Source organism: Dasypus novemcinctus, chromosome 10 (assembly GCF_030445035.2).
Source record: "Dasypus novemcinctus isolate mDasNov1 chromosome 10, mDasNov1.1.hap2, whole genome shotgun sequence".
In the NCBI taxonomy this organism is placed as follows: domain Eukaryota; kingdom Metazoa; phylum Chordata; class Mammalia; order Cingulata; family Dasypodidae; genus Dasypus; species Dasypus novemcinctus.
Genome location: NC_080682.1, coordinates 66685207 through 66757295, shown reverse-complemented (window position 1 = coordinate 66757295; position 72089 = coordinate 66685207). Strand labels below are relative to the sequence as shown.

Below are 72089 nucleotides of genomic sequence, written 5' to 3'. Positions count from 1 at the left end.
TTATGTTTATGTATGATGTAAAATAAATGGAACATATACCAAATCCTCCTGAGATTTCTTTCACTATGATCCACACTGCTTCAATGGCATCACTAGTGTGATTCTACATTAGCTTAATAAGCCACCGACTAAGGTGTGAACTGATAGTCTCTCCTTCCTGTAGACACCCCTAATCTCTGTGACTGATTCTCATTGAGTGTGCCCCTTACTTGGTTTTGTGGAATTGAAGGGAGCACAGTGAATGAAGGATTTTTTTTTTTTACCATGAAAAATAAATGCAGTCCAGAGTTGTGACTAGGGAAAGAGCACATTTAATTTATATCAACAAAGCCTTGATATCATTTAAAATTTAGCAAACATGATTTAGAATCTTTACCTTTATGAAATGCTTTCCAAGAATATAATCTCCAGCCTCAAGTCATGTGATGAATATAAATAGACTGAAGATAATCTCTGTAATATAGATTATAGACCCACCTATAGAGTATTTATATTGTAGGAAATTGAATACATTTTAAATGTTACTCATCATTCTTATTTTAGTGATTGCACAATTATATAAAATTTTCAATTTATTCTATTATTCAGAATGTCCTAGAATTAAACAGGGATTAAATTATTCTTATCAGATTCACCAATAATAAAATTTTCGGGGAGCAGATTCATCATCAAAATATACAATCTTGGTGGCAAAGAGTTAAAACATGTTTCAGAATATAAAAGGATTCACTCAAAACTAATGTTAAGATAGCTGGGTTGGTGAATCATTTGAGGTTAAAATCCAAGACAAAATGGAAGCCTGGAAGAAAGAGAAACAGTATCCCAATGTGGATAGGAATGTGATGGCAATTTTATACAGATGCCTACAAGGCTTATCACTGGGGAAACTGATGGAATCTCATCCTTTTCTTTGTATAATTAACCAAAAGGATTTTTCTTTTCACATTTTACAAAATAATGTTCTATTGTAAAAATAATTATTCAGAAAAATGAACAAAACATGTTCAGATTAATAAATAGTTATAACATAAATAACTGTATAGCTACCCATTTAAAAAATAAAAAATAGACCAGAATCCCTAAAGTACCTCTAAGTATACTCTGCCTTAATCACAATTCCAACCCTCCTCAGTAATAATAAATTGAACCAAAGAGATTCTTTTAAATTTTATTTTAATCAAAGTTTAAAGGAATAAAATAGCAAACAAAACAGAAGTAACATCTAGACATCAAATGTAGTTTCTCTTATTATTCTGATTACTTATTCCCTGCCATTTGGTTTCATTTTCTTTTCATGTCTCCTATTTAAGAAAAAAAATTGAGGTTCTGATTAGTACTCTGTGCAGAAAAGGGTTAATTTAATGGGGCTGGGCTGTTGAAATCCTAGACATTTCCCAAAATAAGTATGTCTTCAGGAATGGCTCTTGACTGGCTCCTGGGAGATAAACTCTAAGTCTTTGGAAGATTCTGCCTGATAGTAGTGTTTTTGTATACCTGAGGACTTGGGCCATATGGTAGCCATTTGATCAGACAGTTTATGCTAACAAAATGCTCTGTAATGACTTTTTTTTTTCCTTTGGTGGGATTCATTATGAGTTCCTGAGTTGCTGTGTGTCTAGCTGACTTTTCCTCAATAACAACCCTGGGAACCAAGTCTGAAAGTGAGTTTCCTTGGTTGACAGGATTTTGTGCATGTTACTACCCATTGTTGCTGGGAGAATTAACTATATTCCTGCAACTCCACTAGAAGGCTTCTGGAAGCTTGGACCTGGTTTCCCATAATATTAATATAACAGCTTTCCTAATTCCTTTGAGTTCTTCCAGAGAATTATTAAGGCTGAGAATCCCCTGATTCTCATCTTCTAATTTAGAAATTGATCCCAGTCTTTCTCCCTCCCCCATCTCTATTAAGTTATGTGCACTTTTTCTTCTATTTTACTGCCATGTAATATAATAAATATAAAAAAATTATTTATTTTACAGTGTATAGACACTCAGGTGGTTTCCAGTTTTAAGGTATCATCACTAAAACTGTTATAAAATTCTTGGTCATATATTTGGGTAAACATCAGAATTCATTTGTCTTGAGTATTTATTTACCTAGAATACGTGGGTTCTAAGTAAAAAATATATTTAATTTTACAGAAAAAAACCTTGATATTTCATTCAAACTTTAGTCATTTATATGGAGGTGTATTCTAATTTGCATTTCTTTGTTGGCTAACAATGCTGAACACTTTTTCTACGATCATTGACATATAATGCTTTTGTGAAGTCCCTAACAAAGTAATTTTCCTTCTGGTAATGGGTTGTGTGTTATTTCCTTTTTAGTGATTTGGAGGTTTTGTTTTAATATTTTGGACTCAAATATTTTCTCTTATTATGCTGGCAATATCCCTTTTTTTGCCTATGAGATCTGTACCAGTGGGTCCTCATTCCTTCTTAATATTAGTAATTTGTGTCCTTCTCTTTATTTCTTTCTAAAGAATCTTCAAATTTATTTTATTTTTTCTATTATGCCTCTATTTTCTGGTTCATTGAAATTAATTACTTCATTATTTTTTCCTTTTTCCTACTTCAAGTTTAATTGGTTCTACTTTTTTAGCTTCTTCAGGAAAAAAAGCTTTATTATTAATAATTTTAGATGGTCTTATTTTCTATTTTAAGCACTGAGTATTCCACATTTCCTTCTGACCACTGCTATAATAGTGTTTCACAATTTTTTTTTTGTTTTGTTTCCGTTTTCAAACACTTCTACATGTGTTCTAATTTCCTTCCAATTTCTTCTTTGTTCCATAGGTTTTTGAATATTTTGTTGTCTTTTTCAAAGAATTGGGGATGTTTCCATGTATCTTTCATTATTGATTTCTAACTTAATTCCATTTTGGTTAAAGAACACATTCTGTATATTATCAAAACACTTTAAATTTATTAAGAATTGCTTTGTGGCCTAAAACAATGTTCATTTCAGGGATCATTCCATGTGTAATTTAAAAATATATATGTATTTTGTGTTGTTGACTAAAGTGTTCTATGAATGTCAGCAGCCGAAAGCATTGTTTAAGCCTCTCTATCCTTATTAAATTTCGTCTAAATAAAAATATTGGAAGAGGAATGCTAAAGTCTAACTATAATTGTAAATTTATCAGGTTCTCTTTCAAATTTCTTGATTTCTGCTTCAAGTGTTTTGAAGCTTTGTTATTGTTCACATAATGTGCTCTATGAAAAAAATTATTTAACATGATACACACTCACATCTTCATATCCTGAGTTTCTGGAGGGCAAAAATTTCATTATTAATCTTTGTAGTACAGCATAATAGCCCCCCCACTTGTACATATTATGTAGATTTATAGTAAATGTGAAAAGAATTAAATTATCTTCCCTGTGAAGAATGACTATCCACATTCAGAAAGATCGGTAGTGATTTTGTCAGGCCGGAATGTTTCAAGATCTGCAACAAGGCAGAAAAATAGTTGATTAAAATGATTTTTAGAAAAAAGAATGCTTGAAATTTAAAAAAGAAAACCACATAAATGCCAATAGAAAAATAGGCAAAAGATATAAACTGATTTTATGGAGATATAAAAGTAGTCAACACACATCTAAAATGATGCTCAATTTTTTAAAAAATTCACAGGGAATGCAAATAAAGTAACAAGAAAATATCACTTACATTAATCCAGGTAAAAATTTAAAAGTAAATAATCACTGTTGATAGAATTGGGGGTAAAATGATGCCTTCATACATTGTTTATGCTAATATTAGAAAGTATAACAACATAAATTGGCTCCAAAATTGAAAATAAAACAGAGAAATATAGTCAGAAATTGGTCAGAGTGCTTAAATATTATCTAATTAGGAAAAATGGAATAGTTGAAATGGTACTTTATATATATCCTGATAACTGGTTTGCAGTGTATTTGATTTCTCTGAACTTTAAATATAAATCTCAGGCTTCCAAGAAGGCAGCATTAGAATAGGGTGACAAGGCTCAGTCCTCATATTAAAACAATAGAGGAGAGGCAAAAACTCTCTGAGGAAGCTGCTTTTGGGGTCTGCAGATCAGGAAAGTGCTGCACACCATACATGAGGAAGAGGGACAGAGAGACAAAGAAGCTGAATTCAAAACCATGAGTTACTAGCCCCTGTGGCCAGGAATGGCACCTATCCCTTACTGTCATGGTGTACAGCTTGGGTAAAACTGGCTTACTGCTGCCAACTAAGAGGGAAATGGTCATCTGGGAGGAGGAGGGGTCCACCAGAAGGAAGAAAGCGGTTCCTCTTCAAAGAGTTTGGACAGTGAAGCCTATTTTGAATCTCAGCTCTGGCTAGGCCAAAATCACCAGTGAAAGGAGGTTGAAAGAGATACCTCCAATAAAAGGTCACCAAAGAGTGCTATCTGTTGGCAGACTGGGAAACTGCAAGAAGAATAACACTTTTTGGAGTCTCTCATGTTCAGGCAATATTGGCTCTGGTCTGTGCCCATTAGTGGACCTCTAGCCCTGTTTTGATGACTTAAGATGATCAAGTTTAAAGATTTAGAATAAGTCAAACCAAAAATCAAAGATCTGTGAAACAAAACCACTAGGCAGAGAGAGAAATTAATGATCAAAATAAATTCACCAACATATCAGAAAAAATTACAAGCCGCAATAAGGAACAGGAAGGTATGGTCCAGCCAAAATATCAAATCAAAAGTCATGATGAAACACAAGATTTAAGACAACTGGTCAATTTTTTTTCATATAACTCTCCTAAAGGAGAAAAAAGATATTAAGAAGACACTGGGTGAGCACAAAGAATAATTTGAATGCCTACAAAGAAAAGTAACAGAGCTATGGGAATGAAAAACATAATGGATGAGATTAAAAATACTTTAGATGCATATAATAGGAGAATTGAATTGCTTGAGGACAGAATAAGTGAATTGGAGGACAGAGCATCTGAACTTGAAAAGAAAGGAGAATAGAAAGAGAAAAGAGTAGAAAAAATGAAATAGGGTCTTGGGGAATTGAATGGTAATACAAAATGCACAAACATATGCATTATACGTGTAACAGAAGAAGAGAATGGAAAAGTAGCAAAAAAAATTTGAGGAAATAATGACTAAAATATTCCCAACCCTTATGAAAAACATAAATATCAATATCCAAGAAATAAAATGTTCCCCAAATCTGAAGATAAATCTTAGGAGACCTATTCCCCTATTCTGAGGCACCTACTATTCAGAATACCAAATGCAAAATATAAAGAGAGGATTCTGAAAGCAGCAAGGGAAAAGCAATGTATCACATAAAAGGGAAGCTCAAAAGACTGTGTGCTGATCCCTAATCAGACACTACAGACATGAGAAGGTAGTGGTATAATATTTTTAAGGTTCTGAAAGAAAATAAACCTTCCAGCCAGAATTTTTTATCTGGCAAAACTGTCCTTCAAAAATGAGGATAAATTTAAAGTCTTCACAGGCAAACAAAAACTGTACCAAAAATCATATTTACAAAAGATACTTATTGGACTAGTTTTGCAGCCTAAATATAAATCTGTGGTTGAAAATTGAATTCTGGCTATTGTGAGAATTGTTCACTTGAAACAATATAATTTACAAACTGAATGGTAGAAAACAATGTAGATACTAAACATATGTGTTAGTATTTCTTCCCTATTTTGGATAAATCAAGAATTTAGGTTAAAACACATATGCACATACATATAAAATATTCACATACAACACTGAAAGGTGAAACAATTGATAAATAATGGAAAACCTATTGATATTCAAATGTGATAGTGGTGTATATTTTCAGAAGGCAGACAGTGGGCATGAAAAGATATGAAGAGAGGAAAGAAAGATTTCTTACAATAAGTTTGTGAATATATTATAACACTGCAATCTGTGGAATTCTGCATTTGTTTCCAAATTATGCTGATAGATTGGCTCAGAATAGACTAAAGCAGAGTATCTTAATATGAGTATGACAATTAAAATAGTGACCTTTTAAGCAAGTGTTTGAAGCCTCATAACTGTATAAATACATATATATTTTTACTTTTTACATCAGTAATAAATGTGTGTGTATGCATGTATGCACACAGTATTTTAGTTTTCTGCTGATAAAAAATACCATACAATGGGTTGGCTTAAACAATGAGAATTTATCGGGTCACAATTTTGAGACTAGGAGAAGATCAAAATCAAGGCATCAGCAGGTGATGCTTTCTTCCAAAATACTATGGTATTCAAGGGCTAGCTCCTGGCGATCCTTGGCTCTTCCTTCTCTTCCAGGCTCTTCCTTCTCCTCAAGGGTCTTTGGCTTCTGGTTTCTGATTGATCCCCATGGCTTCTCTCTGTTTGACTTTCACTCTGCTTATAAAGGAGTCAAATAATATGAATTAAAGCCCAACATAATTTAATTGACCCACACCTTAACTTAAGTAACATCTTGAAGAGATCTTAACAACGGGGTTCACACCCACCAGAATGCAGACTAAGATCAAGAACATGTCCAAACTGGGGTACCAATTACACACACATGCAAATATGTAAATATATCTATGTGTATAAGCGTGTATGTGATACATGACATAAATTGACAATTTTGAATTCATCAAGATAAAAGATTTGACTATGAGAAAGCAGTAGTACAGACAGGTTTGCATGGCAAGGGAAGTAACTTTCTTCAGGGGACCTTCCAGAGGCGATAGGGAGAGGCTCTACTCAGAAGGAGAGCAGAGCAAGGGAACTCCCAGAAGAGAGGAGAATCAGAGAGGGGGCCGTGTGTCTAAACAATGTAACTCAGAAGTGCCATAGGGAGTCTGTAGGTCAGAGAGTTCTGAATGGCAGCAGTGGTTTGGTGGCTTTTATAGCATCTGATTTTGTCTTATCTATGGTTAGCAGATGTTGGATGTAGTTTCTCAGGATGTGCAAAGCAGGCAAGCATTAAATGGTTATAAACACAATTATTTTGGCTACATTTACAACAATTGATTGTGTAAGAATTTGAGTTAGGCATCAGCAGGCTTTTGGGCTATGGCCCAAGCTGCCTGGAAGTAAACATTGGGGCCAAAACACAAGGGCCACCTTTGACACACTTATATAACAGCATGTACACACATTTATGCACCTGTCTCACTTTTTAAATGTGACTAAATACATAAATATGCATGTGTGTATACAATACATACAAATATGCATTTTAACAACTGTTTTTTTGTATGCTGAAAATATCTGGAGCTAATATTTGAATATGTGAAAATACTGATTTTAATTAGGTCCATGATGATAATTGGTTATATTTCTAGACTTCTGTTTATATTTTTAAATAATCATGCATCATAAGTGAAAAAAACACAAAATTTATTCACAAGCATTTCAGCATCATAATCTTATATTTCTGTATACCATATATCCTGATCCTGACCCCATCCTATCTGATTAACTTGTATGCAAAAATAGTTTACTTCAAAGTTAAAGGTATGAGCTTTCTGGATGCAAATACCTTCTTAGTAAATTAAGCTACCTTCACCTTTAAAACATATATTTAATATATTTAATATGGTGTTAACCCATAGAAAGTACACTCTGTAGAATGTTTCTATTAAATCTTATAAACACTTGAAGCAATTTTTTAAGACTGGAGGTTTAATAAATACTAAGTAAAAAATTGTGAAAGTTGAGGTTCTGTTTCCTGGATCATCAACAATGTATTTTCTTTATTATTGACTGTGGTGGTTTGAAACTGTATGTACCCCAGAAAAAAGTCTTCTTAAATTTAATCCATTCTATGGATGTAAACCCATATTAAGTAGGACCTTCTGACAAGGCTACTTCCAGTTAAGGTGTGGCCCATGTCAACCAGGATTGGTCTTAATCCTCTTACTGGAATCCTTTCTAAGCAGAATGAATTAAGACAGAGAGAAAGTCATGGAACCCAGGGTCCACAGGCTGGAGGAATAGAGTATGGATTAGAGTGGACTTACTGATATTCTACTATGGAACTATTGTGATTAGTAATGGAAGAAATTGTAGCATTGATGTGGACAAAATGGCTGTGATAGCCGCTGAGGGTAGGGAGAGGGAAGAAGAGATATGATATGGGGGCATTTTCAGGACTTGGAGTTGTCCTGGGTGATACTGCAGGGACAGATGCCGGATATTGTATGTCCTGCCATGGCCCACTAGGTGGACTGGGGGAGAGTGTAAACTACAATGTAAACCACTATCCATGGGGTGCAGCAGTGCTCCAAAATGTATTCACCAAATGCAATGAATGTCCCATGATGATGAAAGTGGTTGTTGATGTGAGAAGAGTGAGGTGAGGGGGGTGGGGGGTATATGGCAACCTCATATTTTTTAATGCAACATTTAAAAAACATAAAGAAGGGGAAAAAAAGGAAAAAAAAAAAAGAAGTGGAAATCAAACCCTGAAGAAAAAGGAAAGACCATAGATGCCACTATATGCCTTGTGCAACAGAAAAGCCAAGGGTCCCTGAGAGCTGGTCTTTGGGAAGAAAGCATCACCTTGATGATGCCTTGCTCTGGACTTTCTTTTAGCCTCAAAACTGTAAGGTAATAAATTCCCATTGTTTAAGCCAACCTATTTCATGGTATTTGCTTCAGCATAAAAGGACACATATTGAACAGGAAATGTTGCTATTTCTAATTTTGGACATGGATATTAAAAAGGCAAAATGGTAAAGTAAAATGAGGATTTTATTAAATTTAACAGGATAAAAGGAGAATTCATGTTTATTTAATGTCTGCCTAATAAGGAATTATCCTTAGGAATATGATCCTTGTTTCTAGAGTTTATTTTGATACATTCAAATTCTAACTCATTAGCATAATTGCTGGAGTTAATTGTCCACAAAAATTTTAAGAGGATTAATGGGTCAGTCAAATATAAGTGTATTTTCATAATCAAAGTAAATTGAGGGAAAGTGGTGAAGGAATATAAGATATCTGGGACACTTAACATGTGGGTAAGGAATAAAAGAGGACAAATTTGTCCCTGGAATATCAGAAAAGAACAGAAAGTCAAGCTTTGTTCTCACCAAGTCCCCTTCCCTTCTTGGGCCTCTGTTTCTTCATCTGTGTAGTGAGAAAGTAGCTCTATAGGGTCTCTTTCTGCCCTAATATATTATGAGTCTCACATTAAGAAAACGATTTTAGATGTTTTTGGATTCTTCAGTCACACTGAGCAACTGCCTTTAGAATACACATCAGCTCCACTCCACTAATGTCTTTAATATCTAAATGAATACATATGAAGGGGGCAATGTATTTTAAGAGTTCCTTTTCCTCCTAGGGCCAACATTTTTATTTGAAGAATTCTAGAAAGGAACTCATTTAAGTGGCCTTAATGATCCCATGGTGCATTTCATCTATGTTTTATATGTGGAGTAGAAAATAAGACCTAGAAAAAAATGAAGAAACACACAACCAAGAATAATGCACTTGGGATTGGATTTGGGTATGTCTGAAAGTGCTGCAATCAAAGATGGCATGGGGTAGGATAATAGTGCCCACCCCAACATTGTCTCTTCTGTCTTAGGGATGATGACATCATTAAATATCTAAAACGATTCCTTTGTCCATGAAACTCATTAACTCATAGTTATGAGTGTCCAAACCAGCTTTACATCAATTGAAAAAGAGTACTGATTTGACAGACTTAAAGGCATAAGAAAGCCCTTCACTACATGGCAAAAATAATACAGGTGGACAGGTTCTGTAACACTTGGAATGTGTTTCAGGTTCAACTACAATGGAGGAGTAAAATTGTAAACTGTACTGGGGTGTTTTATCAGTCAGAATGGGAGACACAATTTATATGCATTTCCCACTGCTTAATAATACTCCCTCAGCATATACGTTTTGACTTACTTTACAAGCAAGAGAGAGGCATATTTAATTTTTACCAAAGTAAAATTATACTGTAGGCTAGTGAAATAGTCGGGGAGTCCTCACTTATATATGCTATTATCAATCCTGGTAACAGAGTCTAATGACCTTGGTAATCATATACCTTGGAAAACAATTGAGAAATGCAAAAGAATAGCTTATATCATTAAGAAATCAAAATTTGTTTTCATCATTCTTATCCCAGAATCCCTTTCTCTGTATATTTTCACCTGATTCACCCTGTTTTTCCATTCTAGTGATATATATTTTCTTGTATACAACACAATCAATTAAGGTGTACATTCAATATCTATGTTATTTTTACAGTATTGTGTATTTCGGGGGAATTATAATGTCTTTTAAAAATGCAACCTATTTACCTAATTAGTTTCCTGATTTTCCCTTTTAAGTGCTGGGTCTTCATACTTTCACCTTTTGTTTTCTTTTTACTTTCACCTTTTCTTTCGCCTTGTAGCCATTTTGAGCATAGTCAATATAGCAGCTCTAGGGGAAAAAAAGCATCTGCTCTCATGAAACACTAAGCATGATCTAGAGAGTTTTGTTCTCCAGTTTCCCTGTTCTCTATCGAATATGGATTTATTGTCTTGTGATTTGTCATTCGTCTTAATGTTTCAACAATGTTGTAATTGAAAATGCCAGATTAAATTCTTTTGTTTCTTTTTTTCCATTTGAAACAGATTAGTGAAAAAAAGTGCTTAAAATATACATCGTTATTTATTGCTTAATTAAAAAATAATAACTAAAGGTCAATTAATAAAGAAATAGGCAAATAGTAAATACACATAGAAAAATATCCACCCATATATGAAATCAAAGAAAGATTTGTTAAAACAAAGTCCAATTGCAAATTTTACACTAAAAATACAAGCAAAATTATACTTATAATTGTGTGATAGACTGCTAGTAAAATTACAGAGCCATAATATTGCTCCAACCCAACTCCTGAAGGGCATAAATTGGGGCGACTGCAAGATCAAAGAACACACACCCAGGATCAGACATGTGCTTTGTTTGAAAATATGTACAGGAGAGCATCTCCAATGGCAGCCAGTTAGAGAATGATAGTAACATTCCTCAAAGAGGAGAGCAAAGATCGGGCAATATAAGGGGTCTCAGAACAAAGCATTCCATTGGATATGAGAACAGGGTGTCTGTAAGAGTTACATGAAGTGTACAAACAGGGTGTCTGGTGATCTTATTGCAGGAAGAGCGTATATAGCCTTGCGAAGATTAGCGTTTACAGTACCATCTGTACATTATTTCCTCTGGGGAGGTTTGTTACTTTTTAACTGGTTAGTGTCCAGATTATGCCAGTGGCTACATGCTTTGGGTTGTATTTCACTTAGGGGAGTGGCACCCCAGGCCCTGGGCTCCTACAATCCACCCCTACACAGCAGCCAGCATTGACCACAGGACACACATTGCATCATATTCCACAGCAACAATATAACAGACAAGAGAATAACAAGAGTCTTCCACTAAACAATAGTAGACCTATGAAGACATGTTGCCAGGGCCAGAAAAGTGAATTAAACCAGTCAGATAGGGCTAAAAAGCTATTGGATAAAACCACTGGAGGTGCACTTTACTCTATATTCAGCTTTACCAGTTCCCAATTACTGGAAGAATGGGTAATGAATCATATAAAGTGGCAGGGACATAGGACTGTCTCCACATTCATCGACTGGTCTTGTAAGGCACATACAGCCACCCATTTTGTCTGAAAGTTCATAACCATCCTTTAGGGAATGGATGACCCTGAGTTGTTAGGTGGTAGGCCTGCCATTGGCAAAGGCTATCGCTTTTTAGCTTGACAGTGAAATTACTCAAGTTGGGAGGTAACCACCCCACATTACAGGTTTCCTCTTTTTGTTTCGTACAGACAGGCACAATGTGATCCAGCGTGACAGATTCAGCTGTAAAAGTTTAGACTTATTCACCTGCTTCTTTGCAAGGGAATAATACATTTATGTGTCTTATGGTAAGGTGGTAATTGGATTTCAGTTTTAAAGGAAAAAGTCTTGTTCTAACTTGTTCATGGGTTGTATGATCCATGCCAGCAAGGTGTTTCATGCCATCCACTTAGAAGGGCTGACAGTCCAAGGAAAGCCAGTAGCACCCAAGGATGGCAGGTTGGTACAAATCCAATTTTGGTCTGATTATGGGCATGAGTTACAGGCAAAGCCCACTGCAGGGGATATTGACTAGGGTGCTATGAGTGAAAAGAAAGACATTTATGGGGAACAATGAGGGGTAGATCATGCTAGTCTAACAGTATACAAGCAACATTTCCATCAGTAGATAACAAAGTAAAAGGTAGGGGTGTTTTATGAGGTGGTTTCTAATACCTCACATTTCCCTCTTTGAGTTTTCTTTGTGACATCAAAAACTAGTTTAGACATAGGAAGAGTCCACATAGAACCCTCAGCAGGAATAGAAGATGCCAGGTTTTTAATAAAGAGTTTTACTGTCATTTTTTATACAAACTATGTTCTTATAACAATGTTTTGGGTGACTCCTATTCCCTACGGACTTAATTTTCCCAACCGGCCTGGCTGTACAGGTGAGTACTATGGCCAAAGGACTTTCTTTTCACCAGCTTGTATAGTTTGAGGCATAAGCAACAATTGGTTATTATTACTTCCCCTTTTGGGCTGTAGGGCAGTTGACTCTTCATGTGGTATTCTCAACCACATTAGTCTTGCTGTTAACATTTGATTGGAGCAGGGGCCACAGCCCATGATACTGAATTTAAATGGGTCAAGGCTGGATATTTCCTCTCAGTCCATTGTTGTAAAGACCTATTGTTGCCTTTTATTTGTTCCTTTAAAATGCCATTCATCCTTAGTATAAGACCTATATCAGTGGGGTTATGACATATGGAAAGTCCAAACAATATCCTGATCCATAGCTCAAGACTCTGTGAGGTAGCCTATAAATGGAGCTCCTCAGTCACTATCAATTTGTGCTGGCACCCCATATAGGGCACTTACTTTATCTAGGCAGTGAATAGCAGCCCACTGGTTAGCCTTTCCTACTGTAAAGGCCAACAAGAGTCCTGTAGCAGTATCTGCAGCAATGAAAGCATACCTAGCCCCTTCCAAGAGTGGGAGAGGACCTGAGTAATCCATTTGCCATTGTGTTACCAGAGTTTGTGCTCAGTCAATATGTTCTATTTATTGAGGTAATTGTCAGGGTCATCAGAGCGAGCATGATGGACACTCGTGGGTGATGTCTATAAGCAGCTGGTGAGTGACAGGCAGCTGGAACTGCTGGACTAGGTGCCACAGGATCTGGTAGCTATAATGTCCACTTTTCCTGTGGAATCACTTGGATGCTTCTTGAGGGTCAATGGTTTGGTTTCAGATCTTTGTGAGGGCATCTGCCTCAACATACCTGAAAGGGATGTTAGAGGAGTAGGCAGGTATGTGGTAAAATATACCTCTTGCTGCTGGCAGGCATCCCAGATGTCCTTCCATAGGTCCTTCCCCCATAGAGGGCAGCCCACAACAGTCCATTTTTCCTCTTTCCAAGTTGCCATTCAGGTGGCAAGACTTTTGTATAGTCCTCAACTATCATACAGATTGATAATACATCTCTGGGCTCATGTTCTATAAGCATCCATGTGGCTCTTAACTCAGCCCACTGACTGCTCTGCATAGTGCCTGTTTCCCACCAAATAGTGTCAGTGCTAAGCTACACAGCTACAGCTGACCACAGGGGAGGCTGTCCATTAGCTCAACCATCCATTCACCATGCATTTTCTGGAACTGTTCCTATACCTTCTATATTGGTCAGCCAAAGGGGTTCTGATGCAAAATACCAGAAATTGGTTTGTTTTTAGAAAGGGTATATATTTGAGGTCAAAGCTTAAAATTACCAGGCCATATAGCATAAGTTACTTCTCTCATCAAAGTGTTTTGCCACGTATTGCAGCAAGATAGCTGCCAACATCTATCTGGGTTTAGGGGCTCCCTGGGTTCCTCTCTTCCTGGGGCCTGCTACTCTCTGGGCTCAGCTGCTCTGTTATCTCCACAAGACCAACTGTAGACTATTAGGTGAATGGCTTGTTTCTCATCCCAGAGCCTTCTCTCTTTCCTCACAACCAAGATCCTCTGTGTGCTTACTTCCCAGGGTTCCAGCTCAAGACTCCAACCTCCCTTCTCTGAGGTACAGTTTTTTATGAATCCCCAACCACCAAGGCATCAGGGACTCAGTATCCTACTGACATGGCCCAATCAAAGACTTTATCATTATTTAATCAAGTAAAAGTAAAACCTGTGAATCCAATATACTCTAGTATGCCCAGAGGAAAAGACCAGTTAGCAAACATAACCCAATATTTCGTTTTGGAATTCATTGATGAAGTGTAGCCAAGCTGCTACACTTTCTTTAGTGGGCACTTCAATGACCACCTTGAGGTGATAACTTAGTGTAAAGAATCTTCCACATAAGACTGTGGGCCTAGGAGTTCATGCATTTCAGTACTTCATGGGCTAGAATTGAAGACACTGCACTGTACAAGTCTTTATTTTTATTTTTTTTAAAGATTTATTTATTTCTCTCCCCTTCCCCGCCCCCCACCCGGGTTGTCTATTCTCTGTGTCTATTTGCTGCGTCTTCTTTGTCTGCTTCCATTGTTGTCAGCAGCAAGGGAATCTGTGTTTCTTTTTGTTGCGTCATCTTGTGTCAGCTCTCCGTGTGTGTGGCACCATTCCTGGGCAGGCTGCACTTTCTTTTGCACTGGGCGGCTTCTCCTTATGGGGTGCACTCCTTGCACGTGGGGCTCCCCTATGCAGGAGACACCCCTGTGTGGCAGAGCACTCCTTGTGGGCATCAGTACTGTACATGGGCCAGCTCCACACGGGTCAAGGAGGCCCAGGGTTTGAACCGCGGACCTCCCATGTGGTAGATGGATGCCCTAACCACTGGGCCAAGTCCACCGCCTGTAACAGTCTTCTGCTAAGAAAGAGGCAGAAACTCTAAATGATAGGCAAAGGCAATTTTAGTCAGTCAAATGAGTTTCAGGTTATATCAAATGATTATAATAATTGAGCAATCACAGAAAAGAAGATTAATTAATTAAAGACATAGGAAAGAATAAAAGTATAAATAACCACTCACAAAGTTGGGGGAAAACACAACATCTGATCTCTCATGAAACTGAGATATCCCTTTTGCTGCCAGTCAGAGTCCTGACTGGATAACTGGTCCCAGGCTGAGTGCTCCCTCCTGAGTGAGACTTCAACTGGTGGCTTGAGGACCATCCCTTTTAAGGGGTTCCAAACCTCAGAATTCCAATGAGTCTTGTAACTCATAAGGAATGACCTCATCAAAAGTAACTCAATCCATCCAGCTAGGGGGGGCCAGCCTTCCACAGGAGGGATAGAGTGTAACAAGGTGTATTTTATTCTCTTCTGCTCATGGTACACTAAACAGGAACATGAAGGTTTCAATATACAACAGCTTTAACTTAATTTACACAAACAGGACATGCAAATACCATGTCTAGTATCTTGTTCCTTTTAAACATTTGTTTTTTGGGTAATGGATGACAGGATTGCCTGCATAGCAGTGTTATAGCATTCCAAAGACAAAGGACAATTTAATCATTCACAATTCTAAGCAAAACAGCACAGATTATTGATTAGAAAGCCTATGAATTTGCAATTCTTAATAATAATTTTCTTATAGTACATCAAACAGGTAAGCTTTCTATATTTTAAGGTACTTAATTGTGTACTACCAGAGTGAGGTTTGTTCCCAGTATCCACAATCTACCCTTGGATAGGGATGACAGTCTTCTGAGGGACCAGATACTTTTGGGTAAAGCCATCTACTTGCAACAGGGTGTGGCATGCTGTACTTAGTTGCTTTACTCATTTGGCCCCTTTCCGCAATTGTGACCAAAACCCAAGGGGCACTTGTTTAGAATGTTGCCTTTGCCACAAACCCCACCTAAAGCCAATATCAGTGCTGGACACATCCAAATCTCATGGTAAGTCAGGATCCACCACTGTTAGTGCTTGAGCCTGTGTTATTACCCTCTTCGCTTCTTCAAAAGCTGCCTGCTGATGGGTCTTCCCATTCCCATACATGACCTTTCCTGATTAACACATACAGTAATTTTAATATCTGAACGAAGTGAAGGATGAATGGTCTCCACTATACCAACAACCCAGAAAGGCTACCAATTGTTTTGGAGTTTGTAGTATGGGAAAATATTGTACTTTATCAATTACAGTGGAGGGTAGAGTTTTTGTCTTAACCAACCAAATGTCACCCAAGTATTTGACAGAGCATTGTCAAATAGGCATTGTCCTGATTGATTGGCCATCCCTGGCTCTCAAGATAAAATATTATTGTCTCTGGAGTGTTTTTAAATTCTAATAGAAATTTCTTGGTTAAAATAATATTATGTATATAATGAAATAGAGTTACAGTCACAGGTTTCTTTCATGTGGCCATATCTTTTGCCATGAGGCCTTGACAAATGGTTGGGCTATGCAAAAAGCCTGGGGGAAGCACTGTAAAAGTCCATTTTTAGCCTTCTCAAGTAAAGGCAAATGCAAGCTGGCTTGCCTTGCCTAAGGAGATACTAAAGTTTTTACCAAGATCTAAAACAAAGTGATAGTGGCATAACTAGGTACTAATGTCTTGTAGTAAGCCAGCAATGTTTGGCACTGCTGCATACAGCATTGGTGTTATTTTACTTAATTCTCATTAATCTACAGTCATGGCCACCCTGTGGAAGCCCCCAATTGCCACTCTTTTAATGTAGCCATAGAGCTGCTTCTTCAATGGAAGTGGAGCAAACCAGAGAAATATGAGCCAAAGCATCTGTCTCTTGACTCCCAGGAGGAGATGTTGTTCTGTGACATATAATATCTTTAAAATAACTACAACTATGATTAACAATATATCATGCTATTATCTAATATTATGCAGAAAAGATTAGCAAATTTCTAGGAATTTTATACAATCTTTAAGGATTTATATGAACAGTTTATCCATAGAACTTGATTAATAGAAGGATAGAAAATGCTTTTTAATTTTTATACACTTTTTAAACACTTTCCATTTAACTTATAACATATTAAATGAACTTAACTATTTTTAGTACCTTACTGTTTTTAAGGTGAAAGAACAAATCTTTTCCAATAATTTGAAAAAAAAAATACTTTCTAGGGTCTCACTTTGAGAAAGCAAAGTGATGAAAGTTGTTATATTTGAGCAATTAAATTCTTTTAAAAGTGAGAAGACTTGGGTTTCTTTTAAAAAGAACAATACAATAAGGTTAAAATATAAGAAGCTATTTCGATAGAACAGACTTTCTATTTTGTATACTGGTTAATCAGGAGAAAAACTAAATGTAACTTTTTACTAAAACAGACTGATGATTTAAGAAAGTTTATTGCATTAACAGAGAAAGAATAAAATTTTAGCTTTGCACTAGTATACTTTTTCATACTTAAACTTTTAAAACTTTATAGATAGACACATTAAATCTTTCCCAGCTTTGACCACAAAAATTCCTTTTCCATGAATCTTCTGACCTTTCTGTATTCATTCAGGTTTTGTCCAACATTTTACTCTTTCTTCATAACAAGTCATTTATTCTTAGGACAAAATTACTTTCTTTTTCCTTAAAGAAAAAACACATTCTATATACCTTACATACTTAAGTTACCAAAGTGATTTTTGAAATTGTCCCCAAGCAAACCTCTTACAATATATAATTACCACCAAAATTAAATAAACCCGTCAGAGTAATCACTAAATTTGATTATATGCAAACACAACTTTTCTTCATTTTAAATACCTGGTAGCACACAGTGCTAGAACATTGACAGCTCATTAGTTTACTTTTTTTTAATCAGTATTTCAGAGAGATAGATTATAAAACATCCACAGGGACACATTTCTGAAACAGTTTTCTGGAGGCAAGTTGACAGGGGAGGCTAGCTATTATCAGGGCTAAGTCATGACTGAATTGTAGCCTTACAAGGCAGCCACCATTTTTCTATATTTTTTTCCTCTTTTATTTTCATAGACTTGTCCGGTCCCAAAGTTACCAGACTTAAACAGCACCAATTTTATCAAGTGGCTATCCATGCCCAATTAGGATTAATATGGAAACAGAATAGAGAACATTAATCTTGCTAAGTTTTCCCACTTCTCCAGCAGTTAAACTAATTCTGTCAGCCCCACTATTCCTCAGTTGTCTCATTCAGGTGACAAAGGGTTCATGGAGTTGCTGCTGGAATGTTTACCTTATCTCAGTTAACTCTCTGGCAGAATATTTTCTTACAAGCATGGTTTCACTGACAATTGCCTTGTTTAACACTCCTGCTTGCGCAGGATGTTTTATCTGTGATTTAGCTTTCTATGCACAAACATTATAACATTAAGAATTAAAGATTCTTCTTCTATATGTGCTACATCTGAATCACTATCTTCTTCTACCTCCCTTTCCTCCTCCTTTTTCTCATATGAGGAGGAGTCCATAGGATCCCATGCCTTAGGGTCTCACCCTGGGGTGGTTAATATCAGCTGGACCTGGACTTGAGGCAGCTTCTAGCCTCTAGCCTGAGCATACCTACAAGTCGGGGTTTTTAACTGATCATCAATTTGGTGCTGGTGATCGGTTAAACAATCTTTCAGTTGTGCCTTTGCCAGGTGCATAGTCCTTTCTAGCTTTAACTCCTCCTTTAAACACAATTTAATCTTAACACAATTTAATCGAAGACATCTCAGATGAATTTAATACAATTAAAGGGTATCCCAGAGGAAAAGACTAGTTTATAAACATAATCCTTATCTTTTGGGGGTTCATAAATAATCAAAAACTCATACACCATACCACCCATCACAACTTCCAGGCAGCCTGCCTGCTCTCTTTACTAAACTTCATAATCTTTTCTGCAGCACATGTTCTACTCCCACCAGCATTTCAAGATGTCCACATACTCATGCAGAGTTCCACAAGAGAAAAGCAAGTGGGTGATCCATATTCTGTCAGTGGTCCCCACTCTTCTGGTCCCCACTTGTTGAGGAGGGCAGCCACTCCTCCCCACATGGTCATTATAAGCCAAGCCAAGATTTTGCCCATGGCTCACTTTCCAGAGCTCAGGCCTGCCCCTGCCAGTGGTACGTCAGTCTCCTGCCTGGCTTGCTAATTATTCCAACCCAGTTCCTGAAGCGCATGAGTTGGAGGAGCTGCATGACCAAAGAAGATACATAGTACTGGGTCAGATATGAGCTTTTTGGGGACTTACGTACAGGAGAGTGTCTCCAATGGCAGCCAGTTGGAGAATCAAACTAGCAGTCTACAAAGAAGCAAGAAAAGGAAGAGCAATATAAGGGGTCTCAGAACAAAGACATTCCATAGGATATGAAAACAGGGTTTGTATACATGGAATGCACAAATAAGGTATCTGGTGATATTATTGCAGAGAGTACAAAGTCTTGAGAAGATCAGAGTTTGCAGTAACCATCTGTAGATTCTTTCCTCTAGGGAGGCTTGTTACTTTTTAACTAGTGAGTGTCCTCGTTAGGCCTGTAACTATATGTTTCAGGTTGTGTTTCATTTAGGAGAGTGGCAGCCCAAGCTCTGGGTTCCTACAAATACTATAATAGTATTGATAATGTAAATTTGTATAAACTTAAATGACTTCTTATGATTACTTCTCTCCATCCCCACAGCCTCACTATCACGTGGTATATTTCGACAAAATTTACATCAGCTTGAATTCTGCTGTATGTGTAAACATTTATTAGCAAGAAGGTACACATATATACACACATGCATATGAACATAAGCTACACATTCTCTTCTTGTAATATAGGTGGTATCTCAGGTTTCTGTCTCATAGCACACTCCAAACACCTTGAGTTGTTCTTTGAGGCACATACAGTAATACTATAGTGTCACATTCACCTACTTTTCTGGTTCAATAAAGAAAGAATCTCATCTTAGGCGCAGGGACATAAGAACAAACCTGAGCCCTAGACTAAGAGCTCCACTCTGAGGGTACAGGCTGGTAAATTCCCCACATTTTTATTAGGGAAACATTATTGAAAGAATCTTTCAAGTCAATCAATATTCCTTGACCACCAGAAAGTTCATAACTGAAAAACTTCTCATGCCACTTAATGGTAGCTAATAAAGAGTCAAGTAAAGACTTAACTTCCCTAATTGAAGCACTTGTAGTTTGCCATCACTGGAGAACACATAGCCAATTAGGATTTTAAAGGTCAATTAGAGACAACATAATAAAGATGATTGTTTTATTTATAATTATTACTGTGCATATGAGTGGACAAGAAGTGATTACACAACCAAATTCTGGGCTATTGCAATAGGGAAGAGGATATACATTTATAATAAAATATAGTATGTTATTATACTATTTTAAATCTATTATTTCTGCACAGGTTAATGTACTTAGATTGACAGAATATATTTAGGCAGTATAATTTGCTCAAAGTTCTCCTTTATTACTATTTTAACACTGGAGAACTGCAGATGAGTCACTCTACTCTCCTAAGTTTCAGCCTTTCTTAAGACTGTACAGTTGTTTATAGGAAACAGAATAAGTAAAACACTATAAATACTTGATGAACTATTATACATAAAGATATCTGCCTAATTAGTACACAGCCAAGTATGTGTACTCAAGTACAAAAAAAAAGTCACTTTAAAGTAAAATGATATAACAGTTAGGAGATTAGTGGGTGATTGAGAATTAGGATAAGTTGAAGAAAAGAATCTGGATGCTTTAGCATCTTAGATATTAGTCTTTGTCATATTTTCATAAAGGTTTCACCAATTCCCTTGGAAGGAGGTACCCAGCACCAATATCAGAACTTTTTAAATTTAGGATTTGTATGATATGATAATATATTTACTATATTATATTATATATATGCTTGAATTTGCTGTAGTTCTAAAGTGTGGATTCAGTTATTCTCATGTTCCTTTCTAATGAGATTTATAAGCAATATCAGGTTAAATAACCTCATTTGTATTAGAAAGATATATATTTAAATTGCTTCCCACCCATACCATCACTCTTATGGTGCCTCTAGTGGTAGAACACTCAGCACACTCTATGCTGAGTCTTGCTATATCAACCTCATTCCTCTTTGCTTCTGCCTTTCATTACAGGACATTGGGGGAAAAAACAAAGGGGAAAAAAAAAAGACTAAGAATAGTAGTTGTCACTGCTTGTAGAAGTACCTGCATCTCAGTCACAGGTAGGGCTTCTGAGAGCTGCACGTGTCTTCTCCATTCTCTGCCTCTGAAGTTTAAGCAATTCACCTCATCTTCAGTGGGTAGACACATACATGAGGGTATTATAAATTACCTGTACTGCAAAGTAAACAATTCTCTGAGTCCCATCACTCCCTCATCCAATATTATTCTCATGTGAGACTAAATAATTTCAGTAAAGAGAAAGGATTTGTGGTAAAATTTTCCTTAAAACATTTTCTTTTTCTCTCATTGATAAAGACATGATTAGAACATTATGTAATTAAATAACTCTCCTCCATTTAAGATGAAGAAATGCCTTCTTCTCCCAAAGGTTATAGCTGGTTATATAAGCTTGTGGATAGTTTCCTTTTTCACTTTAATGTCATATTGTCTATGGCATGATACTATGTGATTAAGAGGAGACAGGGTCAGAATCTTATCTCTGCCATTTAATTGCATCTAACTTTGGAAGGGTTATGTGTTCGTTTTTTGCTTTGATTACCTCATCTATAAATTGTAGATAGTAATGATAGCTATTTCATGGAGCTGTTGTTAGGATTAAGAAAGAACATGCATATAAATTGCTAGGCATATTATGATTGTTTGGTAAATAATAGTTTTAATGTTTTTATTAAATTGAAGTATGTTACTTATGTGGTAAAATAGAGTTATATTCCTAGTGCTAAATCATTTGTTTATAAAACATATTCTTTGAGTTTATTTTCTCACACAATTGTTGTATCTATGATAATCTTATCACTGACATTAAGACCAAGCTGATTAATGATTTCAACTTATATTGTTTACAGACTATGCAGAAATCCTATTTAAAGACTTGGTAGTAAAATGCTAAACAATGAATTAATCATTTTAATTAAATAGAATTAATTGCAGTAGTGGTACCTAACTTATAAAACCAATATAAATAATATATTGATTCATACTTGGAGATAAATGATTGTACTAAAGGTTATGTTGAGAAATAACTAAATTACCAACTTTCTAAATGCATCTGAAAATCAATAAAAGATAAAGGGCCAAAAAACAACTATATTCCTAACTCTGCATTATGTTGTTTAAAGTTTTCCTCCAGTTGATGTAGTTACAGAAAAGAGATAAGATCATATAAAGAGAACATTTTCATTCTTTAACATTCAGAGGACATCACTTTTGCTCTCTATGAATCCCAAATCCAGAAAGTGCAGGGGTAACGTGGAATGGAGTCTGTTGTATCTTCATACTTCATTAGCATTCTTATACTCAAGGTAGTCTCAGAATGCATACAACGAGTCTCTGTTCAGCAGTCCCAGAAAACATGAAGCAACCTCTTTTCCATTTTAAATATAAATTTTATTTGTGAATGTATTTATTTTAGACTGAGACTCAATTTTATCTAAAAATGATTTGAAATTGCTTACAAAGCAGATATATTCAAAACAGGACAATTAGGGACAAAAACTTAACCATGGAAAGTGAGCTGAGGCATCAGAGGAAGTTGCCTGGTACAAGCTATACTTGGAAAGGACGTTCCTACAGGGCTTCTGATCAATACAATGTTCATGATTGGTTGTAAAGGCAATTTTCTCAATACAAGAGCATGCTAAAGGACAAAATCATTTAAAATGGCATTTTGTTAGCAACACACACTGCTCAGTGTTTATTCTGCATTTTTATATCTTCATCTGTAATTGGTGATTTTCATCCTAAAATGCACTGAAAATTAAGGACTCAGTTTGCCAGAATGCTTCTGTAAGCATGAACTCTGTGTTTAAATACTAATAATTATACCCGAATAAGTTCAATCAAGCTGTTATGCAGCTTAAAGGTCTAACTAATAACTTTAGTCACTTTGTTGAAGGAGCGTTCAATGTGAGGAATTTCAGGAGTAACAGCTTTTCTCCCATGACTCATTATGGCTGTTTTAGCATTATGAGGAAACTCAGAATTCTGGAACATAACACATTTCCTTAAAAATATAATTGGTTAACTCACTGAAATATCCACAGATACATATTATAGATGTGTTATATGGTACACCACACACACTGGTATTTTTTAAACCTATCTTATGATACATCTGAACTTCAAAACCAACCTAGCAACCTAGCAATTCATTATTATAACCATCCCCTTTTATGGATGAGGAAACTAAGCCTAAACAAAGCACCTGAATTATTCTAAAATCTGATCTCTATTGCACTACTTCCTCCTGCTTTTTTCTTTCATTCTTGGGTCAATTCAGTTATCAAAGCATATAGAATAAATTCTGAAATACGTCGTGTACCTGTGTACTATCATTCAGTTTCATAACAACTGCTCGACTTTAGGCAAGCATCATACTTACTTGAACCAATCACATATAATCCTAAATGATCCCCCTGGTTCCTGTTTTACCCTTTCCAGACTTCTAAATATGCCCACTGGATTGTGAAAGCTCAGCTCTGATCAAGTCATTCTCCTCATCAGAAAATGTCTTTCTACCCATTTCCTATTCAATGTCAATGCCGTGGGTTATTGTCAGAACTGAAGATGCCACCAACAATTCTTATTCAAGAAATGAATATGTAACTAGCATTCCTGTAAATATATTGCTTTAGCTGATATAGAAAACTTTCAAAAACCTATTTTACAGTCTACCCTCCACATACCAACCAAAGCTACACTTAGTTTTGATTAATATTTTTTCCTTTCAAAAGAATTCTGTATAAGATATGTACATTTTTAAAATTTTATTTTTAATTGTCTTTTTTTAAAGATACATAGACCACAAAAAATGTTACATTAAAAAATATAAGAGGTTCTCATATACCTCACACCCCAATCCCCCCTCTCCTCCCAAATCATCAACTTCTGTCATCATTGTGGTACATTCATTGCACATGGTGAATACATTTTGGAGCACTGCTGTACCTCATGGATTATAGTTAATTGTAGTTTATACTCTCCCCCCAGTACATTCAGTGTGTTGGGGCAGGATATATAATGTCCAGAATCTGTCCCTGCAATATCATTCAGGACAACTCCAAGTCCCAAAAATGCCCCCACATCCCATCTCTTCTTCTCTCTCCCTGCCTTAACAGGCCACTGTCTCCACATCAATGATACAATTTCTTCCATTGCTTAGAGGCACAATAATTCTATAGTAGAATATCAGTAAGTTCACTCTAATCCATATTTTATTCCTCCATCCTGTGGACCCTGCAATGGTGATGTCCACTCCACCTCTAAATCAAGAGGGGCTTAGATCCCACATGGCTGATGGATGCGATTCTCCTGCTTGCAGTTGTAGGTGCTCTCAGTTCACTGGCATGGTGGTTGACCATCTTCACCTCCTTGTTAGCTGACCTGGGAAAGTCCAACAAACCTGAGAGTAGTGCTGCAACTCTGCTGAGGCTCAGCGCCCAGCTGGCACATGCCCAGTCCTGAGATTCAAGTCTCCTAAGCATACACCAACCCACCACCAACCACAGGTTCAGTAAAAGTGACAGAAGAGGGATGTGTAGAAAGGTAACATCTGAGTCTATTTCCATCACACTCAGGAATACAAATTCCAAAGTAGGGCCCACCAACAAGGCACTAAACTCCAGAGCCATCTGCCATGACTAAAGAACCTGTGGGTCTCCGTAGCCCTCAGGAGCACCAGTACCTGGGGTTGTATCTACTTTGCCTGTCTCTGGGATCCTGCTGAGACGTGCGTAAGTACAAAAGAGGTTTTTAGGATTCTGAAACTGCCCATCCAGAAAACTGCTACTATGCTTTCACTTTCTCTTTTCCCTTTTTCTAATTTCTTAGTATAGAACTCTCCTAGGAGAAATGAGTTAATTCCTGTGTCTTGAGATCCATTAACCCCCTTTACCATAGTAGAGTAGGAAAACACCCAGGGGAGAAGTAAAGAAAATAGATGACCCTGTCTGATCTTCTTGTCAACTGAACCTCTGGGTAATAGACTTTGGTTAAAGATACTATGGTTTATAAACCTGAGTCTATAAGGTATGTCTTCTGCAAAATATCTTGTAAAATGTACCACTTTCTGCAGTAGTAAAAAAATATGTTTCATAATTTAGGGGCTCATTTTCATGTAAGATAACCCTACAAACCCCACTTAGAATGTGCATCTATTACTCTGCATGAAAGGTCTGTGTGCAATGAGGGAAAGAAGTACCTGGAGAGCAGTTTCTGTGTCTCAGACCTCATTCTGCTTTGTCTGAGACTCTTAATTGCCTGGATCATTGAAATCATTAGTAAAGCTGGATCCTACATAAGATCTCTGATTGATGTGGTCTGATTTAACAGTCTGAACCTCTATGTTGGCTTGGCTTCCTTATTGGTATTTTATTTCCCTTTTCCAAGCTTTGAGAAAGATATTTTTCTATTTGCCACCCAAATAAGCCCATTGCAAGAGCCACTAATTAAGGCCTGTACCTTCACTCTATGGTTCCCCACTCCTTCCTCACTCTACCCCACATTCTTGCTTAGTGATATTCTAGTCAGGTCCCCAGGCCCAAGGTTCTCTTATTTATAAGCCAAACTCTCAGGTGGTTCAACCCTCCTATCACTCTACTAAAATGAAAAATAATCCTGTTGATTTTTCTTCTTAGATCAGTCCTCTGGATTAAATCTTACGTATCAACACTGTAGTCAAAGTCATCATCAGTTTTCAAATGAATTGCTGGTAATGGCTTCCTATCTGATCTTAGCCTTTTCCTATGCATTCAACCCAACCACTTTATGTAAAATACAAATAGAATTATATAACTCCCCAGTCTTCAATTACTTCTTTGATAGCTCACCATTACTCTTAGACTAAAACACAATTCTTAATGTGGTTTTAACAGCCTTTCTTCATCTGGGTGTTTCTTACCCCTCCAGCCTTATTTGATGGCCCACATCCTTTCCCACAGTGTGCACCAGAAAAATATGGTTTTACTTTTCAATTTTTTAAATATGCTAAGATTTTCTTAACAAAGACCTTTTGCATAGGCAGTCTCTGCTACCTGGTACATGCCATCTTCCTTCATCAGTTTCCTCTTCTGCCCAGTTTTGATAACTACCACTTAATCTTTTTTTTTTAAAGATTTATTTATTTATTTCTCTCCCCATCCCCCTCACCCCGGTTGTCTGTTCTCTGTGTCTATACTGTGTCCTCTTTGTCAGCTTCTGTTGTTATCAGCTGCAAGGGAATCTGTATTTCTTTCTGTTGCGTCATCTTGTTGTGTCAGCTCTCCATGTGGGCGGTGCCATTCCTGGGCAGGCTGCACTTTCTTTCGCACTGGGCGGCTCTCCTTACGGGGCGCACTCCTTGTGCGTGGGGCTCCCCTATGCAGGGGACACCCCTGCGTGGCACGGCACTCCTTGCACGCATCAGCACTGTGCATGGGCCAGCTCCACACGGGTCAAGGAGGCCCAGGTTTAAACCACGGACCTCCCATGTGGTAGACAGACACCCTAACTGTTGAATGAGGGGCTCATTGGGGTAAGGACGACGGAGATAGACTCACTCCGGAGAAGGGTTCATGACGCACTTCTGCTTTATTGAGGAAGTTGCAGCATTTATACAGCGTTTATACAGCGGTTTGGCTTACGGGCATAGCTGGTAGGTGGAGGGCTTACGGGAGGAGGGTGAGACGGGGCTGGAGACATTTGGCTCAGTGCTGGTGCACCATCTTTTGGGTGTGCCCAAAAGCGTGTGGACTAGAGAGTGTGCTCATCTAGTCACACGCAACACAGCCAGGCTGAATGTCTCTGCGGCTCTACCTACACCTAACCACTGGGCCAAGTCCGCTTCCCACTACCACTTATTCTTAGAGTCACATTTTAAATGCTATTTCTTCTGAAAGGACCTCTTTTAGTTTGCTAAAGGCTGCCAAGGCAATATACCAGAAATGGGTTGGCTCTTTTAAATGGGGATTTACTAATGTATAAGTTTACAGTTCTGAGGCTAGGAAAAATGTCTAAATCAAGGCATCAGACAATGTTTTCTCCTTGAAGACCACCATCTGAGGACAATCTGGACTTCTCTTTCACATGGGAAGGCACATGGTGGCGTCTGCCAGTCTCTGCCATTTCCTTCAGGCTCCATTGCTTTGTAGCTATTCTTTCTGTGGCTTTCTCTCTCAGGGGTTCTGTCCATTTCATCTTCTTGCACTTGTGTCTTTCTCTCTCAGCTTCTGGGGCAGCCCCTCTGAGCTCCTGCAGCCTTTTCTCTTTCCCAGGTTCTGTTGCTCTCAGCTTCTGGCTTCTAGGACTTTCTCAGCTTCTGGGTTTTCTCTCTGTGCCTCTCTCCATATATTCATCCTGTTTAGAAAGGACTCCAATAAGAGGAATAAGAGTCACACTGGGCTACTTCTTACTGAAGTTATCTAATCAAATGGTCCTTAACTGAATCTAATCAAAAGGTTCTAGCTACTGTAGGTTCACACCCACAGGAATGGATTAATTTAAGACCATAATTTTCTGGGGCTCACAAAAGATTCAAACTACCCCAGGCCCTTGCTTCTCGGTATAAATTCTGTCACTCTCTTGTCTTTGTAGTTTTTCACAATACCCTATAATATTTTTAGTTTTGTATGTGCGTGTATGTGCATAATAGATATCAAAATGTGTGCATTTGTGTTTATTTTATACCAGCTTCCCTACAGTTTGAATTTTTCATTTTGTTCTAATTTCCTATTGGTCCTTGCACTTAAATAAAAAGTTAAAAATATTCAGTCTCCACTATGTGCCACTTATTATCTGGATTGCCAAGATAATGTTTCTTATCTTTTCAAGAATCTTACAAGATAGAACCTATGGGATTTTAGACTTATTTGGTGGACTTTTTCATTATTGTGGTTGTTGATGTTACTCCATGGGATGTAACTCTCAAAAGTATTTGGTGAGTAGGAACCAGGGATAACAAAGCTTCCTGATTGTCCCACTGAACTTTCACCTGCTTGATATTCTGTGCTGTCCAATGGTGACAGCTGTTAGTGACCAGGGAGGGGAACACACTTATGCAAATACATAATAGATCTCTAAAAATGTTTATACTTTCTTTTCTAAAATGATGTAGAATATGATGACAAAGCTATGCCTGTGTATATTTTGGAAGTAGACATGGGAATGGGAAAACAAAAAACAAGTCTTAGCTTCATGAACTGCTCCTAAACACCAGAGACCAGCTTCATTTCCCAAGACTTCCTGTCATGCTTGGCACTATCTCATCTGGTTTCCCCTTTGGCCTTGAAGAGTGCTTCAAATGCATCTGTCTCCTTATTTATTAGTCTTTCTCTTTTTCTCTAATCTCTCACAGACTTTGCATATCTCTCTCCTAGTCAGTCTCCTCTCCTGTCTTTTATTGCAGGATATCCCAACTATCCCTAAAGTAATAACTAAGCCCCAGGCTCCAACTGTGAATGGTTTAGCTTACTTTGTTAAACATCCTTTGTTCCTTAAAGCTATTAAGCTGAGGGTAAGAGCTGCCTCAGGGTTGCTGGGTTCTCTAAGGTGTGGGCAAAAATGCTGATTGATTCCTCTTCTGCGGAGATTGGGTAAAAGAATGCATCTTTAGGAACTGGTGTTATATTTATCCTCTTGCTATATTTGATTCCCCATGGTGAGTTGGTAAATAAAATATATCTAGCATTGGAAGTAAGATTGTCAGATAAAATATAGGCTATCTAGGTAAATACAAATTTTAGATAAACAAATAGTTTTTAATATGAGTATGTTCCAAATATTGCATGGGTCATACTTATGATATATAATTTGTTATTTTTTACCCAAAGGTCATATTATTTAGGAGTCCTATATTTTTATTTGTTAAAGTTGATAGCATTAATTGTGATTCTCAGTTGATTTCTGAATCTTCATTCATCTCATATATAGTGTACATGAGAAATTCATATGTGTTCTATTGAAGAATTTTCACTATATTTATATTCATTAACATTTATTGTTATACCAAATTAAAAGACCTTAATGTTCCAAGGGCAAAACTAGCCCTTTGACACTTTTGGAGCATACAATAGATTTCAAAGTTAGTCTGGAGGTCATTCCAGAGGTTATGTTTATGCATGTCTCAGCAGGATCTCATTGACTGTCACAGTAAACAGTGCCTCAAACAGCAGGGCTCCTGAGGGCTCTAGAGGCACCTAGACACTGTAAGCAGGACAGAAGCTCAGGAAAACAGCACCCTGTCAGTGGGCCTTACTCTGGAATTTATGTTTCCCAATGTAACAGAGTTAGAATCATTTATAATTTCTCTACACATGGCTCTTCTCTCCCTTTATTTGAATCTATAATTAGCACTATACTTGTTAAATATATGTCTCTGACACTTAAATCTTTTTTCTGTTTATATGCTGGTTGAGCCCTGAATCTCAGCAGAGTTGCAACACCTACTCTACACTGGTCTCATCAAGGACAACTAAAATAGGATGATGATAGAGAAGCCCTTCCCCCCAAAAAGAATATCTACAACTGTAAGTAAGACAGTTCCATCCATCTGCCCCTGTGATCTAAGCCTCCTCTCAATCAGAAAAAGAGTGGGCACCATTATCCCCAAATGCTTAAGACTGAGGAATGAACAAATATAAGGGGAGGATGCAACTATGGAGCACAGTAGACTTATTATTATTCTAGCAATGGAAGAACATGTGTCACTCATACAAAGGTAGTGGCCATCAGAGGCTCTGAGAGGAAGGAGAGGGAAGAATAAGTGTAACATGGGAACAGTTTTGTGACATTGGAATTGTTCTGAGTGACATTGCAATGATGGATACAGGCCAGTATACATTTGTCAAAACCTATAAAATTGTACAGTGCAAAATGTAAACTATAATGTAAACTATAGTTCATGGTTAGTGGCAATGCTTCAATATGTGCTCATCAATTGTAACAAATGTACTACATTAATGAAAGATGTTGTTAATGGGGGCAAGTGTTGTGTGGGAATCTCCTAGGTATATTTTTGATGTAACATTTATGTAATTTAAAGCTTCTTTAAAAACAATAAAAATGTTTTGAAAAACATACCATAAATCTGTATCCTTTCACCTGTGTAGCTACTTAAATTAGCTACACATTTCAGGATGCAGATCCAGGATCCTACACCACTAACATCATCCTTATTCATGTTGATGAATATCATATATGGCATCTTCCATTTAAATTTTATTTTAGTCTAATATTTTATTGAGGCAGAGCAGGAGAGGGAAATAATGTGATAGGGGTCACTTATTTTGATATGGGCTATGTGTGGGGGCTCTGCATTTCTTCATGAATATCCTGGACTGTGTGTGTCAAATAATAAGAACTGTAGTCCCACCTTTCACAACCATGCCAACCACCCCAGTCCCAGAAAGCCAATTAAGTGATATAGGCTCTATAGACTTTGGATATTCAGGGAGAATGAAAAGTAAATATGTTTAATTCAAGCTTACTGGGCATGTGGGAAATATGAGTTAATTCAAGCTCCTCTAGTACTCAAACAAAGCACCAGTTGACTCCCAACTCCTACATCCTCTGTATAAAAGGAACTCAAGAATCCTAAAAATTCACGATTTTGAACAAGAGTTCCCAAGCCCGGCTGGTCATAAATAAATTTTCCTTCCCAAAACTCTTACTGAGTCCTGGCCTTCCATACACAATCATTGAATCTGCTTTCACAACAATTTCATACAGAATATATTCAATGTATTTTTCTCTTTTATCCAAGGTGTATTTTTATCATGATGTCATGTAAAAAAAGAATGTATATTTGAATAAATCAGAATAGAGGGCTGAGAACTGCAAAAGGAGAAAGTGGATTTATGCTATTAGTCAGTCATTAAAGCCACACTTTCTAATATTTGCGCAGCCAATCAGTCTCCATTTCATAATAACAATAGATAACATGGGTCACTAATATATAAAAATGTCATTTGGCATTTCACAGATGTAAGACCTGTGCTGCTGCACAGAATCTCCAATTATAAGGCCCCTGTGCTTGGTTTAATGTACTGCTGCCATCATCTTAATTTTCTTAATAAATTTACCTTTAAGTGTTTGCTTTGCAAGGTGAAGTTATATCACTATAAAGTAATATGCACTTAACAATAACACTCATTCCTACAGATCACAGCAGAACTGGGCTCTGGGGTGTCATTTTTATATAAATACTCAATTTCATGAAGACTGATGTCCAAGGTAAAGGAAAGGTAACTGAATCCTTGGTTGAGCATAGCATTATTTTCTTCTTTTTATTGAAATAGATGTTGAGCAGTTTTCTTTCCCAATAATACATTGTATTGGATTTCTTAGAGTATTTGTCAACAATTCAAAGAAATTGAGATGGGCTGTATGTGTATTGAAAAATGATATGGGCTGTGTGTATTCAAGCTTACCTAGTGTCCTAAAAGCCCCTAGGCCCCAAGGAACTGAAATCTGATCCAACAAAGGTCTTTTTCATGCCAGAACCTCTCCTGGCCCCACCCTTTGTGTCTCTTGTATAAAGGCAACCTAAAAACTCTTCTCAGGGCTCAGTCTTTCCTTCTCAGACAAGTCTTGCATCCTAATCTTCAATACTGTGATCACTGAATCCTCTCAACTGCCACAAAATTTCTGGGGGCTTGTCCAGGATTGCTGCCAAGGCCAGAGATGGCAACATTTAGTTGCCCCTCTCAAATGTCTCTGAGGAGACTAGGAGGGCCCAGGTGAATCCCAGCCCAGGGCTCCCCTAGACCCTTTAGTCCAGAGAGGTCGTGGATTCCACTGGAGCCCTCCCAGAAGAAACCAGAGGCACTGAAGGATTTAAAAGAGACCCTGAGAACGAAACAGAGGAGCTCCGCATGCCAGATGGATACGTTCCCCGGGGGCAAAGTGTAGGAAACTCCTAACCCTAAAAGTTCGAAGGGGAGCCTGATCACCTCCCAAGAAGACCCTAGTACTTCCAGGAAGTTTGGGAGGAAGCTGTCTTCTCTAGGTCTGAAAAAGAAGAGAAAGGAGGGTAGTTGTGTGCATGTGATTGAGAGGTAAGAACGAGTGAGACTGTTGTAGAATTTGAGAGAGGTTCAACTAATTGCGTATAGAGAGGCCAGGACTCAGGAATGATTTTGAGAAGGAAAAATGGTTTATTGACGGCTGGCTGGACTCAGGAGCTTTCTGTTTTAATCCCGAGCCCTGAACAAGATTTTTGAATCCCTTTTATACAGAGAGGAAAGGCCAAATGGTCCTTCTGTTTCAGTTCTCAATAGGCTTGAATTAGCATATGTCTTCCACATCCTAGGTAAGCTTTTAGCATGGACTTCATATAGTCTAGATAAGCTTTTAGCCCATTTGGTTTGCATTTTCCCTGAATATTTAAAGTTTATAGACTTTGCATTGTTAAGCCGTTTCCTGGGACTGGAGTCATTGCCATGGTTACCAAGGGCAAGACTGCAGCCTCTTACCTTTCCACACCCACAAGTTAAGACAGACAGCTTAGGTTAAGGTTATCTCTGAAGAAACAAGGAGCCTCCCACCCATAGCCCACATGAAGACAAAAAAACCTTTGTGGGGCTAGTGTGGAGTCCTGATTCACTGTTACATTTTCACTTCTTACAACTGAATTTCTCTTTACAGGTTTGTGTTAGAATGCTTTGGATTGTTTTAAAAACATTTAATAAAAATAATAAGATCATGAGTTAACATTTGATTTACTTTTGCTAAAGTAGTGAAGGTTTGGTTATAATGGTAGAGGATTTGGTGGATTTAAGTCCCACACATTCACTCCCTTAAAAGAAAACCTGCTATTCGGTTTTGGCTAATTGCAAGGTAACATTTGGTTTACCTTAGCTAAAGTACTAAAGATTTGGTGGTAATGTGAGAGGTTTCATGGGTTAAAGTCCCACTTCCTTGCTCCCTTTAAAAGAAAGCCTACTGTCTTCTTGGGCCTTTATTTTGGCTGCTCTCTCTCTCTCTTTTCCCACCACAATGGGAAATGAGGTGTCAGTATCCCAGTGCTTCCCACTAGGATGCATCCTGAAAAATTAGTCTAAATTTGGAGGATCTTGGTTACAGAAATATAAATTAATTAATTTTTGCAATAAAGCTTGGTCTAAATATAAATTAAATGACAGAAAACTTTGGCCAGAAATAGGCCTTTCAATTTTAATACTAAATTGCAATTAACTTGTTTTGTAAACAGCAAAAATAAGCAAAAAGTCCACTAGGTTTACAATAATTAACAAGCTGCAACTCAGTTCCCCCTGATATGTATTGAAGAAAGACAAGCCCCTCCCCTATAGCCTATGTGTCTGAAAGCATGGCACTTCCCCAAAGGTTGAACAAAGAAACCACCTGGAAATGGGAGTAAGATGAGGTAAGAACTTTCACTGCCTGCATACCATAGGGAGACAAAAACCTTTACTCCCTGCAGATCAAAGGCACCAAAAGGTAGTGAATTAAGGCTGTGTAAGCTCCCTTTAGCCAAGTCAAAAGTCTTAAAAGGAATAAAAATTTGAAAACATGAAATCATGAAAAGCTTGGAAACTCTCATACCAAAAGAATTAGAATTATAAATCAAATTAGCATCTTTATGTTTCTGTCTATGTACTGTAACTCTTTTTATGTTTGTCTGTTTGTTCAGTGCCAATGTATATTTTCATACCTCTGGATGGTAATACTGAATTATGTAAAATGGTAAACTTTAGTCAGACTGAGACTCTGGGATGTCAGATCAGTTGACTGAAAAGGTGCTTCCTCATTTTTCCTAAAGTAATAGACATGGCCTCTAACATACCAGCAAACTCCCCATAGGAGTCTCTTCTCAGTAGTCAAAAAATTCTGCCTACTGCTGGTCCATGTGCCCACAGTAGAGCCAAAAACGGCCTTTGAATAAAAGGCTGAATTCCAGGTAAACCAATGTAAAAAAAGAGGACAAATAAATCTGAGACCAGAAACCTCATGTTGTGTCTCCTTAGAAAAAAAATGAAAAAATATACCTCAAACTTCTCATTTTAAACTCAGTTGTGCCTATAAAAAGTGTGTATAGTGATCAAGATAAAGAAAGCTCATATGCCATCAATTAAGATCAAGGAGTTCCTAAAAATGCTAAAGGTATAAAATTCTCTCTTCTGTTTTAATCTATGCTTAACTCTGTGTTCAACTTTAACATCTGCATTTAACTTTGTCAGTTTGTTTATGCCTAGGAAATCATATTTGGGGTTCACCTGTTAAAAATTGGATAACAGTGAAAGGTATCCTAAAAAATTAATCTTTAAATGACAGTACTGTCTTGTTAGTGGATTTAATGCATAAATCACAAGTAAAATTTATTTAATTGCTAAAAAACAGAAATTTCACAAAGTTGTTATTAATAAAATTGTTTTAATTGCTTAGTTAAATGAAAGTGTCCAAACTGATTTTAAGTGAAAACTTTCTAGAAACTAAGAGCTAAGATTATATAAATGCCTTTATGTATAAAACAGCAGAAGGATAATAACTGAAATTATAACTGAGTAGATGCAGCCTAGATTTCACCTATTGTAATGATAATTTTAAAACTAATTTATCTTTGTTTATGTCTACTTCAAGTCTATCTTGTGCTTGCTATAGTAATGGTAATTATAAACTAAATTTACCTTTAATTATGGTTATTTTGTAACTAGCTTCACCTGGCCCTTAGACTTCAACTATTGTGATGGTAATTATAAACTGAGTTTGCCTTTGTTTATAGTTAATGTAGGTCTAGCCTCACCCCTTGACTTTGCTTATGGTTATTTCTTGACAACTTCTGCCCCTATGGCTCAAGGAAAGCAAATTTGAATCATCCTGTCTCCTGTTCTACTGGCATTAGTAACCCTGCTTTCTCTTGTGGCTCCAAGTATGGACTAAATTGCCACCTAGTAGAATTCTTGACCATTGAGGTTGAACATCCACTCATGCAGTCCAGCAGCTGCCAGAATCCTATTATCTCGGAGGACTGGGAAATAAAATAAAACTCCTGCCTTGACTGTCAGGGTTCTTAAAAGTTGCAATTCGTAAGAGAAACTGTTACCAGATTTTATTTAGATTCTTGACTGCAGAAATGAATTTCAAGAGCATGTCAGGTTAGTTAGGTCAGTAATTTATTCAGGTAGGGAGGAAGAGAAATGGGAGCTCAGGGGTCCCAGGTGGAGAGGAAGGGGTTGAGAAGTGATAAAGTGAGCTGATTTACAGGCTACAATTTCCAATTACAGATTACAAATCTCCAGGTTTACTTGCATGGCCAAATGGCAGAGGGAAAACAGTGAGAGCGGTACTCCGAGGGCTGAACAGGTCCACACGTGAGAGAGCCCATGAGAGATAGCCTTCCGGCCTTGTGGTCTGCTTTATAAAATAATAATTATTCCACCCCTTTGCTAATGGTATGAGAGGGGTTCCAGCTGTTTGCTGTTTTGATTGATTACTCCACCTATTAATCCTCCAGTGAGGGCCCAGTGATAAAGTCCTTGGGGAATATGCAGGGCTTTTCCTGGCTTCTAGAAGTCTTTGTTCTGGATAGCAGAATCTTGGGGGTGGGGTCTTCCAGCAGCCATCTTGGGGTTTGCTGATGTCCATGTGGACTCTCTGCCGGGTTCCAGATTCATCTACTGATTCCCTATCTTACTAGCCTGCTTCAAAACCAGTTTCCCTGAGGCTTCAATAACCTCAGCAAATATACATATAATCAGTCTTGCTCATCCAAAGTCTGCTAAAGTCGAAGTAAAATATAAGGTTCTAAAACAAAAAAAAAACAAAACAAACAAACAAAAAAAATCATATGAGAGCATGGAGAACATTTTGGTAATAAGCCATTAATAAAAAAACAAAATTCTTGTGCAAAACTGTATGGTCATAGTGCAAATTGAAAAAAGCCTTCAGTATTCTCAAGCGAGCCCTCATGGAAGTACCAAGCCTTGGACTCCTGGACCCCATCAAACCATTCTACCTTCCTTTATGTAAAGTCATAAAGGGGGAAAACTGTAAAGCCCTAGTCTGGGGAAGCCCACAAAGAAAAACCTTCAAGGAAATATTACAAATGTTGTTTTACAGTTGAACTTTTTTGTAAAAGAATAAAAGTTTTGGCGGCGGACTTGGCCCCGTGGTTAGGGTATCCGTCTACCACATGGGAGGTCTGCGGTTCAAACCCTGGGCCTCCTTGACCCATGTGGAGCTGGCCCATGCACAGTGCTGATGCATGCAAGGAGTGCCGTGCCACGCAGGGGTGTCCCCCGCATAGGGGAGCCCCACGCATAAGGAGTGCGCCCCATAAGGAGAGCCGCCCAGCGCGAAAGAGAGTGCAGCCTGCCTAAGAATGGCACCGCCCACATGGAGAGCTGACACAACAAGATGACGCAACAAAAAGAAACACAGATTCCTGTGCTGCTGACAACAACAGAAGTGGACAAAGAAGACACAGCAAATAGACACAGAGAACAGACACCTGGGGTGGGGGGAAAGGGGAGAGAAATAAATAAATAAATGTTAAAAAAAAAAAGAGTAAAAGTTTTAAGTAACTAAGTTATGTTTTCATGTCAAACTATTCATGTCTGCCTATTTTCTCAGTGTATATCTTCATACATCAGGATAATAATATCAAATTAACAAATGATTCTTAAAAGAGCTGTATTCATACTGTTAAAATTAAATATGCAGTTATATATATATAGTGAATATTCCTTGAGGCCAAATTAAGCTTTAAAAAAAGACAGAAAAGTCATATAAAAATCTAAATGTAGGAACTATTAAAGGGAAAAGGATTTTCCTAAGCTCTTTAACCTACCCCCCCCCCCCACCTTCTCTTTGCAAGAGCTCTGAGGGAGGAGCTAGGTGTAAGAGATTAAAACTTTTCTAAGCAGAAAGAATTAAAAACAGTTTGTCCTTGTAAATTCATGTTAAATGAAATTAAGATTAAAAAAATGTAGATCTGCTCTCTTTTAAATGCAAAAAGCAAATTCCATTGGTCGCTAATTGTAATCTAAGGGAAATTAACCAGTCTATAGGGTTGTGGTTAATTATAAGTTTGTAAGAGCATCTTCCAAACTGAAGCATTTAAATGGCTAGTTCTAAAAAGCCATTATTAACTAAAAACCTAAATTGATATTAATGGCAAAAAGCACTTCATAGCAGTGAAACCTATCTGGAAGTTACCTCAATGTGCATATTCAAGTGGTGGTAATGAAAAGTTACATTAATTCCATTAAGAATCTTCAGATTTCATTTTAAAAATGAAAAAAGTAGTTTTTCCTCTACTGCTAAAGTAGAATACCTGCTCTTCATGGTAAAAGTGTAAAAGTAAAAAGCAAAGTACTAAAAAGTTCATTTGATAAATTACATATTACATTGGAAATGTTTAAGAGGTATATAAAAAAATCAAGAGATAAACTCCAACATTGTCAAACTCTCTTGCCATGCAAACCAGACCTTGAATACACTGCAGGTTGCTTCTCCATATGAGTTATTGGTTAGGTTATTCACTAACCCCCAAAATAATCTACTACATCTCTGGTTGTGCTCCTGAAGTCAGTGGAAACTACAATGCAGTTTCAAGCTCCTGCAGCAGCCAATGATGGCTCAGTACAACCAAATGTACAATGAGCATCATCTTCAGACTGGCACTGTTTCATCGTGCCAAAGAGTGTTGTGCACCAGGCCGGTGGCATACTGGAAACTACTTTCCTAGTCTCTCTCTAGGGTCAGTGGTAGTATGGCTTGCTTACTGTGTGAGAGACATACTAAGTGATGGAATGATCACCAGAGTACTGTAAGTAGAACTTAAACACAACTGGCATTATGGCCTGCTCCCATGGAGAGATAACATGTGAAGTATTGCTAACATGAAACTTAAATATATTAATTACAGCTCAAAGATGAATGTATGCATTGAGTTGTACATTAATTAGTATTAAGTACTGTACCTATATCCTATTCTAGATATATGTCTGATGATTATAGTAATATATCTATTAAATCATATGCAAAAGGATATTGAACATGTTAAAAATCCTGGTAAACTTCATTTTCTGGGTAGTTAATGAATATGTTTATAAAATAAAGGAATAGCCACCTTGCCTGAGAACAGTGGGGCCAATAGCCTTTTTAATTGAAAAAGCCACCAAAATAACTTGGGGGCAACCTCTCACAATCTTCACCTCATACCAGGTGAAGAATGAGCTTGAAGCCAGGGCTACCAGTGGCTTACAAGTAGTCAGTTAATTAATACCAGGCTCAATTACTAGAAACCCCCGAAGTGCAGATAAGAGTGTGTCCCTACTACTGGTCAAGGGCCCAAAATCAAATTCTGAGGGACCCTTTCTCCACTCCTGCCTTAAAACTCTTAACCAAAACTACTCAAGCAATGAGATTTTTTTTTTAAAAAATGAGCCTCTTGTGAAACTAAACATTAAATGATTCACAGATGGAAGCAGTTTAATTTTTTTTTTTTAATTAAAAAGGCAGGCTATGTTTGGTGTCTTAATTTGAAACCGTAGAAGCCAAAGCTCATACCCTTGAAACTTCAGCCCAGAAAGCAGAGTTGATTGCCCTTACCCAAAGTTTAAAGCTAACAGCAGGGAAATGAACTAAAATTTATACAGACACTAAGTATGCTTTCCTTTTCCTTCATGCTTACTATGCTATGTGATGAGAATGAAACTTGCTTACTAACAGTGAGTCACTTATTAAGCACAGGCAAGAAATTCTAGATTTACTAAAAGCCATACTGTTACCTCAAGAAATAGCAGTTACACATTGTCCAGGGCATCAGAAAACAAACACTCTTGTAGCAAAGGGAAATGCTCGAGCAAATGCAGCTACTAAAATGACAGCACAAACCCAGGTTTTCCTCCTACCTCTTATTCCACCACCTGTACCAGTACTTGAAGTTCCACAGTATACCCAGGATGAACAAACCAAGGCAGCTAGCCTGGGATTCACCTTGGAAACTGACGGATGTCTTGTTAAAGATACTCAAGTCTACCTGCCAGGAGCAATGCAGTGGAAAGTACTTCATGGATTCACCAAGCCACTCATCTGGGAAAAAATGCCCTAACCAGCCTAGCCAAATGGGTTTTCAAAAGACAAAGCCTAGTAAAGACAGTCAAAGAAATTACCAGGAATTACTCAATCAAAGCCAAAAATATAAAGATCTTTACTCTAGTTCTGATCTTTTCCACAGCTACTAAAGTCAAAAAAATTTCCAGCATTTTGCACTATTCCTGAATGAAGCCAGCTGCCCAAGAAATTGCCAACTTATCAGAAACACCTGACAGAATGTACTAATGCCAGTCATTAAACTGCCTAAAATACTTCTTCAAGAAAAAAAGCTAAGCAGGTCTATGTCAAAGTCATGTTCCCTCTAACTCTTGCCCAAATGCCTGTTGCTAGGGGGAGGGCAAACCACACATCCCTTTAAGGAATCGTGTGTGTTTTCATCTCTTTTAGCTTAACTAAAATAAAAAATAAAAAAAAATAATAAAACAATGCTTATTCCCATTCTACTGGAAAAAAAAAAAATACTGTTTCCCACCAACTTTGAGAAAATGCAGCTTTTGCAGGCACCTGACCTTTTCTACTTCTGTGGTCCACAGTAGAAGAACCTGCACAAGTCCAGGTTCCATAGGCAGGCTGCAAAGCAGGGGCTCCAATGAAAGTCCAGTGAAGTTCCTTGATGAATTTCTGGGAAATGATGGCTATCCAAAGAGAAGCTGGGAAATTTTCTGAATGCCGAAATCACTTCCCTGTGAAGACATTGAACTGATTGGATAAAGTATCACTCATTGATGATGGCAATCTCCCTGATTGATGTAAATGTAATCAGCTTTCTATATAGTAAAGTCACTGGTGATGAAAGTCCATAAATGCCCTTGTATTACAATTAGCCCAGTGCTTGCTTGACCAAACAACTGGGCACAATTACCTGGCCGAGTTGAAACCTTAGCCTAACCATCACAGATTGGATGAAACTGGGAATCGAAAACAGTATTCATAAATCCTGTAAGTGTTAAGTCAGTGAACCAGGAGATTTACATATATCCTTAAAACAAATGTACATAATTATTTTTATCCCTATTTTAGAGTGTTGGAAATCAAGGCTTGGTGTTTCATATACACTTGTATTATTCTGATAGTATATGCTTCATTCAAGATAAGGGTTAGATAGTTGAAGTGTATATCATTCTTTTTTTGACACTCCCTCAAAATGAAAACAAAAGTAAAATAATTAAATCATTAAATTTTCATATGTAAATACATTTACAGAGAGATATTGTATAATTTACCAAGGGGAGGAAAAACATACATCTTTTGACAACCTGTGTTGTCATTTGTTAAGATCTCAGGTTAAGACATCTTGAATTTGAACCCACTTCTAACATTTCCTAGGTGTTGACATTCAATAAACTACTTAATTTCTGTAATTCCTCAGTAAAAGAGAGATCATGACTGTTCCTACCTTACAGGTTTGTTGTGAGTTTTAAATGAGAGTATGCAAATAGTTACCCACAGCACCCTGCAAACATTACACATCCAATTAATGTCAGCTCTAACATCATAATCCTGACTGACAGCTTTAACATTATAATGTAATGTCCAATTAAAATGATTAGATCAGCAAAATTTGGAACTTTACAACACAAACTAGCTTGTATGTTATTTTATTTTATTTTATTTTTATATAAGTTCTACATACAAGCCTCTATAACAAGTTATTCTAACAATTTTAGGGGAAATTAGGTTGTCTATTATCAAAAATAAACAATATTAGTCTTGTGCTCAATTCAGCAAGCCATGTCTCCCATTTAGTATGAGCATAATAATCTTAAAGAAAATTTAGAATACTTAATATTTTGAGACATGACTATTATAAATATATTTGCAATGCAATATATTTTAAAACATGATGCATTTATCATAAATTCAAGGACAATTTTCTGTTAGTATAGCACTAAGCTGCCTTTAATAATACGTTCCTGTCTTATTAGAGCCAATCCAGACAGCTAGTTGTAGCAGTTTGTTATAGTTACGAATTTCAGAAATAGATATTGGATTATGTTTGTAAACAGGTCTGTACCTGGGTGTGATTAAATTATAACTAGGCTTTGATTGAGCCACGTGAGTAGGGCTCAATCACAGATAAAAGACATGGCAAAGGACAGAGTTGCAGATTTTGATGTTGGAGTTCTGATGTTGGAGTTTTTGAGCTGGTTCGCAGGATGTGAACACACAGGAGAACACAGGAATAGAGACAGCTCCTTAGACACAGCAGAAGACGTGGGGAAAGAGACAGAGCTGTTTGCTATGGCTATGTACTACAAACCTGCTGCAGCTAATAGTGTATTGACTGAGGCAAGTAGAAATATTGGGAAACATTGGAAATATTCTCAGGACACCTGGAACCTAAGTGACATTACTCTAGTTTTAGAAAAATGTACTTGCAGCTAATAGAGTTAAGCGTTGTTGCCGCTTTATTTCAAGTTGTTCCCAAAGAATGAAAATGCTGACATGAATCTCATAGGAGACCACTGGCCTTAAGAAAACTACTAAGACCACCAAAAGACTTTTGGACCAAGACTTGCCTGTTTTTATGCTTATTTCCTTAATTTTGTCATTTCTGTAATCCATAAACAAAACTTGTTTTTGTTTTCTTGTAAAGTAAATTTTATTGAAGTATATCATTCATACATAAACAATAAATATATTGTAAAAGTTGCAAACTTATAAAACAAACATACATAAAATCATACATGGCTCCCATACATCACCCCACCACCAACACCTTGCATTGTTGTGAAACATTTATTACAAATTATGGAAAAGCATTGTCAAAATATTACTACTAACCATAGTCCATTACTTACATTTCTCCCAAGCCATCCTATTATTAACATCCTATGTTAATATTATATATTTGTTATAGTTCATGAAAGAAGAATGTTCTCCTATTTGTTCTGTTAACCACAGTCCATCTTCTACCACAAGACTCACTTTGTTATATAGTCCTATGCCTTGTACAGTCCACTCAAAGTGTAAACTCAGTGGCTCTCATTTTTATCACAGCATTTTGCTACCATCAACTCAGTCATTTTAGAATGTTTCCATTACTCCAAAAGGGAAAATCCCATAGTCTCATACATTCCCTATTGTTCATCCTTAGAATTGTTATATCTTCTTTGCCATTGCTTCAAAAATATTACAATATGACTATCGTCCATAAGTTAAATTAGTTGTAATTTGCCTGTGTATCACCATATTCTTAATGCTTTGTAAAAAAATAACATTCTTTTATATAGATATATATATATTTATTGAATATCAATATTCATATCTAAATTTTTTCATCTGTAAAATGATATAACAATGTTTTTTGCATTGATAGTTAAGTGGATATTTTAAAAATGACTAGGATAACATAGGTCTTCAATAAATTAATACTATTATTATATAATCTGAGTGACATTCATGATCACAGATCTAAACTTAGATCCAGTCCTGGAGATTAATTTTGGAATTATATAAAGAATAGAAAGCAATATTTTCATTTTCTGACTTCTCATAAAATTAATATTTTGGAATTGAAAATATATTAATAATGAGACTCAGAAAACATGATTTATTTGCTGGAGATCACACACAGAGCTAATAACACAAGCAGAACTAGAAATCTTAATTTCTGATCCCCAATGGTTAGACTATACATTTATATGTCCTAGTTTGTGCAAGTCTTTTTCAAACTTTTCCCTCAACTAATGGTTAAAATTGTAGCTCTTTTCCCTTTAGGTTTTTTGATTTTGGTTTCTATTAATTTATTGAAATATATAACCCACACACAAACATACACAAATAATAAGTGTATAGTAATAGTTGTGAACTTACAAAACAAACATATATAACATCATACAGGACTCTCATAACTCACCCTACCACCAACACCTTTTATTGTTAAACCTTTTTAACTAATGATTAAAGAGCATTGTCAAAATATTACTCCTAACCAAAGTATTTCCCCTAACCCTCCCCATTATTATCTTTATATCATTTATATATAAATATACATAAACAGTTAAAATGTATAGTAAAAGTTGTGAACTTACAAAGCATACATATGTAATATCATACAGGGGTCCCATACATCAACCCTCCACTGACACCTTGCATTGTTATGAGATATTTGTTACAAATTATGAAAGAATATTGTTAAAATCTTACTTGCTTACTACTTGCTTATAGTCCCAAGATGAGGGTTCACTTTGCCTTTTATGAAGTTTCTGGCTATTCAGGACCCCTTACCCTTCCAAATAAATTTGATAATTGTGTTTTCAAGTTTTAAAAAAGTGCTGATGGATTTTTAACCAGGGTTACATTGAATCTGTATACCAATTTGAGTAGAATTGACATCTTAATAATATTTAGTCTTCCAGTCCATGAGAATGGAATGTTCTTTCAGTTATTTAAGATTTTTTAATTTCTTTAACATTGGGTTGCAATTTTCTGAATATGAGTGCTTTACATCATTGGTTAAGTGTATTCCTATTTGAGTTTTATCTGTCATATTTTATTTTCACCACTCTTTTGACACTTTCAGTTACTTTTATTGATATAATCTTCATTTATATACTCTCTTCCAGGCCTTTCTCCTCTGTCTTTTCTTTTTAAGCTCTAGCACACCCTTTAGTATTTCCTGAAAATCTGGTCTCTTGCTTAGAAATTCTCTGTTTCTGTTTATCTGTAATATTCTAATCTTGCCCTCATTTTTGAACAGTCTTGCTGGATATAAAATTCTTGGCTGGAAGTTTTTCTCGCATAGAATCTTAAATATATCAGACCACTGTTTTCTTGCCTCCGTGGTTTCTGGTGAGAAACCAGTACTTAATCTTATTGGGTATCCCTTAAATGTTATGCATTGTTGTTCTCTTGCTGCTCTCAGAATTCTCTCCTTGTCTTTGGCATTTGACGTTCTAATTAGTATGTGTCTCAGAGTTGGTCTATCTGGATTTTTTTGGATGAGAGTATGTTGTGCTTCTTGGACAGGGATATCTATGTCCTTCAATATGGTTGGGAAATTTTCTAACATTATCTCTTTAAATATTCCTTCTGCCCCTTTTCCCTTCTCTTCTCCTTCTGGGACACCCATGACACATATGTTTGCACATCTCTTGCTGTCATTTAGTTCCCTGAGACCTTGTTCATTTTTTCCATTATTTTCTTCATCTGTTCTTTTGTATGATAACTTTCAGGGGCCATTTCTTCAAACTCACCAATCCTTTCTTCTGATTTCTCAAATCTGCTATTATACGATTCCAATGTTTTTTTTTTATTTCATTTATTGCACCTTTCATTCCCATAGGATTTGCTATTTTTCTATGCATGCTTTCAAATTCTTCTTTGTGCTCTTCCAGTGCCCTCTTAATATCCTTAATCTCTTTAGCCATCTCATTGAATTTTTAAAGATTAGTTTGAACATCTATAATTAGTTTTCTCAATTCCTTTATGTCATCTGGAGGCTTATATTGTTCCTTTAACTGGACCATGTCTTCCTGTTTCTTGGTGTGGATTGTAATTTTTTGTTGGTATCTTGGCATCTGGCTTACTAGAGTATTTATTCTGGGTGCAGTTTTTCTCTTTAATTTAGGGCTTCCTGCCCTTTCTCCCTTGCTGATTGTGCAGTGGGAGCCAAGGAAGTAATTGGTGCTATAAACTGTGGAGGCTCAAGCTGCCTTCATTGCTCCAGGGACTGATGAAGCTTCTCGCAACTCTCTTCTTTCTCAGAGGTAGGGGCAGAGTCACAGTTGTGTGGAGTAATCCAAGTCAGCAAGCCTAGACTGTGGTTGCCCAGAGAGACTGATGAAGCTTCACACCACTTTCTCCCCTGCCTGGGGTGGGGATGGAACTGCAGGTGTGGGCAGTAATCTATGCAGGTCTAATACGCCTGCAGTTGCCCTGTTAGACTTCAGATTATTCAGTTTGTGGCAGCCAAAAGTACCCAATGTTACCTGGATAGGCTGGTACAGTGCTAGTCAGCCTCCTCCCTGACAGAGGTGGGACTGAAGCCTAGGCTAGTGCTGCAGGCTGATCTGGGTGAAAGAAACCAGTTCCTACCATCAGTGTGATATGTGGTCAGCCTGGCTTCCCCTCAGGCTAGGGGCGGAATCAAAATGGCAGCCATTGGCCTCTTTCCTTTCCCACTTGGACAGATTTACACCCCAGCTGTTCCTTGATTTATTCCTTAGCCATCCTAAGTCTACCAATCAGGTGTTAAAATCGGCAGCCAACCATTCCCTGCTCCCGTTTTATGGAAATGGAGCTTCCAATTCCAATCACAGAACAGCCCCTGGAGTGGCTTGTGCCACCAGAGTAGGACAATCACCACCCTCCGTGGCTTGGCCAGCAATTTCCTGGAGAGGCTGGCACTTGTCCCTGCAGCTTCCTCCCTGCTGGAGGTGGCACTGAGGCTTAGGCTAGAGCTGCAACCTGACCTGGGTAGAAAGAAGCTGGTTCCCACCAGCACTGGGATTTTCAGTCTACCCCGCTTCCCCTTGTGCCAGGCATGGAGTTAAGATGGTGGTACTTGGACAGGCTCAAATTTTAGCTGTTCTCAGGATTATACTTTATCTCACTGAATTTACTCATCAGTAACTGAAGTTGGTGCCCAACTGTCACTTTCCTTGGAAAGTGGAGCTTTGAATTCCAGTCACAGAACAGCTCCCAAGTCAGCTTGTGCATCCAGTGGGGGATGGGCCCTTGCCTCTAGGGCATGGATCTCTCTACTTATGAGTCTTCTCTGCAGATGGGCAATCTCCTCCTTCCATTCTTTCAAGGATGTTGCAGGATGCCCTTCTAGCCTCCTGAAGCCCCCAAACAGGTGCTTCAGCTAGCTCACATAGTCTGGGTGTTCACTAACTGCTCTGCAGCAGAAGCTGACTCTAGGAGCTCCTTACTCCGCCACCATCTTGCTGGTTTTCTCCTTTTAGTTTTTTTTTTTTTTTAAAGATTTATTTTTTAAATTTATTTCTCTTCCTTTCCCCCATCCCCCCCGCCCCCCCAATTGTCTGCTCTCTGTGTACATTCACTGTGTGTTCTTCTGTGTCCATTTGCATTCTTGTCAGCAGCACCAGGAATCTGTGTCTCTTTTTGTTGTGTCATCTTGCTGCATCAACTCTCCCAGTGTGTGGCACCACTCCTTGGGAGGTTGCATTTTTTTTCAAATGGAGAAGTTCTCCTTACAGGGTGCACTCCTTGTGGGTGAAGCTCCCCTATGTGGGGGACACCTCTGCATGGCATAGCACTCCTTGTGTGCATCAGCACTGTGCATGGGTCAGCTCATCACACAGGTCAGGAGACCCTGGGTTTGAACCCTGGACCTCCCATGTGGTAAGTGGACACCCTATCAGTTGAGATAAATTTGCTTCCCTCTCTTTAGTTTTTATTTCCCCAAGTTCCTGAAAATTTTGGGATAGTCTTTTCTTTAATATTTAGAGATACATATACAAAGATGTCAGTAATTATTTTATATAAAGTAGAAAGAACAGTTGGATTAATTCCAAAGAATAGAAAATCAAAGTGATAGTTTCCTATGAGATTCTTTATGAATATTTACTCTTTATAAATATTTGCATACTTCTTGATAAGCACTTGGACTTTCCTTTTATATTAAAATATTTTATTAAATTATAATTTGCCTCCACCATTTTACTTTATGAATGGCATATACATGCACACATGCACAAACATTGGTTAGAGGAGTAATGAACTAAAATTGAATTTCTTGGACATTTTATTCCAAATGAAAAAAGAAAAATAATATGATATCTCAGATTTTAAAAAATGGTTTTCAGCAACTGCATCAGCAGAGCACATAGAAGCCCAAAGAGATACCGCAGTTCTATGCATGTTTAAGGTGAGAATTATCTTTCAGGCAGAAAGTCTACTTTTTAGTTCTTAGAAGTTTGTTGCTCTAACTTTGCTTTAAAATGTGTTTTCTCATCTTAATTTAAAGATGAGGTAATATGAATGTAGGCATACCTAGGAGATATTGCAGATATTGCAGACCATGTAAGTCACCGAATTTTTTGGCTTCCCAGTGCATATCAAATTATGTTTATACTATACTGTAATCTATATGAAGTATACAATAGCATTATGTTTAAAAAAAATAACATACACCCCTTAATTTAAAAATTTTTTAGCAGATTTGTAGGGAAGATGGTGGCATAGTGATCTCTAGGACTCAGTCCTTTCATCAAAACAACTATTAAATAGGTAGGAAGATTTTGATATAATTATTTTAAAACTTGAAGGCCAGAAGGAAACTGGACAGCATCTAAGGAAAGCAGTAGGAAGAGGTTGATAAATTGCAGTAAATAACAGTAAATTGCTTCCTCCAAATGGCAACTACTGGACCCTATCATCCACTCTCACAACAGGCTACCATGCACTTATGTCCCTGGCTAGCTTGCTGGTGACATAAAGTGACAATAAAAATTCTCTACCTGAAAAAGAGGGGTAGGTATGACCAATCCCTATGCATGGTTTTTGATTAGCAAATTTGGATTGCTAGAGGCCCGGTTCTGAGGGCAGCAATGTTTCAGCCCACTGGGCAAAGGCACTAGTAGTCATTATTTCAACCTGTCAGTGGTAGTGGAGATTTAAAGATTTAGAATTTCTTCAGAGATATGGGAAAAGTTAGCTAAAGTATTGCATTTGCTTTGCAGGCCAGGGAAGATCAGCTTTGTGGTGCCTTTAAAAAAGATCTTGGTGTCCCTCTGTTCCCATATCCAGGGCAATTCACTTTGTGGCTAGTCTGCACCATATTTGTGGATCCCTGGCTCAGTTTTGACTGGGAAGGACTGATTTTTTTTCTCTGTGGTCCCTATAAACAGAGAAGCTACAAAACAACTAACAAGCAAAAGACCAGAATCAGATAGAGACCAAGAAAGAGAGGAAAAACCCAGCACACTGCACTCTCTTGGGCAGACTTTCCAGTAGAAGGGTTGAAGCACAAGAAAATGTCTGTCTTATCACGGGCTGACTACAAAACCAAGAAAGAGATATCCCAGGGAATAAATCCCAAAGGTAAAAATTTTAAATATTAAAATATTGTTTTACAGTGTGTAAATAAGTATAAAGGACAAACAAAGAAATAGGAAATGATGGACCATCCACAGAAGGAAAATAAAAATACAAAACAAACAAAAAAACCCACCAAAGAGGAAGATGAGAATGTAGACATACTGAGCAAAGTCTTTAAAAAACTATCTTAGTGTACAATCAGTGGTATTCAGTGTAACCACATATTTGTGCATTCATCCCTTCAATCATTCTTAGAGCACTTTCATTATTACAATAATAATGATAATAAACAAAACAACAAACAAACAAAACTCACCTTTCAATCTATGCTTTGGATGGATTTATGCTTTATTAATATTTATCAATAAAATTGACTTGTTAAAAAAATAAAATGACCACTTTTTTTTTTTTTATTTTTTTTTATTTTTATTTTTTTTTATTTTTTTTTTATTTATTTTTTTTTTTAATTCTTCCATTCCCTATTGACTTTGTAATAATACCACACTAAAAATATATATGTGAGGTCCCACTCAACCCCACACCCCCACCCCCCCTCCCCCCCCCCTCCCCCCCCCCCCAACAACACCCGCCCCCACCACCATGACACATCCACCGGACCCGGCAAGCACATCCCTGGGCACCCCCGCACCCCACACACACCGGCCCACATCATGTCCCACACTCCCCCCCACTCCATCATGCAGGCCCTGCGAGGACCCACAACGTCCGGTGACCACCCCTGAAGCACCATCCAGGGCAGCCCCACGTCCCGAAGACGCCTCCACCTCCCACCCCCCCCCCGCCCCTCCCCACACCCCCCGTCCATCACGTCCACCCCTCCCAATCCAATGCCACCTCCTCTACGTGGACACTGGACTGGCTGTGTCCACCGCACCCCCATGTCAAGAGGAGGCTCAGACCCCACCCGGACGCCGGATGCAACCCTCCCACCTTCAGTTGTAATCACTCTAGGCTCCATGGTGTGGCGGCCGTCCCTCCCCACCTCCATCCCAGCTGAGCGTGGCAAGTCCAATAAATCAGATTGTAGGTGCTGGAGTCTGCCGAGGCTCAGGATCTGGCCATCACACCGTCAGTCCAGAGATTCAAATCCCCTAAAAATGACCACTTTTTGATGACAAAATTTTTAAAAATATCTTTAAAATGTTCAAAGAAATGAAGGAAAATTCAGAGAAAGAAATAAAGTATATCAGGAAAACAATGAATGAACAATATGAGAGTTTAAGTAAAGAGATAGAAATTTTTAAAAGGAATCAAATGGAACTACTGGGGTTAAAAACCACAATAACTGAAATAAAACATGCCCTGGAAGATTTCAAGACTATATTGGAACTAGCAGAAGAGTCACTGATCTTGAATACAAGTCACTTGAAATGAGTCAGCCGAGGAGCTAAAAGCAAAATTGACTAAGACTTATCTGGGACACCATGAAGCATACCAATATATGCATTATGGGACCCCAAGAAGAAGATAAAAGAAAGGAGCAGAAGGAACAAAGAAATAATCATAGAGGACTTCCCAAATTTTAGCAGTAGTTGGAATATGCACATCTGAGAATCTCAGAGAATACAAAAGAGGATAAACATGAAGAAAAATATACCCTATTATATATTGATCACACCATCAAATGCAAAGGATAAGGAGAGAGTTCTGTAAGTGGAAGGAGAAAAGGAACATGTTATGTACACGGGAGTACCAATTAGATTGAATGCTGATTCAGATTACTCATCAGAAACTGTGGAGGCTAGTGACAGTGGGTTGAAATACTTAAAGTGCTGAATGAAAATATCAGCCACATAGGAATTTTATATCCAGTGAGACTCTCTTTCAAAATTGAGGGGGAGATTAAGATATTCTCAGATAAACAAAATCTGAGGAAGTCCATAACCATTAGACCTGCCCTATAAGCAATTCTTCAGACTGAAAGGAAAGAACACTAGACTGTGGTTCAAAGTGGCATAAATAAATAAAGACTTCCTTAAAGATAACCATTTGGGTAATTATAAGTGCCAGTATTATTATATTGTATTTTATTGTTGTAATGTAATTCTATTTCTTACTTCCTACACATGCTAAAATGAGAATGCTTTCAAACTACTTACATATCTTTATTTTTGGACATACAATATACAAAAATATAAGAAGGCAAAATGCATTCATTCTATCACAATACTTCCAAACCCTTAAATCACTTCTGTAACAGTATTAAATACAAAATCTCAGCAAAAGGAATTTTAGGCATGTAGTCTGTCCTGAGTAAAAAATGCCCTTCTGCTGTGGATGTATGAAATTTAAGTTATCTGCTTCCAATATTCAAAGGGTCAAACACATGATACACATTCCCATTGCTATAGGAAGAAATTGGGAGGTAATCAGGGGTCAGGAGTCCCAAACAGTTCCAAAAACCTACAGGACACGCTCCATTAGATTTCAAAGTCTGAGAATCAACTATAGAAGAATGGATTCTTCTTTTTGGGGCGCCATGGAGTGGCAGTCCCACCCCTCTAAGGGCTTGCCCAGTGGCCAACTTCTTGGCTCCACCCTCATCATGCATCTGGGTGATGGCCAAGCTCCAGGCCTCACAGATGGCCACACACTCCCTAATAGCCTGGGCACAGGCACAACCCTTTATCATATTGGGGGAAGGGCCAAAGTCTCCTCAATCTCCAGAGAATTTCTCTTCTCTTTCTGAAGCCTAGGTTATCTGCACTATACTGGAACAATGGGCAGGTGGCTTACTTTCTCCAATCTTAGGTTCAAACTCACCCTTTCTGCACAAATAGATGAGATCCCTCTCCTGGCCTGAGAAGATGTTTTTTAATCCAGACCTAATTTTCCATGGTTCCACCATTGAAATCATTTTTCTTTCAATCTCTCCCTTTTCTGTCCCTTTTAGTCTGGGTTGGCAAGGTTTTCATTCATAAAGATATTGTAAAAATCTTGATGGTTTTACAGGTAGTTCAAAGGTTCCCAACCATCAGACAATAGGACTTTCCTTAAATCTCTTCTGGATAACTGCATTTCCAATCCTGCCTGACACTGAAATGTCTGGCTAGTTCCATGTTCAGTTAAGTCTTCATATGGAGCACTACTCTCTGGAGACTTGTTTTCAGGAAACTCAGAATTTTCTAACCATAAATTTCTGGTTTCTTTGTACCCAGGAGTTCAGTTCTCATATTATACCATTTCTCTCCCATTCTACTAGAAGGTGCAAGTAGAATTCAGACCATACTTTCCAAATTTAGTATGGAAATCTCCTTGGCTAAGTACCCAAGCTTGTCACTTTCAAATTCTACCTTCCATCTAATATCAGGATTCAATTTTGCCAAGTTCTTTGCCACTTTAATAAGGATTGGCTTCTTTCCAGTTTGTAATGACACATTCACCATTTCTGTCTAAGTCCTCATCATAAAATTATCATTAGAGTCCATATTTTTACCAACAATCTTTTCAAAGAAATCTAGGCCTTCTCTATCAAGCATCTCTTCATTCTTCCAACATATGCAATCAAAAATTCTTCCACATTTTTGATATTTTCAATCAAAGACAGCATGCACCCCACTCTAGATTCCAGTTTCTGTTTTAGTTTTCTAAAGGTTGGCAATGCATAATACCAGAAATGTGTTGACTTCTACCATGGTATTTATTAACTTGTAAGCTTACAGTTCTGAGGCTGGCGAAAATGCCCAAATCTGGCATCAGGTGAAATACTCTCTCCGATGGTCAGCTTCTGGCAACCCTGGAAACCGCTCACAAAGCAAGCACAATGGTGGCTCTCCTGGCATCTGCCTCCTCCTCCAGGCTCACTTCTCCTAGAGCTCAACAGTCAGGCATCTAGCAAATGGTAATGTGCATTAGTCTTTCTCCTGTCTCTGAGACTCTGCTTCAGTTTCAGGCTGCTCAGTCTGTGGCTTTTTTCTCTCCTAACTTTATTGATTTCTAGAGGTTTCTTTATGTCTCTGCAGCTTTTTTCCTGTGCCTATGGCTTTTATTCCTCTATTTATAAAGGAGTCCTTTAAGAGAATTAAGACTCACCTTGGGCCATGCCTTACTGGAACAATCTTATAAAATGGCCGTTAACTAATCTAATCTCTTCAAAGGGTCACAATAGATTCAACTTAAGAACAAAATTTTCTGGGATCCACAAAAGACTAAAACCAACACAATTTAGTTCCAATTCTGCTCAAACTCTTCCCAGAATTTGAAGAAGAGGTAACTCTTGCTAACTCATTGTAAGGCCAGTATCAAAGAAAATTCAGATAAAGATACCATATAAGAAAGGAAAACTACAGATTAATATCTCTTATAAATATAGATGCAAAAATTCTCAATAAAATACTAGCAAACAGAATCCAACAACATATTAAAAGAATTATGCACCATGATCAAGTGGCATTTATCCCTGGTATGTAAGGGTAATTCAACATAAGAAAATCAATTAATATAATTCATCACATTAACAGAATGAAAGAAAAAATACATGATTATCTACATTGATGTTATTTGAAAAAATATAGGACACATTCTTGATGGAAACATCTATAACACTAGGAACAGAAGGAAACTTCGTCAATATGATAAAGGACGTGTATGGAAAACACACAGATAACATTCTACATAATGCTCTAAGATTGAAAGATTTCCAAGATCAGGAAGAGAAGGATTCCCATTGTCACTATTGTTATTCAACATTTTACTGCAAGTTCTAGCCAGAGAAATTACGCAAAAATAAATAAATAAATAAATAAATGGGATCTAAATTTGAAAGGAAGAAGTAAAACTTTCTCCATTTTCAGATGATATGATCCTATATCAGAAAATCCTTAAAAATCCACAACAAAGCTCCTTAAGGTAATAAATGAATTCATCAAAGTGGCAGAGTATGAGATCAGCAAACAATAATCAGTAGCATTTCTATACACAACCAACAATTACTGGAAGAAATCAAGGAAAAACACATTCATTCAAAGTAGAAAAAAAAAAGAATCAACTATCTCAGAATAAATTTAAGCAAGCATGTAAAGCACTTGTGCACTGAAAACAACAAAACATTACTAAAACAAATGAAAGAACATTTAAATAAATGATAGGTTATTCCATGTTCATGTATTGGAAGACTAAATAGCATTAAAATGTTAATACTCCCCAAAGCAATTTTTAAATTCAATGCATCCCCAATCAAAATTCCAACAACTTTCTTTGCAAAATTGAGAAATCCAAATATCAAATTTATATGGAAGGTTAAGAGTCCCTGGAAAGCTAAAGCCATCTTGAATAAGAAGAATGAAGTTGAAGGATTCACATTCCCCAATCTTAAAATTTATAACAAAACCACTGTAAAAAACATAGCATTGCACTTGCATCAGGACAAGCATATAGATGAGTGGAATAGAACTGAAAGTTCAGAAATTAACCTTCACATTTACGGTCAACTGATATTTTACAAGGTGGCAAAGACCACGGAATTGGGAAAGAAGAGTCTCTTCAGGTAATGATGTTTGTAAAACTGGATTTGAAAAATTAAAAAAAAGGAGAGCCCAACCTCCATAAACAAAAAAATAAGTTAGAAATAGATCAAAACCTTGCTATAAGAGCCAGAACTATCAAATTCCCAGAAAAAAAGTAGGAAACATATTTGTGGCAGGCAATAATTTCTTAGACTTTTTTTTAAAAGATTTATTTATTTCCTCCCCTCTCCCCGCCCTCCCCCCGTTGTCTGTTCTCTGTGTCTATTTGCTGTGTTTTCTTCTTTGCCCGCTTCTGTTGTTGTCAGTGGCACGGGAACCTGTGTTTCTTTTGGTTGCATCATCTTGTGTGTCAGCTCTCCATGTGGGTGGTGCCATTCCTGGACAGGCTGCACTTTCTTTCGCGCTGGGCGGCTCTCCTTATGGGGCGCACTCCTTGCGCGTGGGGCTCTCCTACACCGGGGACACCCATGCGTGTCATGGCACTCCTTGTACACATCAGCACTGCGCATGGGCCAGCTCCACACGGGTCAAGGAGGCCTGGGTTTGAACCACGGACCTCCCATGCGGTAGACGGATGCCCTAACCACTGGGCCCAGTCCGCCGCCTTTCTTACACTTAAACCCAACACACAAGCAAAAAAACAAAACATAGATAAAAGGGAGCATATTAAAATTAAAATCTGTTGTATCTTAAAAGACTTTATCATGAAAATAAAATGATAGCAAACACAATGGGAGAAAATATTTGGAAACTGTATATCCAGTATTGATTTAATATCCAAAATATATGAAGAAATCCTCCAATTTAGTGACAAAAGGACAAACAAACCAATTATAAAATGTGCAGAAGACTTGAATAGACACCTCTCCAAAAGAAGATATACAAATGGCCACAGAGTACATGAAAAGATACTCGACATCATTAGCCATCAGGGAAATGTAAATCAACCATTTCTCATCCATTAGAATGCCTGGTAGGAAAAAAAAAGAAAGATAAGTTTTGGGAGGATGTAGAGAAATAGTTTGGTGGCAAAGTAAAATGTTTTAACCACCATTGAAATCAATTTGATGGTTTCTCAGAAAGCTAACTATAGAGCTACCATATGATTTGGCAATCTCACTACTAGGTACATACCTCAAATTGTTGAAAACAGGCACTCAGACACATATTTGCACACCTATGTTCCCAGCAATATTATCCACAGTTGTCAAAAAACTGAAGCAATCCAAGTCTCCATCAAGTGATGAATGAATACATAATATGTGCTAGAGAGAGAGAGAGACAGAGAGAGACAGAGAGAGAATGCAACATTGTTCAGCTGTAAAAAGGAATGAAGTCCTGATACATGTGACAATATGAATGAACCTTGAAAACATCAGTTTGAGTGAAATAAGCCAAACCCAAATATTGTATGTTATCACTGATTTGAAAAAAAATAAGAAAGCTCATAGAGTCAGAATCTAGAATATGGGTTCCTGTTGGATGGGGTGGGAATAGGGAATAGAAAGTTAAGGCTTAGTGTGTACAAGCTTCCTATATGAAATAATGGAAATGTCTTAGTAATGGATGATGATGATGGTAGCACATTGTGAATGCAATTAACAGCACTGAAATATATATCTGAATATGATTAAATGGTAAAATGTTAGGTTGTCTCAAAATATGCAAACTCAAAGGCTATGAAATAGTTTTTAAGTATTGTTACAGTAAAGTTTCAGTCTCTAGAAAAAGTGCCAAACACAGTTGTGAAAAATATAAATATATATTTGCTTCCATAATCAGTGGCTGTTATTTATAAATCTAGGTAAGATTCTGTTACACACAGAAAGCAATACATAAATGCTTGTTAGGGAAGTAATGATGATTGCTTTACAAGGCAGGTGGCAAGTAATGTAGATTCAAAAATACCATGCATCTTAAAGAAGAGATAATATCCTAAGCTATCAGTTTAGAATGCATCTTGAGGGAAAAACCATGAAAATTTAGATTATTAGTGAATTAGAGATTTTCACTTTAGGGCTCTCTTTAGAGATAATTAAATCAATCTTTCCTCCTTCCCTTGAAATATTTTGCTTGTGACATTCCTGACAGTTGGCTACAAGGCCTTTACCCAAATGCTATCTTGAGTCCTTCTATGAGCTAGAGCAGATGTACATCACTATTGCAGGGTGATGGGAATATGGAGAAACATGGGAAAACTATAATTGGTGGACCTATAGACTGTGATTAACAGCAATACTATAATATTCTTGCATCAATGCCAAGCTGTTCTGTGTTGATAATGGCAGTGTATGGAAAAAGTGTGCCAAATGTATGCTATGGACCATGATTGGTGGTAATAGTTTGATGATATTGTCTCATAATCTGTAACAAATGTTCCACGAAGGTGTGGAGTTGTATGGGAAATCTACACATCTGTATGTTGTTTTGAAAGTTCACAATATCTCTAACAAAAATATATTTTTAAAAAATAGTGTGGGGTTGGGGGAAAAATACACCAAATGTAAGATAAGGACTGTAGATGATAGTAATATTTTGACTATGCTCTTGCATAATTTGTAACAAATGTTTCACACCAATGCAAAGAGTTGGAGGGGTGATGTATGAGACCCCTGTGTGATGTTAAAAATGTTTATTTTGTAAGTTTGCAATCTTTACTACACACTTATTGTTTATATGTATTCATGTATGAATGATAAGCTTCAATTTTTAAAAAAAGTTAACAGACATAATACTACAAAAAAAGAAATCTACTTCTGAACTTTTGGAATGCACTTGATTGTTACAGTCAAGAGCCTTGATTTAGAGAAGGCAACCCTTCAGTAGACAATTCTTAGGCATCATTCCATCACAACCTACCTAAATATAATTTCTACATGAGAATATTAGATTAATTAAATGGCTTTTAAATCCATTTCTCCTGTGATATGTGAATTATCCTTTTGTGTCTGATAGCAAAGTAATGAAGAAAAAAATAAAATTGAGCAGGGATTTCTTACTTTTAGGATACTATGTGAAGCCTTCGCAGAAGCCCAGACTGACAATATGACTAAGGCTTTAAACCATTCCCTATATAAAACTCTTGGTTTCTAGGATTAGTGCCAAATGCAATCCAGTTATACTCATATTTGTCTTCAGCGTAAACAACCTTCATAGTTGCTTATTTGAAATTCAGTTAATCACTAGTATTCATCAATCTAGGTAAGAGTTTGGTAAACACAGTCAGTAAATAGTAATTAGAAAACTAATGGCAATCATCACAGAGAAAAATAAATGATTACCTTACTTTCGAGAGGCAAAAAAATTTCATGAGCCTTAAAATCCAAAGTCATGAATTTCATAGAATTATTGAATTACGGAATCTCATGACTGGAAAGCATCTTTGATATTATCTAGCCTTCCCTTAATTAAATGCTTATATTATTCTTCTGACATTCATGACATATGGTTTGCCTTTACATAAGCACTGAGCATCTATAACACAATCATTAGTTTCTCACAAACATACAAGGAGGCTGCATAGATAAGTATATATTAAATACATATTAAGTCTAGGACTGATGGAATAAGGCAAATAATTAAATAAATTTATTTAGATGCCTAGATTTTACACTTATACCAAAGTACCTAAAGCCTTCTCTTCACTCAAGTAAGAACCCTCCCAACTGTTTTTACTGACTGCTTTTAATTTCAAATTCCAATTGCTCTTTGCTATTATATAGAATTGTTTTTGAATGGTGTATGGCAGCTTTGTATCCTAGACATCAGCTAGGCTCAGATTTCAGTTCAAGAAGATTTTCTGTAGAGTCCTTGGAGTTTTCTACATTGATGATCAAGTCATTTGTGAATAGAGATAGCTATATTTCTTTTTCAATCTGAACTATATTTTATTTATTTGTTTTATTCCACTGGCTAGATTTCTGGTACAATAATTAAGTGGAGAAGTGAGAAAAGACATCTTTGTCCATTTTCCAATTTCAAGGGAAAATTATTCAATTTTTCACCGTTATGAATAATGTTAGCTATAGAGATTCTATGGAAACTCTCTATTAGGTAAAAGAGGTTGCCTCTTATTCTTTGTTATCTGAGAAGTTTTTTTCTCTCCCTGATGTATGGACATCAAATTTTTCCAAATGCTTTTCTCTGCATTCATGGAGATGGTCATATTATAATTTTTATTCCTTACACTGTTAATATGATGAATTTTGTTGATTGACTTTTGCATATTGAATCTGCATTACCAGAATAAATCCAAATTTGTATTGATTTATTTTCATTTTTTCATTGTTGGATTATGTTTGCTAACACTTGGCTGAGAATGTTTGTATCTCTGTTCATGAGAGATATAGGTCTATAGTTTTTTATTTCTTGTAATTTTTTTGTCTGAATTGTGTTGACCTCATAGAGTCAATTGGGAAGTTTGCCAATTGACAAGTTTCTATTTTCTGGAAAATATTAAGTAGAATAGGTTTTATTTATTCATTAAATGGTTGGCAGAATTTACTAAACATTTTATCTTTGCTTGAATTTTTAAGTACAAATTCAATTTATTTAGTAGATGCATGAGTATGTATTTATTCTTGACTCAATTTTGGTAGTTTTTGCCTTGAAGAAATAAATCCTTTTAACCTAAGTTGTCAAATACGAACATACCATTGTAGTTTTTCCTTACTAATTATCCTTTAATACATGTGAAGTATCTAGAAATAATCCCTGTAAATTCAGAAATCTACACTGAAGAAAAATATATTTAAAGAATAAAAGCAAAATAAAAACATGTTTGAAGAAACGAGAATGAAGAGATCATTGTATGTGGACTTGCTGTACAGAAATGCTAAAAAAAGATTGGTAAGCTAAGGATAATGATAACAAATGGGAGGAAACTCAGAAAGGAATAAATAGCATTGGAAATTAAGTATCATGTTAAATATGACTTCTTTTTATTTATCCCTCTTTATGATATCTACATATTATAAATCAAAATAATAATTATAACAATTTTGGGGGTATTTAAAACATAGATGAAGTGAATATGATATTAGAGTTTAACAGATGAGTGGTGGGCAGATAATAGACCAATATAGTGAGGTTTAAGCACTCTATATGAAGTAGCACAAAATTTATTGTGATTAGATGTGAAAAAGAAAGGGCATACATTATCATTCTTAGATCAATAAAATTATTGCCAAGAAGTGGAACTAAAAAGAAAATGTTAAATAAGGTTTTTAAAAATAGTCAAATATAACAAAATAAAGATAGGAATGCAAAAATGAAGGAACAAAACAGATGGCAGGAAATTTAAAACAAATATAGAATGGTGCATCCATACTCATCATTTTAAATATCATATTAAATGCAAATGGCAGTGGGAGAAATTTAGGAATGGATTTGAAACAGCAAGCAAATAAAACAAAACAAATGAACCAAGACCTAACCATAAACTGAAGACTAACATTATTCTTTAATTTTTAAAAAAGTTATTTATTTGCCCCATCCACCATCCATTATCTGCTCTCTATGTCCATTCACTGTGCATTCTTCTGTGTCTGCTTGTCTTCTCTTTAGGCAGTACCAGGAACTGATCCTGGGACCTTCTGGAGTTGGAGAGAGGTGCTCAATCTTTTGCAACACCTCAGCTCTCTGGTCTGCTGCATCACTTATTGTCTCTCTTCTATGTCTCTTTTTGTTGCATCATCTTGCTACACCAGCACTCTGCCTGAGCCACCTCACCATGTGGGCCAGCACTCTGTGTGGTCCAGCTTTCTGAATGGGACAGCTCGCTGCATTGTCCAGCATACCTTCACCAGGAGTCCCAGGAAATGAAACCCTGGATCTCCCATATGGTAGACAGGATTCCAGTTGCTTGAACCACATCTGCTTCTTGAGACTAACTTTAAATATGAAGGCATAGATAGGTAGAAAGTAAATAACTAAAGAGACTTATAATGAATACTATGCAATGCCACAAATTATAAAAAGCTGAAAGATAAAATATATTTCAAGCAAGGATGATAATATGAGATAAAGAGGAATATTCCATGATGTTGTAAAGGGTCAATTCGTCATAATGAAATAACAACCACAATCATATGTACATCAAATAACAGAGTTTCAAAATACACATAAGGAAAAGTTTACAGAATAAACAGTTTATTTCTTTATATTGCTGAGTAGTGTTGTTATATGGATATATGTATTAGTCAGCCAAAGGGGTGCCTGATACAAAGCACCAAAATCTGTTGGCTTTTATAAAGGGTATTTATTTGGGGAAGAAGCTTACAGTCACAAGTCCCTAAAGAATCCAACTCAAGGTACCATAAGAGGTACTCTCTTGCCCAAAGTCATTTGCCATATGTTGAAGCAAGATGGCAAGCAATGTCTGTGAGGGTTCAGCCTTCCTTCTTCCTCCTAAGGCTCTGTGGTCCCAGTTTCTTCTGATCTCACCTCTGCGCTAGAATAAGGCTCATTTCTCTCCCTAGGGCTTGTTACTTTCTAGGCACAGCTGCTTTGTTCTCTTCACAAGGTCATCTGTAGTCTATCAGGTTCATCTTTCTTCCTGGGACTCTACCATGTCTATGGAGACATCTCCATTCTTCTGTGTTCTTCTCCTGTGTGTCTACTTCAGTGTGGGAGTCTGTTTTATCAGCCCAAGGGGATTGGGACTCAATGCTGAGTCACACTCTAATGACATGGTTGAAGCAAAGCTCTAACTTTATTATAAAACTTTAGTAGAAGCAAAGCCCTAACTTTATTAGAAAAAGCCAAACTAGCAATGTATGAAGATACCAGTTGCACTATATCCTCATCAAAAATTGATATATTCCATCTTTTAAAATGAAATACACTGATATATGTCTAGTATGAATTTGTACTTCTCTGCTTATCTATGTTGAGAAAACTTTTCATATCCTTATTGTTAGTTGTGTATGTCTTTTGTGGTGAAATCTGTTCACTATATTTTGCCTCTTTTATTTTCCTCTTTTTGCTGAGTTTAAGAGTTCCTAAGGAACCCGGATAGAAAGTATTTTCTCAAATATATACATTTCAAGTATTTTCTCCTACATAGGGGCTCCTTTGAAGCTTCTGAATATGTGCTTCAATTAATATTAATCTTGTGCATATAGAGGTCTGGATGAGAATTGGAGTACTTAATGTGAAAAATCAGTTAAAGCATAGAATCATTAAGAATATATATATATATAATTACACAGTTTTATATATACTAAATACATACGTATATATTTCCTATGTTTTTCAATTTACCTTAAATTCACTTGTCACTCAAATTAAAGATTTGCATCAATTTTTTTCCATAAGTTACACCCATAACACAATCTGATTTATTCAAAATGAATCAAAAACATAAAGAAACAATGAGAAACAATCTGTTTTTTAAATTATGTCCCTTCAAACTTCTATTTCTGTTTCTCCTATAACTCAGCTGTGGCTTATCAAGCATATGGCTCATCTCTTTCCTGTCCTATGAGCCTCACTGCTTTGCTATGGCTGCTCCACTGATTCAAGACCCTGGTCTTTCTCTCAGCCTCAAGAATTTCTCTGTCTTTCTGGGCTGAAGGTGATTCTGGAATCCTCTCTCACATTGCAGGGTGTTTTGCTAAGGAAAAGGCAGAAACCCTAAATATTATATAAAAAGCAGCTTTATTCAATTAAATGCATTTCAGGTAATCATTTCAGATGATTATAATAATTGGATAATCAGAGTAAAAAATAATTAATTAGAGATACAGGAAAGAATGAAAGTATATACACACACTCACCAAATTGGGGGAAAACACATCTGATCTTTACAAAGCCAGGAAGTCCCTTTGGTGGCCTATCAGAGTCCCAGGCAGAGCATCCCCTCCTGGGTGAGACATTCACCAGCAGCCAAAAGAGGACCCCTTTTCTAAGAGATCAAATCTATGACCTCAGGGTGACCATGCAACTTGTGATTTGTCAGCTCCCTCTGGAACAACAATGCCAGTCTCCAGGGAAATGGCCAGTTCCCCTGAGGAGGGACATTGTGTCCCAAAGCGCTATATTCTATACATGGTACACTGATCAGGAACATGGCGGTTTTCAGCCTTTAGTTTGAAAACTAAAAGGAACTTGTTCCTTTTAAACATTTGTTTTTTGGTTACTAGGTTGCCTGCATAGCAGAGTTACAACATTCCAAAGGACAATGGAAAAGTTAATCATTCACAATTCTAGGCTAAAATAGCAGATACTATTGATTAGGAAGCTTATTAGTTCACAATTCTTAGTAATTTTCTTATAGTACAAGGCAGAATAAAATGGTGGCTCCTCTTTTCTCCTCTCTTCTCTCTTTTTTATAGAACTCAAGTAAAAGGATAAAGACCCAACTTGGGTCCCACAGTATAATACAAAGATCCCATCTACAAAGGGTTTACAGGCACAGGAATGAATTCACTTTAAGAACAAGATTTTGCCAAGTGCACAAAAGACTTAAGCTAACAAAAGAACTGACAGGAAACACCTGTAAATATTTTGAGATTTTTATAAAAATTGTCTTACATGACTATGGGGTTGACAAGCCCAAATTCCATAGGATAGGCTAAAAGCTGGAAAATCCAATGAAGGTTTTCAATGATTTCCTGAGGAGAAGTTGACTAGACAAGTTGAGACGGAAATTCTCTCTTCTAACTGTTGAAGTCAACACTTTTTTAAAGCTTTCAACTGATTAGATGAGACATCTCTCATTGCTGAAGTAAATCTCATCAATTAATTGTAGAAGTAGTCAAAAATCATAGATACTATATTAGTCAGTCAAAGGAGTGCTGATGCAAAATACCAGAAATTGGTTGGTTTTTATAAAAGGTATTTATTTGGGGTAGAAATTTATAGTTACCAGGCCATAAAACATAAGTTACTGGCCTCACCAAAATTTTTTGCCACGTGTTAGAGCAAAAGGGCCACTAACATCTGCCAGGGTTTGCCTCTCTTTCCACAAAGCCAGCTATTGATATCAGGCAACTGGCTCTGTCTCTCTCCCTGGGGCTTGAACCTCTCCAGACTCAACAGCTTTACACCTGTGTGCCTACTTTCCAGGCTCCAGCTCAAAACACCCACATCAAAACTCCAACATACTCCTCTGCTCTACCATGTAGTTTTATCTGTGAAACCCTGTCCACCAAGGGATTGGGGAACTCAACATCCTATTGATGTGGCCCAATCAAAGTCCTAATCATAATTTAATCATACTGAGGGACAGACCAGTTTACAAACATAATCCAATATCTATTTTGGGAATTCCTACACCATCAAACGGCTACAGATACAATCAATGTACTGATTAGTTAAGTCCACCAAATGTGCTCATAGTAACAATTAGACCAGTGCTTGATTGAATAAACAACTGGACATCAACAATTGGCCATGTTGACGCATGAACTTAACCATAATATAAGCCATCTGCTTTCATGAATATAGACCTAAAAAACTACATATTAACCACTCTTCCTCCAGGAATGACAATCTAGTGGGCATACATATTGCACAGAGTGTTGTTCTTTCCCTGGAGTGTACTCTAGAATGATGCCAATGTCTAGTTAAGGCACACAATCAATCATCACAAGTTACAAGTCATTCCCCTGAAGCAAGCATCAGTCATACTTATACAGGATTCAAGCTCACAATTCAATCTTAGATGGGGATAAGCTGGTTATATTACCCAAGACCATTTTAAGGCATGCACAAATCTCATATCTATTCTCTAATCAAAGTTGTAACTTCTGAGATAGGTAGGTTAAAACTATAACAGATTCAACAAATGAAGCAAAAAGAAGCAAAGCCGGAAGTATAAAACTTAAGAGTATTGCAGTCAGCAGGCAGCACAGCTAGTTACCAGAGAAGAGTCCCACTAGCCATCAAGCTATCTACAGCAAATGCTGGAGTTTACCCTGCCTTTAAAGCATGATCATGCCCCCACCCCCCACCCCTGGTCTCTCCTCCTACTACTTCTAGCTCTTTTCTCTCACTTTCTTTTTTCCTTTCAGGTTCTTAAATTGTTACCACTTATTCTCAACTAACATCTTCCTGTTAGAATAGATCACACCACAAATAATAGTTACCACATTCATTTAAGCATTAATTTTAGATGCCTTTTCATTGGAGGAAATACATTTTGCCTTTCTTGGAGATGACTTCAGACAAAATTTAAACATTATGAACTAAAATGTTCTTAAGGAGGAGTGCTCTGCCCTTGCCTCCTAATTCTGGAAGGAATTAACCAAAAAATATATCCGTACGAGTCCTCATCAATGTGCATGATTCTAACAGAAACAATTTTGCAACCTCTGAGAAAACTTGATTGTTTATATCTGTGTGTGTGTAGAAAGAGTATAATATGTTTTAAAGTACAGTGCAGAAATTTAAATAAAGTACAACTAGAGAAATTGTCCAGAGGAGCCCAAGTTGGTGCACAGGGAGCATCAATATCAAAACTGTTATAGTCACCTCTAAAGTCCCTTCAAAATCTTTCAAAATAAGTACCCCTTTTAATAACCTGTAAATATTCAAACAGGTTCAAATGAAGTTTAAAAAACCCACATTTATTCATTTACTCATCTTTCAGTCCCCCCTGAGTGACTACTAGTATGCCATGAAACACTAAGATGGTGAAAAAAATCACATAATTATTCATACTTCATTGAACATGCTGAAGACAACATGGAAAATAAAATTACTTAGTAAAATCAGTATGAGCTGATTGCAAATACTAATACAAATATAAGAAAATTAAATAAAATAGAATACGGGAGTTTCTAAAGTACCAGCTCTGATGGTGTTCAATTGATTGATCTCGGTTCTTTGTTGTGAAGGACTATTGGCATATGTCAGTTGTGACAAGGAAATTGTGCTGTATCAATTAGCAATGACATTCATTGGCTTAGGGATGAACATACACAGAAATATGCTCTTTCTGAGGTTTTCCTGTTAGTATATACATAGAAACAAGCTAGTTGATTTTTTGGAATTCAAAGCTCATATTTTTTCAACTCAAATATATATTAAAATGTATGTTTAAAATATATCTTAAAAACATTAAAATAGAAGTAATATAAAAATTATAAATGAAAAAGTCATGATCAAACATTTAATTTGGCTGAGATAATGTAGTGAGTCAAAAATTAAGATTTTAAAAGTACACAGGAAAAGAACTGCTTTTTAACAGTAGGTATTAAATAAATGTGCATGAGTTTGCACGACTAGATTTTACATGTCCCACATTTACACCCAAAGAATCAATTTGTCATGTAGTCGATAGAGGAGGACATTAAAAAGGGGGGCTGGCACTGGCATTGCAGGAAATAGAGTTCTAGATGTTTCTAGGCTCAATATAAGTCTCTATGATAAGGTAATACCTCTCCCCCATGAGGTCTATGTAATCTATATGCTACATAACCTACAGGCTCTATTAAGAGGTAGGGTACACAGAATGAGGAAGACGATAACTTTGCTAAATTACATATTTGCCATATATTACCTAGAATTTTGCATTCATTCTGGAGATGATACATTGATGGAATGGAATTAATATTATGACATTTGTGGAATAATTAAAAGACATAGAGAGGAGTAAGGGATGTAGAAGTTCTATTTGTTGGCATCTGATAGCATCTAAAAAGACTATCCTAAATGGGCTTTTTGTGAGGAAATTTAGGTTGGGAGTCTTAACTAACTAGGTAGAAGTATCAGAGTAGTAAATGTTTACTTTAATTAAAATTTAAAAAAAGAACTTCAGTATTGTGACACTAATACTGTAAAAGCTATTCCAGAGAATTATTTCCTAGTAATTGGATATCTTCATGTGCTGGGCTGAGCAATTGGAAAGTAGCATTGTATAGAGCATTACTTCTCAAACTTTTATGTATATACAAACCACCTGGGGATATTGTTACACAGGCAGATTTGAACCAGTAGGTCATGGGTGAGGACTAAGATTCTACATTTTAAACAAATCCTAAATGATGCCAATTCCATGGTCCTCAAACCACATTTTAAGCATAAAAGTTTAAAGTGATTACATAAATTTTATAGAAGATTGAACTAGTAAATCTGTAGTGCTTTCAATGCTGAGACGTTATTTGATCTTGCTGACCCTGCTAGGAACACACAGCTTCTGTCCTTATTTTGAAATGTCTTATCTCCGTCTAGCTTTGACAAGACAGAGTTTTACAGAAAAGATTATTCCGGGGGAAGTGAGAAAGGCAAATTGCCTTGCCTAAATGGAAGGATATCACCAGGCCAGAATGCATTACTAACACGATGTATTATTTTTGCCTCTCACATTGGCAAGAAATGTTACTAAAAAACAATTTACTGATTTGTTGTAATAGTTTCCTTGTGTTTTGCAATATTTTTACTTGGTCTTAATGCATTTGAAAAGATATCCTTATGCATAAGTTTACATTTGGGTCACACCTAAAACATACATATTTCAGAAAATTTCATGTAGCAAATGAGAAAATGAAATGATACTGAATATGCAGACCTTTGTCATTATTTCATTCCTTTTATTATCCTGCTGTCTTGAAGTTCAAATAAAATCTCAGTTAGATATAAAGCAGAATCATCTCAGCCAAATTGTGTAAATTTAGTTTGAACACTAAATCTTCTTTAACACACAGTTTTAAAAACATTTAATTATATCAGAAATATTTTTTCTCTCAAGATGAAACACAATAATTTCTGCATTTAGAAAGTGTCCCTCCAAAATGAGGTATTTTTCCCTTCATATGATTGATTTCAGTTACTTATTTTACCTTTAAATAGGCAATATAGAAAACAGAGTGATATTTTTAAATCTAAGAAGATTTTTAATTATTTGACAGACTTTACAGTGGAACTAATAATTAATAGGGATTAAAAGCATAAAATACACTAATTGATCTACTCCAAATTACATAAGAAATCATGGGAAATTAGAGCTTTAAGTTTTATGCTAATGTAAAAACTATCCATTTTATAAGGATGAAAGGGATATTTGACTTTGGGAAAATTTAGGTGATGGTTATGCTTGATTCATATTATTAGAGAATAATTAAACCATGTTTATTCTGAGTTCCATTGTCAGTCATTGAAGAAACAATCCTTGTAAACACATGGCCTCTTACTACCTTATGTAGCTCTCTTTCTGCTTTAGAAAGAGTCTAAAGGAGTCTATAAATTATAGAAGAGCAAAAATTGGTAGAGTGGCCTGTCTCAGAAGTACAAGATAGCCTGTCAAGACAGATTTTGTATCAAAAGAGATACAGTTTTGAAAATCTAGGGAAATAACATTTCTATAGAACCCAATTATGTAGAGAAATGCATAATTAGAATGAGGATACTTTTACTATGTCAATACATACCTGTCACTACTGTGTGAGGAGTAGCTAGCAGGTGTACGTAAGAATTGGGGAAATCATGAAAATAGGGGAGCTGTTAAGGGGAGATTATAGAGATGGAAGGAAACGCAGAGGAATCTCATTGGGCATTCATTTGTATTGTGCTATTAACTAACAATATTAGCATATTTTCAGGCACTTATTTGCCATTTGTATATCAACAGGGTATAATCATATAGGTATGTTTAGAATTGGCTAAAGAAAAATGTCTATGAAGTTTGGAAGTTTGCATCAGTACCCATTGCTCTCTCAAAGTCTTCAACATCAAATACAATATGGTGAGATGCAGAAGTATTCAATAGGTCCTAGCTGTCATCACTCTTCTCAACTCTACATCTAGCTTATCTTCCTAACTTCCAGTCCTTTAACAAACATAAGCTCCAGGCCTACCACAGATGCCTGGCTACATGTCTACAGAGGGGTAAATGTGCAGAGGCAACAGATTGTCCTAGATCACTTCATGGGCTCCCTTTCCATGACCCTGCATCAACAGCTGGCAAGTTTGATTTCTCATATTTTCTAGTAAACACTGAATTGTCTGCTCATAGATACTTTAGGATTCTCTGATTTTCCAGCTCTGCCTTTATGATCTTTTATTTAGCTTTTCCCACAAATATATCCCAGAGCCTGTATCCAATGGTATATAATGTCTCCTTCACAGTTAAGTACTATCTGAACAGAGCTAAAATCCATCCTACCTTTGATGGTTTCTTCACTGCCTGCAGGATAACATTAAACTCCAAAGAAGGCAAACAAACAAAAATATTCCTTTGCAAACTTGTCCCAACCTTTTCCACCATATCAGTGGGACTTACATCATGTTATTCAAGTTTACATTCATGCTTCTATGCCTATAAAAATACTGCTTTTCCTTCCTGAAATAGTTCCTTCTTATTCTTTGCTTGGATATATCAAACTCAGCACAAAATGCTACCCTCATTTGTGTAGCTTTTCTCGGGCATGTTTACTTCTCCTAAAAGAGTTCCACATCACTTTTTGCATAGCTACCGCTTGTATAACAATTATTGGTATATGAATTCATTTCTACCCATCAACTCTGCTACCTAGAGACAGAGATCAACTTCAGAAAATAGCATAATACTTGACATGTAGTTGATGACAAGAGCATTTTGGGGAATCTTTATAGGTTCAAACGAAACATACAGGGGATATTCAGCCTTGCATGAGTATTAGAGCCTGTGATGGTGTGGGTTTCTTTTAATTTTCACCAAAATTCTTAGATATTCCCTCCATTGAGGCAAGGTTTATGAATTTTCCCTCTAATATGGGAAGGCTTGTGACTGCTTGGCCAATAGTGTATAATAAAAGTGATTTCTTTATGATTTCTAGGCTATGTCATGAAAGGCCATATAGAATTTAATGGTTCTCTTGGAACGTTAAATCTTAGAACCCTCTCTCTCAGGACAGTCACCTTGTATAACCCAGCCACCCACTATGATAAACCCAAGCCACATGGAGAGGCCATGCAAAGAAACTATGATAAAAAGCCCAGATAAGCTTGAGTTCTAGATGTCCCATTCTAGGCGACAAACATATGAGTAAAGAAGTCATTTTTTATGACATACACAAACTCCAGTGTTTCAGCTCTCAGGCACTCACAATTACTACCATCTCCACTACTGCCACCTGAGGTCCTGAGCGTTATGGAGTTGAGAAGAATCATCTCTGTACCAATTCCAGATTTATGACCCACAGAATCCCTGAGCACAGTAACCTGTAACATTGTTTAAAGCTATCATATTTGGGCAGATGAGTGTCACAGGAAATAGCTGGGACAGATTTTGATAACTTGAAGTTGATACTGTAGAAACAAAACCCTAAAACAGGTAGCATTGGTTTAGGGACCAGGAAAAGAGCAGAAGCCTCATGAGCCTTATAAACACTGTTGGGAGGACTTCCGGCAAGATGGTGGCTGAGTGAGCTTGCCTTGCCGTCTCTCCTGGGAAGAGGCAGCTGGGCACCGCTGGAGGTTCTCCGGGACCAGGCTTTTTCAGGATTTTTTCAGGGCAGGAAGTGTCTGGACATCGATTTGGTGGGAAGGTAACAGAAAGGACTGGTCTATAAGATATAATTTGGGACTTTTCAGGAGGGGGAGGCAAGATGGCGGCTGAGTGAACTTCCCGGTTACTAGCTCCTGGGGGGAATCGGCTGGGAGGCGTCGGAGACTCTTTGGGACCGGCCGTTTCGGGATTTTTCCTGGTCCGGAGGTGTCTGGACATCGATTTGGAGGGAAGGTAACAGAGAGGATCCATCTGTGAAATATACACCGAGATCCCAGCTACGTGTGGAGGACGCCCTCCTTGGGTAGGCGGAGCCGAGGCAGCTAGCACCGCGCAGAGCCCCGGCGGGCGGCGGCCAGGGTAGCCTAGCTGGGCCGAGGTGGGCAGCGGGCGGGGGATACGAGCCACGCCGCGGCGGGCGGCGGGCAGGAGAGCCAAGCCACGCTGTGCCCCGGCGGGTGGCAGGCAAGGGAGCCGAGCCCAGCCGAGCCTAGCCGCGCCGCGGCGGGTGGTGGGCGGGAGAGCCGAGCCGCGCTGTGCCGCGGCGGGTGGCGGGCGAAGGAGCCGAGCCCAGCCGAGCCTAGCCACGCTGCGGCGGGCGGCGGGCGGGAGAGCCGAGCCGCGCTGCGCCGCGCCGGGCGGCAGGCGGGAAAGCCGAGCCCGGCCGAGCCCAGCCGAGCCGCGGCGGGAGGGGAAGCCGAGCCCAGCTGAGCCGCGGCGGGCGGCGGGCGGGGGACCGGAGCCCAGCTGAGCCCAGCCGAGCATGGCAACGGGGTGTCTGTTTTTTTGTTGTTGTTGTTGTTGTTGTTCTTCTTCTTCTTCTTGTTCTTTTTTTTTTTTTTTTCAATCCTCTCTTTCTTGTCCCCAATATTCTTCTTATACTATTTTACCTTAACAATACAATAGTTCCTACAGGAAATACCTCACATTTGCTGGGTTTCCTCACCCTCCACTGCCTCATTTCTCTGTGAATAGATTTAGCCTGTCTACACTATCCCCTTTCCCCTACAACTTGATATCCTCCACCATCTGCTATCTCTCCTATATTCCATCTCCCTCTCTTTGATCCACAAAGTGTCTAACTCTTAATTTCTAATACCTTTGTTTAGTTTTCCATCTGGTATTCATCCCTGAAACTATTACCTTTCTTTTCTCTTTCCCTCTCTCACAAAAACAATAGCCTCTTAGTACGTACCACATTCCTCCCATATTCACTCGTCTACCTCATTATAGGTACTTTCCTACTACTATAACTCTACACAATTTACATGATCTAACCTCCATCCTCCCAGAACTCATATTGTTGCTTTGTAAACATATATCACCAATACTACTTCACACTTTTTCCTTCCTTACACAATTGACTTTCCCCAGCACTAATATTTTCCTTTAAAGTGAGCTTAACTAGCAATAAGAAATTGGAATAAGAAGAACAAAGTGACAAAGAGAAGATATAACACTTACACAAAAACAACAGCTAATTAATCTCCAAGACTAGACAAAGAAGCTAAGGAACTGATTAAACCCTTCAAGAAAAAATGTTGACAAGACAGCAACAAAAATCTACAAACCAAACCAGTAATCAGGAAAACATGGCTGAATCCAATCAACAAACTGAAAATCAGGAAGTGGGGCAGGACTTCGCACAAGCAATGAAAGATCTCAGAACATTTATCACCGACAAATTTGATGAAGTAATGAAAGAGGTTAACAGCGTGAAGACAACACTTGGAGGGGAAATTGCAGACATGTGCAAAAAAATAACAGATATGATGGGAATGAACACCACAGTTCAAGAAATCAAAAATACACTTGCAGCAAATATCAGCAGACTAGAAGAGGCAGAGCAGAGAATTAGTGATGTGGAAGACAGTGCATTGGAAATCAAACAGATAGTAGAAGTGGTCAATAAAAAGGTAGAAAAAATCCAGATAGGACTTAGGGACCTGAATGATAACGCAAAACGCTCAAACATACGTATTATAGGCATTCCAGAAGGAGAAGAGAAGGGAAAGGGGTCAGAAGGAGTGTTGCAGGAAATAATGAATGAAAACTTCCCAAATCTACTGAAAGAGACAGATGTACATATCCAAGAAGCACAGCGCACTCCACTGGTCATAAACCCCAACAGGCCCACCCCAAGACATATACTTGTCAAATTATCCAATGCTCAAGACAAAGAAAAAATTCTAAAAGCAGCAAGAGAAAAGAAAACCATCACATACAAGGGAAACTCCATAAGATTAAGTGCTGATTTCTCATCTGAAACGATGGAGGCAAGAAGGCAGTGGTATGATATAGTCAAGGTACTAAAGGAAAAAAATTTCCAACCAAGAATACTCTATCCAGCTAAACTAGCATTCAAAAATGATGGAGAGTTCAAAATATTCACAGATAAACAGAAACTCAAAGAGTATATCAACAAGAAACCTCCCCTTCAAGAAATTCTTAAGGGAATTCTGCAGGAAGAAAGGAAAAAACAGGACAGTCAGAGATGGAGGAGAGTGTAAAAGCAACAAGAAAGACAAAAATAGAAGGGGAAAATAAAATAATACAAACAAAATATAACAAACACAAATCCAACCAAAATATGGCTACCATAAATAACTCTCTAAACGTAATAACACTGAATGTCAACGGATTAAACTCACCTATCAAAAGATTCAGACTGGGACACTGGATAAGGAAATATGACCCATCTATATGCTGCCTACAAGAGACACATCTTAGACCCAGAGACTCATGGATGCTGAAAGTGAATGGTTGGAAAACAATCATACAAGCAAACAACAACCAAAAAAAGGCAGGAGTAGCTATATTAATATCAGACAAAATAGACTTTAAATGCGAAACAATTGTGAGAGACAAAGAAGGATACTATATTTTAGTGAAAGGGACAATTTGTCAAGAAGATCGAACAATCATAAATATTTATGCTCCTAACAAGGGCGCCTCTAAATATGTGA

At 37.2% G+C, this 72089-nt stretch overlaps 1 long non-coding RNA gene across 1 annotated transcript; it reads right to left on the bottom strand.

Moving 5' to 3' along the window:
* Positions 1-54434: 54434 nt before the first annotated feature.
* On the bottom strand, positions 54435-61702 carry LOC111761945 (uncharacterized). The gene is made up of 3 exons (XR_002795170.2): positions 61472-61702; positions 54828-54958; positions 54435-54663 (listed from the first exon to the last, which is right to left on the bottom strand). It is a non-coding gene; the product is annotated as an uncharacterized lncRNA (long non-coding RNA).
* Between the last annotated feature and the right edge of the window lie 10387 nt (positions 61703-72089).